General features: G+C 44.3%; 1 protein-coding gene across 2 annotated transcripts; it reads left to right on the forward strand.

The window, feature by feature from the left end:
- Positions 1–18,800: 18,800 nt before the first annotated feature.
- Positions 18,801–50,523, forward strand: LOC143934154 (ferritin heavy chain B-like). Of its 2 annotated transcripts, XM_077457520.1 has the most exons (5): positions 18,801–18,881; positions 45,238–45,356; positions 46,241–46,387; positions 47,264–47,389; positions 50,211–50,523. In XM_077457520.1, exons 2-5 carry the CDS (start codon positions 45,255–45,257, stop codon positions 50,352–50,354), a joined length of 519 nt encoding a protein of 172 aa, XP_077313646.1. In that variant the 5' UTR covers positions 18,801–18,881; positions 45,238–45,254; the 3' UTR covers positions 50,355–50,523. The 2 variants fall into 2 exon arrangements, with proteins under 2 accessions (XP_077313646.1, XP_077313645.1); XM_077457519.1 differs by lacking the exon at positions 18,801–18,881 and having other exon boundaries at positions 45,129–45,356.
- Positions 50,524–72,089: the final 21,566 nt, after the last annotated feature.

The raw sequence follows: 72,089 nt of genomic DNA on the forward strand, positions 1-72,089 counted from the left end.
CAGCGCTGACAGCAGCACCGTGACATACAGCGCTGACAGCAGCTCCGTGACATACAGCGCTGACAGCAGCTCCGTGACATACAGCGCTGACAGCAGCACCGTGACATACAGCGCTGACAGCAGCTCCGTGACATACAGCGCTGACAGCAGCTCCGTGACATACAGCGCTGACAGCAGCTCCGTGACATACAGCGCTGACAGCAGCACCGTGACATACAGCGCTGACAGCAGCTCCGTGACATACAGCGCTGACAGCAGCTCCGTGACATACAGCGCTGACAGCAGCTCCGTGACATACAGCGCTGACAGCAGCTCCGTGACATACAGCGCTGACAGCAGCTCCGTGACATACAGCGCTGACAGCAGCACCGTGACATACAGCGCTGACAGCAGCTCCGTGACATACAGCGCTGACAGCAGCTCCGTGACATACAGCGCTGACAGCAGCACCGTGACATACAGCGCTGACAGCAGCTCCGTGACATACAGCGCTGACAGCAGCTCCGTGACATACAGCGCTGACAGCAGCTCCGTGACATACAGCGCTGACAGCAGCTCCGTGACATACAGCGCTGACAGCAGCTCCGTGACATACAGCGCTGACAGCAGCTCCGTGACATACAGCGCTGACAGCAGCTCCGTGACATACAGCGCTGACAGCAGCTCCGTGACATACAGCGCTGACAGCAGCACCGTAAGCAGCCCCTGGAGGAAGTCAGCACAGCACAGGGATGGTGTGATCCCCTCATAATAAGAACCCCCAGGAGGAAGTCAGCACAGCACAGGGATGGTGGGAGCCCCTCATAATAAGAACCCCCAGGAGGAAGTCAGCACAGCACAGGGATGGTGGGAGCCCCTCATAATAAGAACACCCAGGAGGAAGTCAGCACAGCACAGGGATGGTGGGAACCCCTCATAATAAGCAGCCCCAGTAGAAATATGACACCGCTCAACCTCTTCAAAGAGGAGGGTAGGGGCATATAGTACGGTGTGCTTTTTTGGGTCAGGGAAGTGAGCCAAATGAATTAAGAAGGTCTGTGTGCTTGATTCCAAAAATTGTTTATAGACATATACATGGTCTACTGATCACATGTGTTGAATTCCTCCGAGATCCATGCCTCATTCATTTTTAGAAATGTGAGGTAGTTAACACTGTGGTGAGCTAGGCGAGTACGCTTATCGGTCACAATCCCCCCTGCTGCGCTGAACGTCCTTTCGGACAGGACACTGGATGAGGGGCAAGCCAACAGTTCGATTGCAAATTGGGCAAGCTCTGGCCAGAGGTCAAGCCTGCCCACCCAGTAGTCTAGGGGTTCATCACTCCTCAGAGCGTCCACATCGGCCGTTAACCCAATGTAGTCGGACACCTGACGGTCTAGGCGTTCCCTGATGCTGGATCCGGATGACACCTGTCGATGGGTCGGCTGAAAGAATGACCTCATATCCGAAGTCACCAACACATCTTCAAACCGGCCTCTTCTTGCAGGCGCTGTTGGATTGGTACCCGCAAATCCTTCTCTGGGAGTGGGAATTGCTCCTCTGCCAGCGCACGCAAAAGCAGAATGCAGCATTTCTCGAAGCAAGGCCTGGAAGTGCTGCATTCTGACAGCCCTCTGCGACGGCGGTAACATTTCCGCCATTTTGTGTTTGTACCGGGGATCTAAGTACGTTGCCACCCAGTACTGGTCCTTGACCCTCATGCTTTTTATACGGGGGTCCCTATTAAAACACTGGAGCATGAAGGCCCCCATTTGCACTCAAGCGGAAGGTATGTGGTGGTGGTGGTGTTGTTGGTGGTAGTGTCTTTGGGGGTGCACATAGCAGAGAGTGAAGAAGAGGGTGCAGATCGAGAGGATGAGGAGGGTGCAGAAGAATAAGGCTGAGTGAGCCACTCAACCAAGTCTGGTGCGTCCTTTAAAGTAATTGAACGCACCTTCTGCAACTTCCCACTTTGGCTCAAGGCTGTTGCTCCTGCCCTACCCCTACCACCCCTGCGGAAGGGCCTGCCTCTTCCTCTGCCTGTCATTTTTTAAATCACCCTGTGACAAAACTCTTAGTCCCTATACCGCTGAAGGACTGCTGCAGTATAGGGCAGCGGTCAGCAGTAGTGCACGGCAACCCTATGTATTGTGGACCGATAGCGGTCCTTACAGAACAGCAGACTGTAACGCACTCAGGCCTATGTACCGTAGCACCCTATACCAAGTTACCAGTCCTTATAAGAACTTTTGTGGACCAAGCAGGTTGTGTGTTAGTGATTAGCAGACTGTACGTCAGTCCCTATACCAATGAAGGACTGCTGCAGTATAGGGCAGCGGTCAGCAGTAGTGCACGGCAACCCTATGTATTGTGGACCGATAGCGGTCCTTACAGAACAGCAGACTGTAACGCACTCAGGCCTATGTACCGTAGCACCCTATACCAAGTTACCAGTCCTTATAAGAACTTTTGTGGACCAAGCAGGTTGTGTGTTAGTGATTAGCAGACTGTACGTCAGTCCCTATACCGCTGAAGGACTGCTGCAGTATAGGGCAGCGGTCAGCAGTAGTGCACGTCAACCCTATGTATTGTGGACCGATAGCGGTCCTTACAGAACAGCAGACTGTACTGCACTCAGGCCTATGTACCGTAGCACCCTATACCAAGTTACCAGTCCTTATAAGAACTTTTGTGGACCAAGCAGGTTGTGTGTTAGTGATTAGCAGACTGTACGTCAGTCCCTATACCAATGAAGGACTGCTGCAGTATAGGGCAGCGGTCAGCAGTAGTGCACGGCAACCCTATGTATTGTGGACCGATAGCGGTCCTTACAGAACAGCAGACTGTAACGCACTCAGGCCTATGTACCGTAGCACCCTATACCAAGTTACCAGTCCTTATAAGAACTTTTGTGGACCAAGCAGGTTGTGTGTTAGTGATTAGCAGACTGTACGTCAGTCCCTATACCAATGAAGGACTGCTGCAGTATAGGGCAGCGGTCAGCAGTAGTGCACGGCAACCCTATGTATTGTGGACCGATAGCGGTCCTTACAGAACAGCAGACTGTAACGCACTCAGGCCTATGTACCGTAGCACCCTATACCAAGTTACCAGTCCTTATAAGAACTTTTGTGGACCAAGCAGGTTGTGTGTTAGTGATTAGCAGACTGTGCGTCAGTCCCTATACCGCTGAAGGACTGCTGCAGTATAGGGCAGCGGTCAGCAGTAGTGCACGTCAACCCTATGTATTGTGGACCGATAGCGGTCCTTACAGAACAGCAGACTGTACTGCACTCAGGCCTATGTACCGTAGCACCCTATACCAAGTTACCAGTCCTTATAAGAACTTTTGTGGACCAAGCAGGTTGTGTGTTAGTGATTAGCAGACTGTACGTCAGTCCCTATACCAATGAAGGACTGCTGCAGTATAGGGCAGCGGTCAGCAGTAGTGCACGGCAACCCTATGTATTGTGGACCGATAGCGGTCCTTACAGAACAGCAGACTGTAACGCACTCAGGCCTATGTACCGTAGCACCCTATACCAAGTTACCAGTCCTTATAAGAACTTTTGTGGACCAAGCAGGTTGTGTGTTAGTGATTAGCAGACTGTGCGTCAGTCCCTATACCGCTGAAGGACTGCTGCAGTATAGGGCAGCGGTCAGCAGTAGTGCACGGCAACCCTATGTATTGTGGACCGATAGCGGTCCTTACAGAACAGCAGACTGTACTGCACTCAGGCCTATGTACCGTAGCACCCTATACCAAGTTACCAGTCCTTATAAGAACTTTTGTGGACCAAGCAGGTTGTGTGTTAGTGATTAGCAGACTGTACGTCAGTCCCTATACCAATGAAGGACTGCTGCAGTATAGGGCAGCGGTCAGCAGTAGTGCACGGCAACCCTATGTATTGTGGACCGATAGCGGTCCTTACAGAACAGCAGACTGTAACGCACTCAGGCCTATGTACCGTAGCACCCTATACCAAGTTACCAGTCCTTATAAGAACTTTTGTGGACCAAGCAGGTTGTGTGTTAGTGATTAGCAGACTGTACGTCAGTCCCTATACCAATGAAGGACTGCTGCAGTATAGGGCAGCGGTCAGCAGTAGTGCACGGCAACCCTATGTATTGTGGACCGATAGCGGTCCTTACAGAACAGCAGACTGTAACGCACTCAGGCCTATGTACCGTAGCACCCTATACCAAGTTACCAGTCCTTATAAGAACTTTTGTGGACCAAGCAGGTTGTGTGTTAGTGATTAGCAGACTGTGCGTCAGTCCCTATACCGCTGAAGGACTGCTGCAGTATAGGGCAGCGGTCAGCAGTAGTGCACGTCAACCCTATGTATTGTGGACCGATAGCGGTCCTTACAGAACAGCAGACTGTACTGCACTCAGGCCTATGTACCGTAGCACCCTATACCAAGTTACCAGTCCTTATAAGAACTTTTGTGGACCAAGCAGGTTGTGTGTTAGTGATTAGCAGACTGTGCGTCAGTCCCTATACCGCTGAAGGACTGCTGCAGTATAGGGCAGCGGTCAGCAGTAGTGCACGGCAACCCTATGTATTGTGGACCGATAGCGGTCCTTACAGAACAGCAGACTGTAACGCACTCAGGCCTATGTACCGTAGCACCCTATACCAAGTTACCAGTCCTTATAAGAACTTTTGTGGACCAAGCAGGTTGTGTGTTAGTGATTAGCAGACTGTGCGTCAGTCCCTATACCGCTGAAGGACTGCTGCAGTATAGGGCAGCGGTCAGCAGTAGTGCACGGCAACCCTATGTATTGTGGACCGATAGCGGTCCTTACAGAACAGCAGACTGTAACGCACTCAGGCCTATGTACCGTAGCACCCTATACCAAGTTACCAGTCCTTATAAGAACTTTTGTGGACCAAGCAGGTTGTGTGTTAGTGATTAGCAGACTGTGCGTCAGTCCCTATACCGCTGAAGGACTGCTGCAGTATAGGGCAGCGGTCAGCAGTAGTGCACGGCAACCCTATGTATTGTGGACCGATAGCGGTCCTTACAGAACAGCAGACTGTACTGCACTCAGGCCTATGTACCGTAGCACCCTATACCAAGTTACCAGTCCTTATAAGAACTTTTGTGGACCAAGCAGGTTGTGTGTTAGTGATTAGCAGACTGTACGTCAGTCCCTATACCAATGAAGGACTGCTGCAGTATAGGGCAGCGGTCAGCAGTAGTGCACGGCAACCCTATGTATTGTGGACCGATAGCGGTCCTTACAGAACAGCAGACTGTAACGCACTCAGGCCTATGTACCGTAGCACCCTATACCAAGTTACCAGTCCTTATAAGAACTTTTGTGGACCAAGCAGGTTGTGTATTAGTGTTTAGCAGACTGTGCGTCAGTCCCTATACCGCTGAAGGACTGCTGCAGTATAGGGCAGCGGTCAGCAGTAGTGCACGGCAACCCTATCTATTGTGGACCGATAGCGGTCCTTACAGAACAGCAGACTGTACCGCACCCAAGCCTATGTACCGTAGCACCCTAGACAGACCAAGTTACCAGTCCTGATAAAGAGCTTTGTGGAACAAGTGAGTTGTGAATGATTAGCAGACTGCAGCAGAAGGGCAGCAGTCAAGTATAATATTCTTTCTATATTTGGAAGAAAGAATATTATACGTGTACAAGCCTATTACCGTACCACTGATACCAGTCCTGAAAAGAACCTTTGTGGAACTAATAGTAACAGCAAGTCTTTAAAATTATCCTCACTGCCTGACAACACTGCTTCCTGCCTGTCCCTATACAAATTGGCAAAAAAGAGTAGGCTGGAACGATTAGCTGGAACAGCTCTTTTGTGGACCTGATAGTAACAGCTAATGATGATGATGATGATGATGATGAAGAAAGACTAATCTGGCTGAGCTGTCCCTAAAATAGCAGCATACAGCGCTCTGTCCCTTTATCTAAACTGACAAAAGAAACTCAGGCTGCTGACCTAACACCTATACCAGTCCTGAAAAGAACTTTTGTGTACCAAATAGCTAGCGTTTTCTCTGTCCCTACTCCACACAGGATCCTTTCCCTACAGTGACAGAAGAAAGAATGTAAAATGGCCACCGGATCGGGTGTATTTATAGGTTAGGGGGAATGTCCAAGTGTCCATGAGCTGTCATGTCTCAATTGGTTGTCCTGTAACACATGATAAACGTGTCACGAAAGGTTAAAGTTCTTGTATACATTAAACACGTAAGTCCGCCGGGGCGAACGACGGAAAAAGGCGTTCGAACCCGCGGACGGCGAAAGTCGGAAATTCGCCGCGAAACGACCGCCGGGCGAACCGTTCGGCCATCACTAATCCTAACCAGTTTCCGATCGCCTGATAGCAGATTTACTGCTACAGGGCAGTCTCGCTGCGCAGGATCACTTATATACGTGATCCTGCATTTCTGGGTATCAGAGCCAATCAGCGGATCTGGCGGACTCTCCTAGTGGTCTGCCTATGTAAACAAGGCAGTTCACCATTCTGTCAGTATGGAAGACATTGATCCTGTCTTCCGGCAACGCAGATACAGGGATCTATGTCTTCCCTTATTAAAAGCACCTCGCCCACAGTGAGAAAACACTTGTTAGGCACACATTTAACCCATTGATTGTCCTAGATGTTATCCCCTTCCTAGCCAGTGTCATTAGTACAGTGACAGTACATATTTTTAGCATTGATCACTGTATTAATGTCACTGGTTTCCACAAAGTGTCAAAAGTGTCACTAATGCTGCATACACACACGAGCGGAATTTCCGACAGAAAAAGTATTTTCATCAGATGTTCCGATCGTGTGGGGGCCTCATCTGACTTTTTTTTTGGGAAAATTCTGATGGACCTACAAATAGAACATGTTTTAAATATTACCAACGGAACCAATTCCTATCGGGAAAACCACTCGTCTGTATGCTGTTCTGACAGACCAAAAACGACGCAAGCTCTGAAGAAAATACGAGACAGCAGCTATTAGCTACTGGCTGTTGAACTTCCTTTTTCTAGTTCCGTCATACATGTTGTACGTCACCGCCTTCTTGACAGTCGGACTTTGGTGTGATCGTGTGTAGGCAAGACAGTTTCAGCAAACTCTGTCGGAAAAACCTTCGGAGTTTATTCCGATGGGAAAACCGGTCGTGTGTATGCGGCATTAGTGTCCGATTTGTCCACCGCAATATCGCAGTTCCGCTATGAGTCACTGATTGCTGCCATTACTAGTAAAAAAAAAAAATATGTCCCAGATTTCATTTTAAAAATCTGGTCACCTTATCCTATGTGGGGGCTGTGATTATTATGTGGGGGCTGTGATTATTATGTGGGGGCTGTGATTATTATGTGAGGGCTGCAATTCTTATGTGGGGATTGTGATTCCTATGTGGGGGCTGTGATTCTTATGTGGGGGTTGTGATTCTTATCTGGGGGCTATGATTCTTATGTGGGGGTCGCTATTCCTAATCACTAGGAACAGACGATCTCTCTCCTCCCTGACAGAACGGGGATCTGTTTGTTTACACTTTTTTCCTGTTTCTGGAGTGATCGCGGGTGGCCAGCGGACATCGATTTCACAGGACTGTTTGGCTCCCCAGCTCACAAATGGGCATTCGTGCGCCCACAAATATCTGTGTACCTGCCTGATGTACAATGACAGCGATTGGGACAGGGGAGCCAACCTGCTGCAGTACAACTGTAGTGGGTGGTCCTTAACTAGTTAAGGTTGTCCTCATATTTCATAGTTTTCGTAAACAAATGCTAGGACTGGGTTCACCTGTTGTGGCACTGTAGTGGGCGGAAATCTTTAAAAAAACAAAAAAAACAAACATGTTATACTTACCTGCTCTGTGTAATGGTTTTGCACAGAACAACCCCAATCCTCTTCTTCGGGTCTCTCGCCGGTGCTCCTGGCCCCTCCCTCCTACTGAGTGTCCCCACAGCAAGTTGCTTGCTCTGGAGGCACTCGTGCATGCTCGCTCCTGAGCTGCCTCTGTGTGTCTATAAGACACAAAGAGTGTGGCTCAGCCCCAACCTCCCCCTTCACTGGCAGTGACTGAAAAGCAGCGGGAGCCAATGGCTGCATCTCAGCCAATGCTCTCATGCACACCCCTGGATCGAGATCGGGCTCAGGAGAGTATTGGGGGGGAGCTGCACACTGAACGTTTTTTACCTTCATGCATAGAATGTGTTCAAGTCTATAGGGACACAGTGGCTTCACAGACACAAACGCTCGTCCCAATTTTACAGGCGCTCACCCACTTGTGCAGGCTTGTCAAATTGGGATGAGCCTCTGCAGTAGTATAATATCCCCTCTGGCCACCTCAACATGCAAGCACTGTAGTAGAGAATAACATAATGAAGGCCCCTTGACCCGCCCTGCCCTAAGGATTGCTGGATGCTTGGCAACCAAGCAGGGCGTCAACCTAATCAGGGAGTCGGAGTGGGATTGGCTACAATGGCATGAGGTGACTGGGTGGAGCCGGAACGGTAGAAAAAGGCTACGCAGAGGCATGTCCCACGACTTTCAAGAGAAATTAACGTCCCAAGTAGACATGTGCGATTAGTTTCCTATGAATCGAAAATTCGTACGAATTTCTGAAAATGTTTACATTCGAGAAGATCTGAAATACGAATTACTATGCTTCCGAATTCTGTACGAAATACGAAATTTCGTTTACGAATTTCGGATCCAAATTCCTAATGAACGTTTGTAATTGTTACGAAAAGTTAACGGACCTAAAAGTTAAAAACCCAGGAAGGCAACACAACACAGGGATGGTGGGAGACCCTCATCATGATAAACTCATCATAACAAACATCTGTAATTGTTACGAAAATTTCGGACACGAATTACGAAATACGAATTAATTCTAATACGAAATGGAACGGAGCGAAACAAAACAAATTTATTGACGACGCACATGTTGCCTGCCCGCCCGCCCATTGTGTTTTCATCACAGCTTCCTTGGCGGTTTTACCTTGCCAGCAATTGTTATTACTTGATGGGCTATGCCCTCAAGTTAATCACTGGGTCAGTTTAATGCCTGTCTCGCACTGATGGTGGAGACAGGCCTCTTAGTCTATACGGTTTGATTATAGATGCTCACGGTGTAACCGTGGTCGAAATGGTATTTGTATTTTGAAGGTTGTTATACTAAGATGTTCAATAAAGCTATGGCCTTGCCCTACTTCCAACTCAAAGTGGCCTATGTGTCTTTTTGGGGGGCAAGGGTTTTGTTGTGGTTTAAATAAGTGGGGATAAGACAAGCTTCTCAGCAGTCACAAGTAGACACTGGAGTTCTTGCTGTATTAAAACCTGTATAACAGGTTACGAAATTAAAATTCTGCTAAAGGGGGCTATTCAGGGCCGTCTTTAATATTGATTGGACGCTGGGCAAAATTGTTTTGGGGGGCCCCTTCACATGCAATTTCACTCTCCACCTGCTTTGAGACATACAATAAATAGAAGATGGACTTAAAATCAGTTTACTGTATCAGATCGGGCAGCAATTGTGATTGGTTGCCAGAGGTTACAACATATCATTACTGCTTACTGACTGGTTCCTAGAAGTTACAGCACACATTACGGCTCACTGATTAGTTGCTAGAGGTTACAGCAAATGATTTCTGCTTGTTAATTAGTTGCTAGAGATTACTGTACAGTAATACTGCTCACTGATTGCTAGAGGTTACAGCACATAATCTTCTCACTGCAGGGAAGCATGATATACATATGAATGCCACCTTTATTTACATATCAATGCAGCTGGCCACAGCTATTTTCTTAGTAATGCCACTGCTATTGACATATGAATGCCAGTTATTTACATGTAAACACAGGGTCTGCGGTGAGTCATCTGTACACAACAACAGGGCTTAAACTGGGATAGTTGGCAAGTATGAGGCAGCTACTTTGGGCCCCACAACAATGACAGGGCCCAGGGCAGCTGCCCCTTTTGCCCTGCCTTAAAGACGGCCCTGGGGCTATTATTACATACACTTGTCACTGGGCCACCCTTGTGTGAAATATATCATTGCTTTGTATATATCATTGCTTTGTATAAGCTTTTCCTGCCCAACACATGACACTGTGCAAAGAAAAAAGAAATAAAAATACATGGAATCCCAGTGTCCATTATGGAGTTGTAGTTCCACAAGGGTGGTAATGCTCTTCCAGAAACCTGTCAAACAATAATGGTTTTCATTTTCTGGACCTCCTCCAAGCAGTTGATTCCAAAACCTGTTAAACCTTCAGAACGTTCAGACTTTCTCTGGCTGCTATGTAACCCTATTAACCAGTGGCGCCCCCCCCCCCCCTCCTGTAGTCTCAGAAAAAAAAAACAGGCACTTTAAGACATTTAAAAAAAAAAGAAAGTAATTTAACATAGTGCACTGTGGCACCAGTCGCAGTGCACTATGGGAAGCGCCACGTCGATGCAATCACAAGATTGCATCCATGGCGCTTCATTTGCGGGTATTTAACCCGCCTTGTGGCGCAATTCAGAACGCAGACTAGCTTCCACCTGTAAAATCACTGTGATTCTACAGGCAGGAGCAGTGTTGTTCAAACCCAGACAGGTCACTTCCGGGTTTCGTGAAGCAGCTGAAAGCCGGAAGTGACGTCGGCGGCTACGTTCCTCAGCCCGAGCGGAGCTGCAGTAAGGTGAGGTGGTCCTGTGAAATGTTCTCTGTAAGGAAAAAAAAGATTTTTATGCCAAATCTATTTAAATGCACCCCGGCCTTTACAAAGAAAGAGTCTGTAGTCACACTGTGCAGGAATGTGAGCCATTTTTAAAAGAATATAAAATTGAGCAGAAAAATAACATAATGCTTGCAGGAGGAGATAATGTACATGCCATGTGGTATTCTTATTCAGCAAAGTGCAAAGTAAATGGTCTGCTCTGTGCTTGTTACTCACAGTAATTTGCTGGCAAAGACATTTTTACAAACCTTTTTTGCATTTTAGTGTAAATATGAGATCTGAGGATTTTTTGACCCAGATCTCATATTTAAGAGGACCTGTCATGCTTTTTTCTATTACAAGGGATGTTTACATTCCTTGTAATAAGAATAAAAGTGACACCATTTTTTTTTTTTAAAACTGTGAAAAAATAAATATAATAAATAAGACTTTTTTTTTTAAAGCACTCAGTCCCGATGAGCTAGCGTGCAAAAGCAAATGCATACGTGAGTACTGCGCCGTCTCCTGACACTTTGGGTTGATTGAAGTGGAATACAGGGGACGGATTGGGTGGATTATATAAGGGGCGTGGTTTATGGGGAGTGGGAGGGGCCAAAAATGAGGGGCAGAGTCTGGCGCCCCCCCATCCAAAAACTTCACCAGCCGCCACTGCTATTAACTGATCTGTCAGTTCATAGCTAAAAAAATGGACAACAAGACCAATTGTCCATACCAATGACATGTGAGTCATATGTGGATCCCAACTCCCAATGGTATGGCTCACAATAGCCTCTCTGCCTGTGCTTGGTACCTCTCTGTCCGAAAACTACTCCATCATAAAACACACAAAATACTTGAATCTTCCTATTTAATACATCTCAAAAAACAGGTATAATTATTTTTCCCATAATTGTATTGATACTTTCATACTTTGCGAAACTTAAGTCCAATTGTAGTGTACTGTACCCTCTGATCCTTCCTGTATTGAATTGTAGGGATGAGCCGAACACCCCCCGGTTCGGTTCGCACCAGAACTTTCGAACGGACCCCAAATTCGTACCAACGTTAGAACCCCATTGAAGTCTATGGGACTCGAACGTTCAAAATTAAAAGTGCTAATTTTAACGGCTAATATGCAAGATACTGTCCTAAAAAGGGTTTGGGGACCTGGCTCCTGCCCCAGGGGACATGGGTCAATGCAAAGAAAACTTTTAAAAACTGCAGTTTTTTTGGGAGCACTGATTTTAATGATGATTAAAGTGAAAAAAAAAAAGTGAAATATTCCTTTAAATATTGTGCCTGGAAGGGTGTCTGTAGTATGCCTGTGAAGTGCCACGTGTTTCCCGTGTTTAGAACAGTCCCTGCACAAAATGACATTTAACGGAAATAACGTAATTTAAAACTGCTTGCGGTTTTAATGTTATATCTGGTTCCTGCAATATGGTTGAAAATCATTGAGAAAAATGGCATGGGTAGCCCCCCCCTGCCCATTACCAGCCCCTTTTGGTCTTGTACGCATATTAAGGGGAACCCCGTACCCATATTAAAAAAAGGAAATGCGTGTGGCCCCCAGGCCCTATATACTCAGAACAGCAGTATACAGGCGGTGCAAACAAGACAGGGACTGTGTAGATTTGTTGTGTTAAGTTGAATCTGTTTGTAATTTTCAACTGGTACATTTTTAAAGTGTAGCTCCAGTCAAAAAAACGATTTTTAAGCTTTTTGGAAAACATAGGGAAGGGTTATCACCCCTGTATAATTTGTTTTGCCGTCCATATTTTTCAGAGCACGCAGACAGCACGCACAATCTCCTACCGCTGACTGAAAGCTCTATTTAAAACGAGCAAGATAGTTAGCATTGCAATATAGGTGGATATAGCAGTGTATACTGGGTTCAGAGCATGCAGACAGCACGCACAATCTCCTAACACTGACTGACAGCTCTATTATAAAAGATAGATATATCGCTAGATATAGAGGTGAATATAGCGGTGTATACTGCGTTCAGGGCACGCAGACAACAACCACTACAGAAGAACAATAACGAAAAATCGGTCGATAACGATCGGTGTGTACTATGTTGAAGGTACACAGAACACCCACTAACTGCTACAGATGCCAACACACTACACAAGGCTGCCGCGCTGGCGGCCTTATATAGTGTGGGGCGTGTACTACACAGCCTGAGCTATGATTGGCCACAGGCATCCTGCCTGTGGCCAATCATGGCTCTCCTCGCTGCCGGCGCTGTGATTGGCCAAGCATGCGGGGTCACAGTGCATGCTTGGCCAATCATGAGCCAGCAATGCACTGCGCCATCGCAGTGCATTGTGGGCCATGAGCGCCACACGAATTTGGCGCGAACGGTCCATAACGTTCGGAATTCGCCGAACGGGCGAACAGCCGATGTTCGAGTCGAACGTACGTTCGACTCAAACACAAAGCTCATCCCTATTGAATTGTATTGTAATTTTACTGTCTTCCCCGTTGTTGTAAAGCGATGCGAAACTTTTGCCGCTATATAAATCCTGAATAATAATACTGTATATATGTGGCTCACGGTATAATGAAACCTGGAGAAAACAGCCTCATGGTGTGTGACCTTTATGCGGTAAGTACTTAGGCTGGCCACACATGGATCGAAATTAGGCTGGTTCAGTAGGAACCAGACTGATTTAGATCCATTTAAAGGCACTCTGTACAACCAGCCTGTCAGGTTTTTCCTGAACTGGCTATAGCCAACAGCATTGTGTTCAGATGGCAGGGAAGGCTCACCACTGTGAGAACACAATAGCAAAAGTGGTGTGATTCAACACTCTGGTTGAACGAACAAAAAATATATAATGTATGGCCTGCCTTATAATGCATTTTCAAATTTGCGGTGGCTGTAACGAGTTACATTACCTCCATGGAACTGTATCCCTATACGTAATACCGGTACACTGTAATAGAAGAGATTAGGTAAGTGATAAGATTTATAAACAAGAGCGTCTTCTTTGTCGATAATACTGAGGTTGTGTCCGTTCACACCCAACATTGTCTGTCAAGTCATTCAATACCCAGTGGCACTGACAAGGCATGTTTAATAATTCTAACACATGTATAGTGAATGAACATGACATGGTGGATTATAATTACCGTAATTGCACTGAGATCTGGTGTCCCTCTGAGTAGGAAGAAATAACCACATATAGGCTTTGTATGGTTTTTCATACCACCAATCCTAGCTAACACGTGTATGCTGAATGCTGCGGGGACATGGGGGATTTTAATTAATTACACTGAGATCTGGTGCCATGTTAGGTGTCTGACCATGTCAGTTCCTCTGAGTAGGAACAAAAATCCCATATAGGCTTTCTATGGTTTTGCATACTAACCAGCTACAATGGTGGAAAATAATTGCAAAAATCTATGAAAAAGAAGGTTAGCAGGAAATCCACTGTGGTCAAATGATTCTGTTTCCAAGAATGGGGGCATCCAGTAAGATTGGGAGGTGCTCATAGCCATACAATTATGGCCTAATTCCACCTTACTCATCTGGCAATATAGATGTATATAGATCTTCTGCCCTCACTTGGGTTCAGTCCTCTCAGTGTTGGCAGGTGACTTAGTTATAGTAGTCTAGTTTTCAGAGACACACCCAGGTTTTTAACCTGCCACATTCAGATGGCATCAAAATTGTGTGGCACTGTCCCAAGCACAAATATCCAGCTTGGCATTTGTGTAAATGGAGAAGAAAAAGGAATCCTGCTTAAAGCAGAACTAAACTTGCCAACTTGGAGAAAGCTCTTGCCATAATGTGCAAATATACATCTTACAGTACTGAGACTGGTAGGGTTGCCAACTGTCCAGGAGTCACCCGGACAGTCCAGGTTTTGTATCATGTGTCCAAGTTTCATGCGGATTAAAACCCAGACACATTATTCAGACCATGATGTGGCTTCCCAAGTAACCAAGATAGTTGCACACAAATCTGTTGCCCTGTGGGAGCTGTGGGGGCAGGTTTAGCACCGCTGGGGGGATAGACTGTTCACTGCTGCACTGCACTGAGCAGCCCTAAGCAATCAACTATTGCTCCACTGTTTACAGAAGAGCTAAACTAAATTTACCTGGCAACCTACTCTGAACTAGGAGGGGGCGACAGGAAAGTAAGGTACAAAAGTACAACCTGTCACTCCTGGGCATTTATGTCAACCACTGGGTAGACCTTTGGGAAGGGCAGTAGAGACCCACTGCAGACACCTCAAGTGCTGGTTTATTATGGGGAAAACAATAGTGTTCATGCACAATATGCCTTCCCCACTAAAAATCCCCAGTCAGCTGTGTCTGCTGATGGTCCGTAAAAAATTAGATTGTCTCCTGATGTAGCTGAAAATGGCTAAATTGGGACACTGACATTTTATATTTATGGGCACCTTAAAGTGGTTGTAAAGGCAGAAGATGTTTTATCTTGAAGCATTCTATGCATTAAATAAAAAGACTTTTGTGTGCAGCAGCCACCCTAATACTTACCTGAGCCCAGTGGCAGCTGGTGTTTTTTTTTTTTGGGGGGGGGGCACTCCTCTGCCTGGTGGGATCAGTGCTGGTCAGTCTGGCACTGATCCCATCTAGCAGTGGCAGGCTAGGGGCAGCAGCTCCTGTGTCCTTTCCCCCATCATGGGGTTTCTGCCATGCGTCTCCTCTCTCCTCTTCTTCCTCCTAGGCATCCGATAGGATTCCTTTCAGCCAATAGGGTGACGGATCTGACAACTCACTTCCTATTCATTCGCTATTCTCACACAACTGGGTGGGCTCGGAGTGCAGTGCTCTGCGCCCAGAGCCCACCCTTTTTTTGTTTGAATAACACCTTTCCATTGGAATCCATGGTCTAGCACCCTGTATGTAGATCAGGGGGTGGACGCATGGATGGGGGGGGCGGCACCCATGCACTCCCTATGGTTGGGCCGCCACTGCCTGAGTCCATCTCAAGCCAGTAATGTTGCATGAGAGACTTGGCTGTTTGGCATTCTCCCTCCTCATTGGCTGAGACAGCAACAAAGCACCATTGGCTCACACTGCTGTCAATCAAAGTCAGTGAGCTAATGAGAAGAGAGGGCAGGGCAGGGCTGGGCCACTACTTTGTGTGTAGATGGACACAGGGAGCTGCAGCTTGGTTAAGGTGTCCCCGTAGCAAGCTGCTTGCTGTGGGGACACTTGGCAGGAAGGAGGGGCCAGGAGAGCCTGAGAGGGACCAGAGAAGAGGAAGTTCTGAGCTGCTACACAGAGTAGGTATGTATAACATGTTTGTTATTTTTAAGGGGAAAAAAATTTGACTTTAGTATCACTTTAAGACTCATGCTTAAATTAGTTCTAAAGGCTCAAGGTTTTTTTTGCCTTAATGAATGTTGCAGCCCCCTCCCCCCCCTTCTTATTTATACTTTCCTGAGACCCATCTTGATCCAGATATGTGCATAAGAACAGCGGCTCTGTGTATGAATGGACACACAGGGAGGGAGCCTGTCAAGAGGCTTGATACTGGAGGCACTCAATGGGGGGAGGAGCCAGGACCACCGGTGAAGAACCCAAAAAGAAGAGGATCGAGGCTGCTCAGTGTAAAACCACTGCACAGAGTAGGTAAGTATAACATGTTTGATGTTTTTTTAACCACTTCAGTCCCGAAAGGTTTACCCCCTTCATGACCAGGCCATTTTTTACGATACGGCACTGCGTTGCTTTAATTGACAATTGCACGGTCGTGCGAGACTGTACCCAAATAAAATTTTCTTTCTTTCCTACAAATAGAGCTTTCTTCTGGTGGTATTTGATCACCTCTGCGGTTTTTATTTTTTGTGCTATAAACAATAAAACCCAACAATTTTGGGGGGATAAAAACAATATTTTGTACTTTCTGCTATAAAAGTTACCCATTAAAAAATGTAAAAAATCTAATTTATTCCTTAATTTAGGCCAATATGTATTCTGCTACATATTTTTGGTAAAAATAAGTCCCAATAAGCGACGTTGTGGTGGACAAATCAGACACCTAACTGACACTTTTGATGGACCAGTGACACTAATACAGTGATCAGTGCTAAAATAAAATGCACTGTTACTGTACTAACGACACTGGTAGGGAAGGGGTTTACATCAGGGGTGATCAAAGGGTTAAGTGTGCTCCTAGGGAGTTCTTTCTAGCCTTGTGGAGGATGCTTTGACTAGAGGAAGACAGAGATCTGTGTTTCTGCTCAATTTCCCCCTCTCACAGATTGTAAACAAGGCAGACCGCTGTTCTGCCTCTCCTGACAATGATCGGCGGATCCTGCTGAGTCCAATCACAGTGGGAGCAGGTCACCGGCCACCCCATACTCTGTGCAAAAAATCATGTACATGTACGTGATTTCGCCCAGGAGGGCCCCCCTGCCACAGTATATCTGCATGGGGCGGTCCTTAACAGGTTAAATAAAAAATGATTTCCTTTAGAATTGCTTTAAATGCTCCATGGACAGGCAGCAAGACATTTGCCCATCCTCATGTGCCTAGCCAGTGCACAAGGAGACACTGCGACCTTCCTAAGTCAGAATAATGCCCTGTACACACGGTCGGAAATTCCGACTACAAAATCTGTCAGATACACACGGTCGCACAAAGTTGTCGGAAAATCCGATCGTTCAGAATGAGGTGACGTAAACCACGTACGACAAGACTAGAAAGAGGCCAGTAGCCAATAGCTTTCGTTTCATAATTCATTCTGAGCATGCGTGACACTTTGTCTGTCAGAATTGTCTACACACGATCGGAATTTAAACGATTGGATTTTGTTGTCAAACTTTGTGTGTCGGGAATTCAGACGGAAAAAGTCAGATGGAGCCCACACATGATCGGACAACATGATCCGATCGCACATTTTCTGTCTGAAAATCCGAGCGTGTGTACAGGGCATAAGTGTGGATGTGCGATTTGGTGATACAATAAGAAATGGGTGCCCTGTTGGTTACCAAATTAGACAGAATCTTGTAATGTGGCAAATGCATGCATTAAGCAACTATGATGTACCTCAGTGTCTTTGCACAGCAGACTTTTTCAACCTTCTCAACATGGAGAAATCCTTGAAATAACTTTCCGGTCCTAGGGAACCCTGCTAATATGTAGAGTCACTGGGAAGTATGTTGGTTAAGGGCAGTACACATGGGCTGAATATCGGGCCACATATAAAACCGGCTGACATTCGGCCTGTGCAAACAGAAGCCGGTCCAACAGAAGCTGGCCGTTCGGGCTTAGGGGGAACACAATAGCTCAGTGGGGGAGATCGCTGTACTAACATCTACCCGCTAGGCTGAGCTAAAAAAACAAAACAGTGTGTACTAGGCTTTACACTTGTGGTCATTGGGGAGAATCCCACTCTTAATGCCCTCTACACATGATAGGATTTTACAACAACAAAATCCATGGTATTTTTTCAGACGGATGTTGGTTCAAACTTGTCTTGCATACACACGGTCACACAAATGTTGTCGGAAATTCCAAACGTCAAGAACGCAGTGACGTACAACATGTACGACGAGCCGAGAAAAGTGAACTTCAATAGCCAGTGCTGCTCTTCTGCTTGATTCCCTTCATGTGTGGCACTTTGTGCTTCGGAATTGTGTACACACGATCAGAATTTCCGACAATGGATTTTGGTGTCGGAAAATTTGAGAAGCAGAACTCAAATTTTGTTTGATGGAAATTCCTATGGAAAATGTGTGATGGAGCCTACACATGGTCGGAATTTCCGACAACAAGGTCCTATCACACATTTTCCATTGGAAAATCCTATTGTGTGTACAGGGCATTACAGATAGCTAAAAAGATTATTGTTGTCAGTGGTTCCTCATCTGAGAGGGAGAAATTGCTCATTGCCCAAGGAACACCTGAGAACCTCTGGGGATCCCTGGTTGAGAAAGGTAACTAAAGTCTTTGTCCACCATTGACCAGCCATGGTGGTATGCCTTCATAGTACACAACTCAGCCTGACCCTTGTTCCTCATGAAGCACTTCACAAATATTACAGATTATTGCAGTGTTTACCACCCATGACTTTACTGAAAATAAATGCTGACTGCACAGAACCTTAGAAAATGCTGCCAAAATGAGATAAGAGATAAGCAATTCTACAGTATAACTGAACCTGGGTGAGATAAGGAGGGGTTGTGTCATTTTTACACTGAAGAAAACTGACATTGACTGAATGAAAAATAGGGTAAGCAAATTAGACACGCTTGTTTCTATATTTGACTTTTTTAATACTTTGTTGTATTCATATTCAGTACGCACTCTATAATAAATGACTTGTAATAGGAACTTTGTGGAGCGTTTTTTAGCCTTCTGATCTCATAGCTATACAGAAATAGTAAATAGTGCTCAGGGATTCGTATTGTTTTGTTTATTATACTGTTTTATATATTGTAGTGCAGATGATGAACCATTCACATCATTTCACGTCACTGAAGAAAGGTCATATACTTTACCACATACTAGGGGTCAGTAAGGCTTCACGCACAAAGCTGTACAAATTTTTACTGATCTTATAGACAAGCATCTTCTGGCACAAAAGTTCCTACATAAGACCCCTTTCACACTGGGGCGCTTTGCAGGCACTACAGCGCTAAGAAATAGCGCCTGCAAAGCGCCCTGAAAGAGCCAAAGCTGTCTCTCCAATGTGAAAGCCCCGAGGGTCAACTGGCAAGTCCTCCTGCTAGCAGCATCTTTGGGGCGGTGAAGGAGCAATGTGTATAACACTCCTCCACCACTCCTGGCTATTGCAACCAATGGGCAGTGTGGCTATACTGCCAGCAAAGCAGTGCTGCAGCAGCATTTGCAGTTGGTTTTAACCCTTTCTTGGCCGCTAGCGGGGGGTAAATGCACCCCACTAATGGCCAAATAGTGCCGCAAAATTGACTATAAAGCATGGCTAAAAATGTCGGCGCTTTACTGCCGATGCACCCACCGCCCCAGTGTAAAGGGACATTGTCGCCTCTCTCTCGCGCTCGCTGCAATAGGAAAATGTGTTTTTCCTATTGCAGCGAGTGTAAAATGTACAGTACCCTGCAGCCGAGAAGCAGCGAGATATGATCGCGCTGGAAACATTCTCGCGGCAGGTGCTGTAGCTGCCCTTGCGTCATATTTGGTCCGCCAGACCAGCATACAGACGAACGGTTTCCCGCTAGGAACTGGGTCCGGTGGAGTTCCGGTGGGAAGATTTAAAACATGTTCTATTTCTAAAGTCCATCGGATTTGTGGACAGCAAGCGTTCCGATGGAGCCCACATACGATCGAATTGTCTGATGGATTTGTTCCGTCGGACCTTTGCTGTCAAAAGGTCCGGTCGTGTGTACGTGGCATTAGTGCCTGCTCACACCAGAATGCAGTGTGCATTTCCCACACCATATTCAAAATGCACTGCAGTTGGAATCTGCAGCAGGTGTCATTGTTAAAGCGGTAGTAAACCCCGCTTGGTTATTTTTACCTACAGGTAAGCCTATAATAAGGCTTACCTGTAGGTAAAATGAATATCGTTTAGAAGATATTTACCCTGAATACAGCCAGTTACGTCACAGGCGCATTCGCTCTGAAGGTTCACTGTACCTTGCCGGTCCTTCAGAGCTTCGTGCCAGGACTGAGGGAGTGACATTATCACAGCTCCGGCCAATCACATAGCCGGAGCATGCGCACCTGGAAGAAAAACCGGGGGAAGATGTCAGTCCTTTCAGCAGTGATAGCACATCGCTGGAGGGATTCATTCCAAGGTGAGTATTTCATAATGTGCTAGCATGCGATGCATACTAGCACATTATTCCATTGTGTATAGTAAAGGACCCTGTGCTTATCCCACTGCCTTTCAAAAAGTGATCAATGCAAAATTGTTAACAAAACAATTAGTGATTAAAAAAAGAATGAATAAATAAATACATAGGTAAAGAAGGCTTAAACCCAATAAGTCCGAACACAGGCTTAGTATAGAATAAAAAAAAAAGGATTAGGGCTCTCCTCCAAAATACCATTATGTGTATACACAATACTTGAACAGTGTATCCAAATCAGTTTTAGCAAGAATTCACTAGTGATCCAACCAAAATAAAAATATTTCTACAAAAATAAAGTAAAGTCTTTGCTACAAACAAAATGAAGTCCATACAATATGTGACAGTTTCAAACAAATATCTTAGTATCCACACCCAAAGGGTTCATTCTTCAAGTGAATATGCTGTGTTTAAACCGTGTCTTGGACAAAATAGGAAAAAGGGTGCTTATAGAAGGAATCTTCTACCACATATAACACACGCCTATTACACTGTAAAAAATATTGTGCTGGGTCTACATCAAAAAAATGTGGCAACTATTTGCATCAGCTTTTTAAGTACTGTCAACTAAACGTATTTTTGTCTGATTCATTAGACTTTTCTTGTTTTCAACTTTCCTGTTTTAAGTAAAGTCAACTCGATTTTTTCGGTTTATAGACCATGGTGTTTTAAGTTAGGAATACATAAATTAACTTGTCTGGAGCCACAGTTTTAAGTAAAGGCAACATAATTTTTCCAGTTTTTAGACCATAGGTTTAAATAAAGCCTACTCAATAATTTCAGTTTATAGACCATAGGTTTTAAATACATAAATTAACTTGTCTGGAACCATAGTTTTAAGTGACATTAACTTATTTTTTTCCTTGTAACTTACTCAGTTTTTTTAAGTTTGGTAAAATTTTAATTCCAAATGCATTTGATATATATTTTAAGGTTTTTATATAATAATACTAATACAATAATATGTTTAAAAAAATAAATAAATAAAAGGAATAGCCTCATGAAAGAGGCTTTCAAAACAAATTAACATTTATTATTTATAAAGTGTTACATATGTAAAATTATTAACCACTTGAACCACTCAAATGACGAAAGGACGGTGCGGCTCTCATTCTGGAAGGACATCATAAGATGGCACCCCAGAAAGGCTGCTATCACTTGCCCTGGGGGGGGGGGGTGGATGGTGCGCAGCGCGGCCCAGTTCTTTAACCGTGTGATTGGCTGTGTCCAATCACAGCCGGTCACATAAATATGGAAGTGCCTCACTTCATATTGACAGAGTGTGTGGCGAGGAGTAGTGATGGCCGAATGGTTCACCCGGCGGTCGTTTCGCGGCGAATTTCGGCTGTTCGCGATTCGCCCGATCGGCGGACTATTGCCGCCGTTCGCCCGGCGGACTTCCGTGTTTTCTGTGAAAAAGAACTTTGACCTATGATGACACATCCATCATGGGGTACAGGACAGCCAATTGAGACATTACAGCACATGGACACTTGGACATTCCCCCTAACTTATAAATACACCCGATCCGGCGGCCATTTTACATTCTTTCTTCTGTCACTATAGGGAGAGGTTGCTGTGTGGAGCAGGGAGAGATTACAGTGACCCAAATCGCTAGCTATTTGGTACACAAAAGTTATTTTCAGGACTGGTATAGGTGTTAGGTGTATATAGGTTTGCTGTGCTACTGATTGTTGCAGCAGCCTGAGTGTCTTTTGTCAGTTTAGAGAAAGGGACAGGACGGTGTATGCTGCAGGGAGAGTCAGTTTAATCATTAGCTGTTACTATCAGGTCCACAAAAGTGCTTTTCCTGTAACCAGTTATTGTTCCAGCAGCCTCTGTTTTGTCAGTTTATATAGGGACAGGCAGGAAGCAGTGGGTGAGGCAGTGAGGGTCAGTTTAATCAGTAGCTGTTACTATCAGGTCCACAAAAGTGCTATTCCAGTAACCAGTTATTGTTCCAGCAGCCTCTGTTTTGTCAGTTTATATAGGGACAGGCAGGAAGCAGTGTGTGAGGCAGTGAGGGTCAGTTTAATCGGTAGCTGTTACTATATTAGGTCCACAAATGTTCTTTTCAGGACTGGTATCAGTGGTATGGTAATAGGCTTGTACACGTATAATATTCTTTCTTCCAAATATAGAAAGAATATTATACTTGACTGCTGCCCTTCTGCTGCAGTCTGCTAATCATTCACAACCTACTTGTTCCACAAAGGTACTTTATAAGGACTGGTAATAACCTGGTGTAGGGTGCTATAGTACATAGGGTTGAGTGAGGTACAGTCTGCTATTCTATAAGGACTGGTATAGGTCCACAATACATAGGGTTGAGGTGCACTACTGCTGACCGCTGCCCTATACTGCAGCAGTCCTTCATCAGTATAGGGACTGACGTACAGTCTGCTAATCAGTCACACACAACCTACTTGTTCCACAAAGGTCCTTATAAGGACTGGTAACTTGGTCTGTCTAGGGTTCTACAGTACATAGGGTTGAGTGAGGTACAGTCTGCTATTCTATAAGGACTGGTATAGGTCCACAATACATAGGGTTGAGGTGCACTACTGCTGACCGCTGCCCTATACTGCAGCAGTCCTTCATCAGTATAGGGACTGACGTACAGTCTGCTAATCAGTCACACACAACCTACTTGTTCCACAAAGGTCCTTATAAGGACTGGTAACTTGGTCTGTCTAGGGTGCTACAGTACATAGGGTTGAGTGAGGTACAGTCTGCTATTCTATAAGGACTGGTATAGGTCCACAATACATAGGGTTGAGGTGCACTACTGCTGACCGCTGCCCTATACTGCAGCAGTCCTTTATCAGTATAGGGACTGACGTACAGTCTGCTAATCATTCACAACCTACTTGTTTCACAAAGGTCCTTATAAGGACTGGTAAGGTATAGGGTACTACAGTACATAGGGTTGAGTGAGGTACAGTCTGCCATTCTATAAGGACTGGTATAGGTCCACAATACATAGGGTTGAGGTGCACTACTGCTGACTGACCGCTGCCCTATGCTGCAACAGTCCTTCATCGTTATAGGGACTGATGTACAGTCTGCTAATCACTCACACACAACCTACTTGTTCCACAAAGGTCCTTATAAGGACTGGTAAGGTATAGGGTACTACAGTACATAGGGTTGAGTGAGGTACAGTCTGCCATTCTATAAGGACTGGTATAGGTCCACAATACATAGGGTTGAGGTGCACTACTGCTGACTGAACGCTGCCCTATACTGCAGCAGTCCTTCATCGGTATAGGGACTGAGAGTTTTGTCACAGGGTCATTTAAAAAATGACAGGCAGAGGAAGAGGCAGGCCCTTCCGCAGGGGTGGTGGGGGTAGGGCAGGAGCAACAGCTTGAGCCAAAGTGGTAAGTTGCAGAAGGTGCATTCAATTACTTTAAAGGACGCACCAGACTTGGTTGAGTGGCTCGCTCAGCCTTACTCTTCTGCACCCTCCTCATCCTCTCGATCTACACCCTCTTCTTCACTCTCTGCTATGTGCACCCCCAAAGACACTACCGCCAACAACAACACCACCACCACCACCACATACCTTCCGCTTGAGTCACAGGAATTATTTTCCAATCCATATCAAGAGGATATTTCTGATGCGCAGCCACTCTTGGCATTGGATCAGGAAGAGGAGGTAGCAACAACCGCTACTCAGCAGTCTGACGACAGTACCCAGATCAGCCCAAGGAGAAGATTGGTCTCCGGTGTTGCTGCCTACTCCGAGATCTCTACTGATAGCGGTGGGGAAGGTGACGTTGATGATGACGTGTCTAGTGATGTCACGTGGGTGCCCACAAGAGAGGAAGAGGTGGGGAGTTCAGAGGGAGATATGGACCAGCAGATAGGGAGGAGAAGCAGGAATAACTTACATTGCACAGGAGGGACAAAGCAGACTGCAAATGTATCAGGAGCGAGTCATGGACCATGTACGGTCACATCTGGCGCTCCCAGGACACTGGCACATGGCTCCGCAGTGTGGGCTTTTTTTAACGTGTCCGCTGCTGACAATAGCGTTGCCATCTGCAATCTTTGCAGTCAACGCATTAGTCGCCCAACACTCACCTAGGGACGACCACCTTAAGAAGGCACATGAGCAGCCATCACCGAGCCGAGTCGGAGCAACGGAACACACAAAGCCACACTGCAGGCTCTCACCGTCCAGCCTCGTCTTCTACTTCTCCTTCTCCTCTCTCCTCACAATTGTTGTCACGGTCCCTACCGTGTATTTTGGACAGCCAGGTGTAGTCATGCCTCAAGTGGCTCTGGGTGGTATTGAACTCATGACTGCCAGTAGTTGTTCCCGTTACCTTACCTCTGAGCCACACCTCAGTTTTTTTCTGCCTGCTTTCCAGCCATGTCTAGTTTTGCATAAGTACTGTGGGCAATTCTGTTTGTACCTGTCACTCTTGGATCAGCTGTGGCAGGTTACCTAATCAGCTAGGGTATAAAACACTGCCTCACTCTGAGGGCTTTGTCAGTTCATTGTCTCTTGTTGCCAAAGGTTCCTGTGTTCCTGTGTTCCTGTGTTCCTGTGTTCCTGTGTTCCTGTGTTCCTGTGTTCCTGTGTTCCTGTGTTCCTGTGTTCCAAGACTGACCCCGGCTACCGACCCTGGCTTGTATATTTTACCTGGACAATCCTTTGGCAAATTCCTGTCAAGCCCCCGTGCACAGATTCACAGCCCAGGTAGCTTATCTGTTTGTTACTGTGGGCTGTGTTTATTTGCAAGGGTGAGCCTACATCTCTGCAACATGGACTCCAATCTAGGTAAGCCCTTACAATTGTCCTCCACTCCACCTTCCATCACGCCAAGCTCACGTTTTTCTGCAAAAAGGCAGGCTTCCGTGGGCCTAATGTTCGAGCGTAAAAAAATGATGACGCCGGATAACCCTCTTGCCCAACGGTTGACGGCTGGCTTGTCAGAACTGATAGCCCGCCAACTACTGCCATATAAACTGGTGGACTCGGAGGCCTTTTGCAAATTTGTGGCCATTGGAACACCACAATGAAAGGTCCCAGGAAGGAAGTATTTCTCAGAGAAGGGCATCCCAGTGCTATATGGCCATGTTCAGCGGCAAGTGAATGTATCTCTGGCACACAGTGTGGGTGCCAAGATACTTCTGATCACAGACACGTGGTCTAGCAAACACGGGCAGGGAAGGTATATCACTTTTACTGCTCACTGGGTGAACCTTTTGACGGCCGTCAAGCATGTAACCCGTGGCACCCATATAGATTTGGTTTTACCGCCACGGATTGCATGCACGCCTGACTCTTCTTCTCCTCCTCCTCCTACTTCATCCTCCTCCCTCTCCTCCTCGGCTGACTCCTCCTTTTCCACTGCTAGCGTCTCTTCCGCTGCGCCGCCCAAGCTCCCCAGAACCTATTTGACATGCCAGGTGAGACGTTGCCATGCCGTGCTGCGTCTGTTGTGCCTGGAAGCCAAGAGCCACACTGGCCCGGCACTCCTTTCAGCTTTGCGTTCACAGGCAGATCAGTGGCTAACACCGCTCAATTTGACAGTTGGTAAAGTGGTGTGTGACAACGGTGCCAATCTGCTTAGCGCATTGAAACAGGGAAAAATCACGCACGTGCCATGCATGGCACACGTCTTAAACTTGGTCGTGCAGCGATTCCTTGTCAAATACCCTGGGGTTCAGGACATCTTGCGGCAGGCAAGGAAAATCTCGGCCCATTTCAGAAGATCTTACATGGCCATGGCTCGCCTTGCTGACATTCAGCGGCGACACAATCTGCCGGTCAGACGTCTTATTTGCGATTGCCCGACGCGATGGAACTCAACCTTCTATATGCTTGATAGGCTGCTCCAGCAGAAACATGCAGTTAACGTCTACCTGTATGAACTCTGCGGCAAAACCGGTTCTGGGGAGCTGGGTTTTTTTTCACCGCGCCGGTGGCTGCTCATGCGCGACGCATGCAGGCATCTGCGGCCATTTGAGGAGATCACCAAACTGGTCAGTCGCAGCCATGGCGCCATCAGTGACATGGTACCTTATGCCTTCTTTATGGAGCGTGCATTGCGTCGTGTCATTGATCAAGCTGTGGAGGAGCAGGAGCGGGAAGATGAGGAAGTCGCAATGCTGGAGGAATTCCCAGGGGGGGCTACTCTATCTGAGACAAGTCAACAACAGGAGTCTGAAGAGGAGTCAGAGGAGGATGGTGCCGGGGCGGATGAGGAGGAGCAAGAAGAGCATGCTTTAAACCTTTCTGGGATCCCTGTTGTGCGTGGATGGGGAGAGGAGAATAAGGAGGACGACATTATCCTGGATGATGAGCAGGAGCCAGGCCACCACACCGCTTCCAGTTTAGTGCAAATGGGGGCCTTCATGCTCCAGTGTTTTAGGGACCCCCGTATAAAAAGCATAAGGGTCAAGGACCAGTACTGGGTGGCAACGTACTTAGACCCCCCGGTACAAACACAAAATGGCGGAAATGTTACCGCCGTCACAGAGGGCTGGCAGAATGGAGCACTTCCAGGCCTTGCTTCGAGAAATGCTGCATTCTGCTTTTGCGTGCGCTGGCAGAGGAGCAATTCCCACTCCCAGAGAAGGAGTTGCGGGTACCAATCCAACAGCGCCTGCAAGAAGAGGCCGGTTTGAAGATGTGTTGGTGACTTCGGATATGAGGTCATTCTTTCAGCCGACCCATCGACAGGTGTCATCCGGATCCAGCATTAGGGAACGCCTAGACCGTCAGGTGTCCGACTACATCGGGTTAACGGCCGATGTGGACGCTCTGAGGAGTGATGAACCCCTGGACTACTGGGTGGGCAGGCTTGACCTCTGGCCAGAGCTTGCCCAATTTGCAATCAAACTGTTGGCTTGCCCCTCATCCAGTGTCCTGTCCGAAAGGACATTCAGCGCAGCAGGGGGGATCGTGACCGATAAGCGTACTCGCCTAGCTCACAACAGTGTTAACTACCTCACATTTCTAAAAATGAATGAGGCATGGATCTCGGAGGAATTCAACACATGTGACCAGTAGACCATGTATATGTCTAGAAACAATTTTTTTAATCGAGCACAGAGACCTTCTTTCTTCACTTGGCTCACTTCCTTGTCCAAAAAAAGCACACCATACTATATACCCGTACCCTCCTCTTTGAAGAGGTTGAGCGGTGTCATATTTCTACTGGGGCTGCTTATTATGAGGGGCTCCCACCATCCCTGTGCTATGCTGACATCCTCCTGGGGCTGCTTATTATGAAGGGCTCCCACCATCCCTGTGCTATGCTCATTATGAGGGGCTCCCACCATCCCTGTGCTATGCTCATTATGAGGGGCTCCCACCATCCCTGTGCTATGCTCATTATGAGAGGCTCCCACCATACCTGTGCTATGCTGACTTCCTCCTGGGGCTGCTTACGGTGCAGGTGTCAGTGCTGTATATCACGGTGCTGATGTCAGTACTCTTTATTACGGTGCTGCTGTCAGTGCTGTATATCACGGTGCTGGTGTTAGTGCTTTATGTCACGCTGCTGATGTCAGTGCTCTCTATCACCGTGCTGTTGTCAGATGACTCTATCACGGTGCAGGTGTCAGTGCTGTATGTCACGCTGCTGATGTCAGTGCTCTCTATCACGGTGCTGCTGTCAGTGCTGCATTTCACGGTGCTGGTGTTAGTGCTTTATGTCACGCTGCTGATGTCAGTGCTCTCTATCACGGTGCTGTTGTCAGATGACTCTATCACGGTGCAGGTGTCATTGCTGTATGTCACGCTGCTGATGTCAGTGCTCTCTATCACGGTGCTGCTGTCAGTGCTGTATATCACGGTGCTGGTGTTAGTGCTTTATGTCACGCTGCTGATGTCAGTGCTCTCTATCACGGTGCTGCTGTCAGTGCTGTATATCACGGTGCTGGTGTTAGTGCTTTATGTCACACTGCTGATGTCAGTGCTCTCTATCACGGTGCTGTTGTCAGATGACTCTATCACGGTGCAGGTGTCATTGCTGTATGTCACGCTGCTGGTGATCATCTCCTGCACCCTCTTCTTTGCCTACCCTGGTCCCTGACCTTCCCTCTCCTCCATTGCCTTCATGCGCTCCACAGTCCTGAATTGTCACAACAATTTCCCATATAAAAAAAGAATGCTTGTAGTTGTCGATCCAAGATTCAGCTCATACATGTGTTATGTCATTGGCCATGTGGTGGGACTATGTTTGCACAGCTATTAATAATTTTGTGGCTGCAAATTTGACCTGTAGGTTTGCGAAGTTCGCCTCCCATTGAAGTCAATGGGGCCCGCCGCGAACGTTCCGGTTCGCGAACTATCGGCCGCGTTCGCGAAACGTCCCGTCAGAAGTTCATCCATCACTAGCGAGGAGTGCTGATCAGGGGCATCTCCTCACAGGGGAGACCTTGGCAGGTAATCAGTGCCCATCAGTGCCACCCATCAGTGCCTCCAATCAGTGTCGCCCATCAGTGGCACCTCTCAGTGCCGCATTTCAGTGCGGCATATTAGTGCCTCCTCATCAGTGCCACCTAATTAGTGCCACCTCATAAGTGCCCATCAGCGCAGCCTCATCAGCACACATCAGTGAAGGAGAAAAATTACCTATTTACAAAATTTACTGACAGAAACTAAGAAAACCTTTTTTTTTCAAAATGTTCAGCCTTTTTTTTTGTAAAAAATAAAAATCCCAGCAGTGATTAAATACCACCAAAAGAAAGCTCTATTTGTGTGAAGATAAAGATGAAAAAAATCATTTGGGTAGCGTGTTGCATGACTACGCAATTGTCATTCAAAATGTGACAGTGCTGAAAGCAAAAAATTGGCCTGGGCAGGAAGGGGGTAAAGCGGCATCAAATGTGAATGTAAACATCTTTTCTTTTTTTTTTTTAAAGAAGATAGAAAACAAATGCTTATTTTTCAGCTAAAAAATCAAACTGAAACACACACACACCTAACATACAGTATGGCTAGGTTCACACTGGTGTGATTGCAGATATCACATGTGATTCACACCGCATTCGTGTGCATATCACATGCAATGTCTGTGCGATACAGTTTGTATGGCTGAAATTGCATCGCACCAAAATAGTGCAGGACCCTTTTTTCCCCCGCACCTGAATCACATGTGAACACCCATGCGATGCTATTTTGGCAATCGCACTGCATTTTGCAATTTGTTTCGGGGTGTCGTTAAGATAAAATTGGCAACGCGGCAGATCGCATGGATGCCGGGAAACAGGATTCACTGCATTTTCTGCATTGCATAAGTGTGAACCAAGCTTATATCTGTAAAGAACATAGCACACAGAATCTATTAACTTTTTTAAGCTTTTTAGGAAAGTAATTTGCATTTTAAAGTGTGAACTGTTGAAGATAGATTTCCCACATCTAGCTCTAAAAAGATTTTCTAAAAAACTTCAAAAGGTATATTTTAAGTTTTTAGGGTAGCTCACGTTAAAAGCATAAATGAGTCCCATAAGAAAAACACATGCTTTGTGTATATCAGAGATTCCAATGAGAACCTCCCTCAATTACTATCCCCAAAGTGGTACTGTTTTCATCAGTAATTTTGTGGATAACAAAAATATTCAAGATCAACGTAGATAGGTCTTCATGGGTCCATAAGGCATCCTCATCATACAGGTCCAGTGGAGACAAAAAAAACAATACCCTGTACACACGCTTGGACATTCCGACTGCAAAATCCGTCGGATTTCTTCCGACGGATTTTGGCCCAAACTTGTCTTGCATACACACGGTCGCACAAAGTTGTCGGAAAATCCGATTGTTCAGAACGCGGTGACGTACAACACGTACGACGGGACTATAAACGGGCCAGTAGCCAATAGCTTTCGTCTCGTAATTTATTCTGAGCATGTGTGGCACTTTGTCCGTCAGAATTGTCTACACACTATCGGAATTTAAATGATCGGATTTTGTTGTTGGAGAATTTTAGATCCTGCTCTCAAACTTTGTGTGTCGGAAATTCAGACGGAAAAAGTCTAATGGAGCCCACACACGATCGGATTTTCCGACAACACGATCCGATTGCACATTTTCCCTCGGAAAGTCCGTGTATAGAGCGTAATAAGATAAAGACTAGAAAAAAATGTCACAGAGGGTGTAACACGGTCCTTTATTCCCACTAGCAATTTAATAGATTTATTTCATAAAATCCCAAAGTTAGATAAATAAATAATGATTCAATTCTTACAGCAATTCATTTCTTTAATATATATTTGTATACAGTATATAAATATTTAGGAAAAATGCATTTGTAAGCCCTTGTACACACGGTCGGAGATTCCGACGGAATGTGTCCGATCGGACCATTTTGTCGGATAATCCGAGTGTGTGTGGTCTCCATTGGACTGTTTCCGTCGGAGTATTCGACGGACCAAGTTTTCCAACTTGTCGGTAAAATTTTCTGACAACACGATCCGATCAGACTTTGTCCGATCATGTGTAGAGAATTCCGATCGGACAAAGTGCCACGCATGCTCAGATCAAATTCCTACACCAAAGCTATTGGCTACTAGTGTGAACATAGTCCTGTCGTAACGAAATAACGTCATCACGTTCTGAATGATCGGACATTCCAACAACTTTGTCCAACCGTGTGTATGCAACAGTTTCGGACAAAATCCGTCGGACAAAATCCGACGGATTTGGTTGTCAGAATGTCCGACCGTGTGTACAAGGGCTTAGACATCCACTTCTGTGAATTCAGGGGGAATTTAAATCTTGGGTACAACTGCCATTCCCAAAAGAAAGATTAAAAACGAGGGGAAGTATTTATGTGATATGTGAATAAAAATATATCATTTCTTTGCGCTGCGTTTGTGTTGAGTTGTGCCGCAAAAATGAACATGGGACAGCAGGCCGGAATTTTTTTTCAATAACTTTTGAAATAAGACAAGAAGACAAGTGTTTGGATAATAATGGCCGCGGTTGTTTATTATTGGTTTCAAAATGTTGTACATAACTCATCAATAAACTTAAAGCTAGCCCAGTCACTACGGCTCAGGCAGCAACACAAAATCCCCAAAAGGGGCATGTAGTACATATCACAACAAACTCATCCAATAAACTTAAAGCTAACCTAGTCACTACGGCTCAGGTAGCACATATTTGAACACTATAATTAAAATTCTTAATAACTTGTCCCCCTTTGCTGTTATAATTCAGTATTATTATCATTATATATTTTTTATTTTATTATTATTATTAATTTTTTTTTGCAAAGGTGACTTACCACATAACAACAACCGCGACAGAATAAATTAACATAACCATACAGAATTAAAATACAATTAAATACAAATTTATTTTATAGGGAGGGAGGGAGGGGAGAGAACACCACAGCTTTTCTTCTGAGGCGAATGAGCCCCCTCAGCGGAACCTCCTTTTTATAACCCCAAGAAAACTGGTTTAACCACTTCAGCTCCGGACCAATAAACACCTTAAGGACCAGAGGTCTTTTTGCAATTTCGCACTGCGCTGCTTTAACTGGTAATTGCGCGGTCATGCAATATTGCACCCAAACGAAATTTGCGTCCTTTTCTTCCCACAAATAGAGCTTTCTTTTGATGGTATTTGATTGCCTCTGCGATTTTTTTTTATTTTTTTTTTTTTTTTTTTGCGATATAAATGGAAAAAGAGTGAAAATTTTGAAAAAAAGATATTTTCTTCTTTTTGTTATAAGAAAAATCGAATAAACTAAATTTTAGTCATACATTGAGGGCAAAATTTATTCAGCCACATGTCTTTAGTAAAAAAAATGTCAATAAGCGTATATTTTTTGGTTTGCGCAAAAGTTATAGCGTCTACAAACTAGAGTACATTTTCTGGAATTTACACAGCATTTAATTTATGACTGCCGATCTCATTTCTTGAGGTGCTAAAATGGCAGGGCAGTACAAATCCCCCCCAAATGACCCCATTTTGGAAAGTAGACACCCCAAGGAAATTGCTGATGGGTATGTTGAGCCCATTGAATATTTATTTTTTTTGTCCTAAAGGATTGAATAATGACAAAAAAAAAAAATAAAAAATTTTTTTACAAAAAGTTGTCACTAAATGATATATTGCTCACACATGCCATGGTTATATGTGGAATTGCACCCCAAAATATATTCCGCTACTTCTCCCGAGTATGGGGATACCACATGTGTGGGACTTTTTGGGAGTCTAGTCGCGCACGGCACCCCGAAAACCAATCACCACCTTCAGGATTTCTAAGGGTGCAAATTTTTGATTTAACTCCTCACTACCTATCGCAGTTTCGAAGGCCATAAAATGCCAAAATAGCACAAAACCCCCCAAAATGACCCCATTTTGGAAAGTAGACACCCCAAGCTATTTACTGAGAGGCATGTTGAGTCCATGGAATATTTTATATTTTGCCACAAGTTGCGGGAATATTACAAACTTTTTTTTTTTGCACAAAGTTGTCACTAAATGATATATTGCTCACACATGCTATGGGCATATGTGAAATGACACCCCAAAATACATTCTGCTGCTTCTCCCGAGTACGGGGATACCACATGTGGGGGACTTTTTGGGAGCCTAGCCACGTACGGAACCTCAAAAACCAAGCACTGCCTTCCGGATTTAAATATAAAATGCTACCAAAAAACCTGTTAGCGATGGCAGGGATCAGGCCTGACTCTGCGATCGCTGCAGTTATGTGTTTAGTGTTTTGTAAGTGACAGTGATCGATCGATACTGCACTTGGGTGGGCTGGGCAGAGGGGCAAAACGCAGGTGCTAGCAGGTATCTGGGCTGATCCCGCTAACAATGCGTTTTTTTGGAACCCTAAACTGCTGGGGACGCTAGTATAGATCTGATCAGATCAGATATTGATCTGTTCAGATTCTATAGCACTACGGGAGGTGTATGCTTTGCGTGTGGGTGTTAGCGGTACTGGCACTAACCTAGCGCTGCCTGGGGCGACGCAGACCCTGACCCTAAAACCTAATTGATATCACCCGCCGGGTGATCAGGGGGTTAAACCTTTATTGGGTAATAAATGGTGGGTGCCCTGATGCTATAAAAAACAAACTAACCAGAGTCACCCGTAACACTTATACGGTGATCAGTGGTGAAAGGGTTAACTAGGGGCAATCAGGGGGTTCAAATTTTTATTAGGTAGTATATGGGGGTCCCTGGCGCTATATAAAAACCTGACGGGGAACCTAAATAACTAACTGGCTAACCAGCGTCACCAGTGACACTTATACTGTGATCGCTGGTGAAAGGGGGTGAAAGGGTTAACTAGCAGCAATCAGGGGGTTAAAACCATTATTGGGTAGTATATCGGGGTACCTAGCGCTATAAAAACCTGGCGGTGAACCTAAAAAAATAACTAGCTACCTAGCGACACATGCAGCGATCAGAAAAATGATCGCTTAGTGACACTGGCAAAAGGGGGTGAAAGGGTTAACTAGCGGCAATCAGGGGGTTAAAACCATTATTGGGTAGTATATCGGGGTACCTAGCGCTATAAAAACCTGGCGGTGAACCTAAAAAAATAACTAGCTACCTAGCGACTGTAGCGACACTAATGCAGCGATCAGAAAAACGATCGCTTAGTGACACTGGCAAAAGGGGGTGAAGGGGTTAACTAGCGGCAATCAGGGGGTTAAAACCATTATTGGGTAGTATATCGGGGTACCTAGCGATATAAAAACCTGGCGATGAACATAAAAAAATAACTAGCTACCTAGCGACACATGCAGCGATCAGAAAAATGATCGCTTAGTGACACTGGCAAAAGGGGGTGAAAGGGTTAACTCTAGGGGCAATCAGGGGGTTAAATCTTTATTGGGGGGTGATAGGGGGCTACCCTGGACCTAACACTAACTGTCCTGACAGTTTTTACTGTCACAACTGACACTGAATGCATTGATCAGTAAAGAAATGATCAATGCAATCAGTGACACTGTGACTGGGGGGGGAGGGGGGGCGGGGGGGGATCGGGGGGGGGGGGTTTGTGTGCCTGTGTGTACCTACATGTCAGTGTAGTGTTGGTGCACACTTACTATTAGTCTTCTCCTCGTAGTCCGGTCAAAAAGACCGCCCCGAGGAGAATGACATCACTTCCTCCTTCCTGTGTAAACAATACACAGTGGGAGGAAGCTTCTCATTGGCCAGGAGCGATCCAGAGGGGGTGGCCGAAAACCAACGGCCATCCCCTCATCACGGAGCGCTCCTGGAGCGAACCGGACCGTCGTATCCAACGGGAGGGGGTCCGATCGGACCCCCCACCCGCTGGAAGGCAGGCACGTACATCTACGTGATTGTGCCTGCCTGTGCCATTGTGTTGACGTACATTGGCAATACGGCGGTCCTGAAGTGGTTAAACCAGACCAGTTCTTCCCCGGCTTTTCACATGTCATGAAGAGAGGTCACCTGTACCCCTTCTCAAAACATGTGACTAACAGCTGTTTCCCGGCTGGCCACAGGCTCTGCGGGGGAACTTGAAACAGCTGATCCAGCCGCTCTCCCATGAGGAAAAGGGGGGACAAGAAACTGCCCTCTCCCTTTTCCTGTCATGGGACAGCAGGCCGGAATTTTTTTTCAATAACTTTTGAAATAAGACAAGAAGACAAGTGTTTGGATAATAATGGCCGCGGTTGTTTATTATTGGTTTCAAAATGTTGTACATAACTCATCAAAACTCATCAATAAACTTAAAGCTAGCCCAGTCACTACGGCTCAGGCAGCAACACAAAATCCCCAAAAGGGCAGGAGGACCTAAGGCCAACTGCCCACAGAACCCCAACCCGCGGCCATCTCAACACAGTAACTTAAATTTGCATTGAAAATATCCAAGCCAATATCAGACAGATGGATGCCATCCTGTCTGAAAAGGCCAGGGATACCCCCCTCCAGCTCAGTGTGCCTAAAGGATAGCATTCCCAATTTTGATAGCAACTTGGATACTGCCCTATTCACTCTCTTCCTGATTTTTTCAAAAGGACGTACAGAAGGATGAGAAAGCCAACTTATCCTCTGCACAATTTCTGAAAAAAACACTACTGAATTGGGAAATGACAACTGTCCTCTGTAAATCATCTCTAAACTGAAAAATAAGGTCTAAAATTTTAAAGTAACCAATATCATTACCACCTAGATGAATAATTAAGATATCCGGAGAGGGAAAATGAAGAAGAAGCTGAGAAATAAAAGAATTTAGGTCTGACCATAACATTCCCCTCTTTCCACACCAAAAAATCTTAAATTTAGAAGCATCCAATCCTAAATTACAAGTATAAACTCGCTGCTGAGCTCTCAAATTCGCCCAATAAATGAAGGAGTGTCCAATCATCCACACAATGCGAGTGTTACCTGAAATAAATCATAGCATTGCGTTAGGACGAATATAAAGCAAGTACCTATCTGACTTCCATCTACCAATTCGCTTAATAGATCTAACATCAAAACCCAGTCTAGCGGCCTCTGTTGCTGCTCCAATCCGAAAAGAATGTGACGTCAAATGTTCTTGATCTAAATTTAAGGCCTGTAAAAATCTCCTAAAAACGCATAAGAACTGATATTTAGTAAGGGGTAACCCTGATTCATGAATAAAAAACTTGGAAAACCCCAAAGGCCTAATTGAATAATATTGACGTAGTAGAGCCACCGGGCAAATGCTAGTACTCATACACATATCTAAAGTTAACCAATTACCTTTACCTACCTGATCCGTTTTGGATCGGCTAATTAAAATTTTTAATGAACTTTCAAAAATAACAACTTCAGACATGTGTATGTGAACCAGCTCAGATACCCTAAGCGCCGCAAAAAACATGACCGAAAAGGCTGCCCGAAAAAGAACCGACTCAAACTGAGAAAAACAAATTTTATCCGTCACGGAGCAAAGCTGACCCAGCACTAGAGAAGTGATGGGCTTCCTTGAATCAGGCCTAAAATTATTCCTTTTGTAACCTTTCAAAGCTTGTTTTATAGAGAAATACTGCATGCAAGACGGCATGTTATTTAGTTTCAAGAAAAAAGAAATTTCTGACAAAGTTTTATGTATGTACGACCAAGAATAAGTTTGTTCAAACAAAGAACCAAGAAACTTTAATAACAGTATTTCAGTATTTCGGACACCGAACCCAACGGTTCACCTAACTTGTTTAAAAATTCTTACATACATAAACCAAGCAGACTGATATCCTGCCCAAGTAGAAGGTGCCAAAGAATTGATAATAGAGACAGAAATGGGCCTTAGATCAGGTCCCATAAATTGATTGGACAGGAGTGTCCCACTTGATCCGCCTCCGGGAATAGCTTGAAAAAACGCTCCATCTGTGAACGAGACAACGCATCCGCCAAATCATTGTCCTTACCTGGTACATGTACAGCCTTCAACCATATATTCAAACTTAGGCATTTAAATATCAGGTATCTCAAAAGGACAATGACTGGCGGAGACTTAGATGTTAAACAATTAATAGCATACATCACTCCTTTATTATCTGTTCGTATCAAAATTCTTTTATTTTGGAAGAAAGCACCCCAAATTTCAAGTGCAACAATGATAGGAAATAGTTCCAAAACTACTATATTTTTAGTGTAACCCTTCATTACCCAAGAGACATGCCAGCGTTCAGCGCACCAATGCTTCTGCCAAATTGCGGCAAAGCCATGTGACCCTGCGGCATCAGTAAATAGAAGGAAATCAGAATCAAGAATGAAATCCTTCTGCCACAAAGCCCTGCCATTGAAATGAGAAAGAAACTGCCACCAAACTAGCAAGTCCTCTTTCATATCACTGGATAAACGCACATGAGAAAAGGGAGACTTTAAACCAGAAATAGCGATGTAAAATCTCCTGAAAAAATACCCTACCCACTGGCATGACCCTTGAAGCAAACGCCAGAAGGCCCAAAAGAGACTGTATCTCTTTCAAGCAGGCTTTTTTCTTCCTTACCAGTTTTAACAATAAAGAGCAAATTTTTTCAATTTTTCTTCAGGTAACCTAAACTCCATTAATTCAGTATCAATAATAATACCTAGAAATTCCAGACAAGTGGAAGGCCATATAGTCTTCTCATGAGCCAATGGGATACCAAAATGGTTGCAAACCTCATAAAATGTCTGTAATAAGTTAGCACAAATAAAAGAATCCTGAGGGCCTAAAAATAAAAAATCGTGTAGATAATGAATTAAAAATTGAGACCCGGAAACGGCAGAAACTACCCTAAAAATGAAGAGAGAGACTCAAAATAAAAACAAGACAAGGAACAACCCATAGGTAAACATTTATCAAAATAAAAGTTACCATTAAAGAAAAAACCAAGGGGATTAAAAGATGAAGGATTAATGGGAAGTAAGTGAAAAGCTGACTTGACATCCGCCTTAGCTAAAATAGCTCCCTTCCCCAATATTCTCAATTTAACTAAAGCATCTTCAAAAGAAGCATTTGAAACAGATGACATGCTCTCATCAATTTGGTCATTAAGGGAATCTCCTTTAGGAAAAGATAAGTGATGAATTAGTCTAAAAGAATTCTTTTCCTTTTTGGGCACTACACCCAAAGGGGAAATCCTGAAATTTTTAAACGGAGGGAAAGAAAAGGGGCCCGCCACCCTTCCTTCTAAGATTTCAAAATTAACCTTATCTAATACTACCTGGGGAAATTTAGATACCGATTTCAAATTCTTAACTAAAGTACAACCTTGACCCTGAAAGGAAGGCAAGAAAAACCATCCCTAAAACCTTCAATGAGAAGATGTGCTTTCAACTTGTCTGGATACACCTGAAGCCACGGGAGCATTTTTGCTATACTCACTGGTGTGTGTGCTTTTTGAAAAATTTCCAGCTTGCAAATTTGCTGCTGACATTTTTTTGAAACATTTTGAAACTGAGTGCGCTCCAGCACAAAAGGCGCATTCATGCTTGTATTTACATGAATTGGGCCATTTACACTGACTATCATTGAAGTTGAAACAAATTCCTCTTTTGTAACCGGACATGTGTTGAACTGTTGGTGCTGAAACCGGCCTTGCCACTGTTGGCCTCTGTGGCAGAAAAAGATTCAGCCAAAGGCCTACATCCTTAGCTCCCCGGTGCAATCTGGGATGAACTGATAATTTCTGACGAAATGCTTCATCATAATTAAACCACGCCACTCCACCAAAATTTTATATGCCTCAATTATAATATCTAAATGCTGAAATAAACCCGTACTTTTCTCAGGTGATTTTTCACAAAGCACACTTGCAAAAATACAAAATGCTTGCAACCAATTATTAAGGTTTTTTGCTATAGGTCTGCGTCTATCATCATCCTCTTTCTTCTCTGACTTATTAATGAAATCTTTAGCGGAAGGGAGAAGAGACAAAATATCCAAAAATTCCCCTCGCCAAATTTTTTCTTTAACAACTGGAGATAAATGATAACCTAACGGAGAAATATCACAGGGCATGGATTCCTTTAAACAAATTTCTGGCAAGTTCTGTGACCTAGCATTGCTATAAGAAATATTACTAAATTGTTCTAAAGGAATTGGTAAATCCTGGGCGCCATTAGCATTAATGCCACTAGGTGGCGACCAAACTCCCATAGCTGAAACATCAGAAGCTAAAACATTATTAATAGCTGGCTGACAAATCGACTTTTGACTGGCTAATTCCTTAGACACCTTTGTTAATAAGTCCACAACACTATTCAATAAAACATTAACAGAAGGATCAGTCATACCTGTATTACCTTGTTGTAAAGCAGGCTCACTATCATGCCCTGCTTCACTGATATTCAGCATTGACGGTTGCCTAGGAGATGCTTGACGCTGAGGAGAGGGAGACCACTCCCTCAGAGAGGTTGCTCCGCCTCCCGTACCGCCTTCGACCCTGCCCACTGCTTCAGTCAATGGAGCTCTGCCGCTCAGCTGGCCGCTCCGCCTACCCGCTCCAAGCCTTCCCCCGCCCGCCTGCCCTCTGCTATGGTCCTGAGAAGGACCAGCTCTTTTATGTACAGCGGGGCGCGTCGGGGTAGGAGAATAGCTCCGGCGGGGGTTGCGCTTTCATTTCGCCGCCCCATTCGACCGACCTGGGGCGGCGCTTCCTTGTTGACGCGACGTCCCCTCCTCCACACCTTCGGCATCCTCTTCACCCCGCAGCGACATCTCCCTGGCTTCCACCGCTGTCTGCTCTCTTCCTCTCTCCTCCGGACCCGGATAGCTGACAGGCGGTGTAGCTCCCACCGGAGCCTCTTGACACGCTGCGCGGGGTAATTCTAAGCACTGGCGAGTCCAGGCTTCTCCGCCGTCCTCTCCCGCCCGCTCTATCAGTCGTCGAAGAAGGCTCATCTTCTGGCCACAGAAGAGGCTGTTTGTTCAGGGAATAATCCCAGAGAGAACACCACAGCTTTTCTTCTGAGGCGAATGAGCCCCCTCAGCGGAACCTCCTTTTTATAACCCCAAGAAAACTGGTTTAAACCAGTTCTTCCCGGGCTTTTCACATGTCATGAAGAGAGGTCACCTGTACCCCTTCTCAAAACATGTGACTAACAGCTGTTTCCCCGCTGGCCACAGGCTCTGCGGGGGAACTTGAAACAGCTGATCCAGCCGCTCTCCCATGAGGAAAAGGGGGGGGCAAGAAACTGCCCTCTCCCTTTTCCTGTCATTTCTGACAATTTGGTTTTGAAGTTATTGCACATTAAATTTGATATTATGTGACCTAAAGCCCCGCCCATGTACCCCATGTTATTATATTTTAAAAACAAATATACCATTTGTTTGTGCCACTAAAACAAACATTTATGCCGGTTTAGTTTCAGATATTATAGTTGATGAAACCCCACCCACTTTGGACCCCATGTTATTAAAGTCGAGTTTCAGGCTTTTTATGTTTATTAAAAGTCAGCAGCTACAAAAAGTGTAGTTGCTGACTTTTAATAAACAGACTCACCTGTTCCACGGTCTAGTGATGCAGCCGAACGGAGTGTCGCTCCTCTCCCCCTCCTCTCTGCCGGCGCCTCCATTGCCACTCTGGGCACCCGGCCGTGACAGCTTTCGGCTTCACGGCTGGGCACGCACGGCGCATGGGTGAGTCGCGCTGCACTCCCGGAGTGGATAGGTGACCTGTCACATATCCCAGGAGATCGCCTAGAGGGAGGGGCGGCCTAAGGCGAAAGGAGGAGTCGCCTTGGGGGGCCCTGGACGGAAGGAGGAAGTGGGACAGGAAGTCCCACTCCTAACAAAGCCCCCGCTCCCCCCTAAAAAAATAACATGCCAAATGTGGCATGTAAGGGGGCGAGGAGTGCTTAAAGCGGAAGTTAAATTTTTTGGTGGAACTCCGCTTTAAATTTCAAAAACAATTATACCATATGTTTGTGCTTCAATAACTGGTATTGGCATAGTGTAAATCATGAGCCAGGGCATTGATGCCCAAATAAATGCCTTATGACATGCTAACCATTTCTCCTACACACAGAATGAACAGCCAATAATCATTGTGATACAAAATGAGAGTACTATGTGAAAAAATAGAAAAAAACTGATATAAATACCTATGTGGTAGTGCTGCGTAATAGAAATCTCCTAATTGAATGCACATAAATCAATACATCATTAAAGAACAAACTTTATATTAAAGTGCTAGTGCCACTGTGCAAAATAGCAAAAAAATAAAAAATAAATGAAAACAATTAAAACAAATATTTGTTCTTCCTTTTTTCCTTTTTTCTTTTTTGATACCTCTTAAAGGTGGAAAGCCTGATTGGTACTTTCTGTATATTCTTAATAAGATTTATGTATCGGTCTAATGCTCTGTACTTATCTGCTTATATCGTACCTTGGGGACTGTCTTCCCTTGTTTGGAGTTTAATAAAGTTATATTTGAAAAAAAACAAATATTTGAACATTGCAAAGATTGTTCTTGTAACAAGACCGGGATTACAGCAGCATCACCCCCAGGCAAAACATGCATGGTTCTGAAGTCTTGAATAAGGGGGACTAATAAAAATCCCTGAAACACATTGTAAACTAAATAAATAAAATGAATGACCATCTTACCAAACAATCTGTGTGATCCTTCACTCTCCTCTACAATTATAATATGCCCAGTGTTATTATTACAAATGCAGCAGTTTTTATATTAAAACAGGCTCAGCTATAAAGTGTCCTGTGATAAGTATATGGTAGAGTTCTATTTTTGAGCGGTCTAGCTTTCTCTATCACTGCTCAGGTTTTTTTCACTGCCTTGTTGCCTTGTTGACCTAACTTACCTGTAATGAAGTGTGTCCTGCATCATGCAGGCAGCTGGATCATGTAGCAGTCTTCTGTACAGGGATACCCTGTCCTCTTCCTATTGTTGAACATCCAGCTCTGCAGTTATTAAATCTGAACTGCAGATGCACGTGCGCAGCTCAGTGTACAATCTACAGAAGACAGCGTGCAGACGGGTAGGTTTATTTTATTGCAGAAGAGACAATGCATGTCGACAAATCGCATAGGTGTGAACAGGGACTTTTTTTTTATATTTATCAACACTCTTCTAATGCCTGTTGCTGGGGAAGAGCATTTTCACTGCTCTAACAGTAATGAACCCCTTTTGCAGTTAGGATTAACCGCTTAAGCCCCGGACCATTTGGCTGGCTAAAGACCAGACCACTTTTTGCGATTTGGCACTGCGTCGCTTTAACTGACAATTGCGCAGTCGTCTGACGTGGCTCCCAAACAAAATTGACGTCCTTTTTTTTACCACAAATAGAACTTTCTTTTGGTGGTATTTGATCACCTCTGCAGGGTTTTTTTGCGCTATAAACAAAAAAAGAGGGTCAATTTTGGAAAAAACGCATTATTTTTTGCTATAAAAAATATCCCCAAAAAATATATAAAAAAACATTTTTTTTTCCTCAGTTTAGGCCGATATGTATTCTTCTACATAATTTGGGGAAAAAAATCGGAATAAGCTTATATTGATTGGTTTGCACAAAAGTTATAGCGTCTACAAAATAGGGAATAGTTTTATGGCATTTTTATTAATAATTTTTTTTTACTAGTAATGGCAGCCATAAGTGATTTTTATTGTGATTGCGACATTATGGCGGACACGTCGGACAATTCTAACACATTTTTGGGACCATTGGAATTAATACAGCGATCAGTGCGATTAAAATTGCATTGATTACTGTAAAAATTTCACTGGCAGTGAAGGAGTTAACACCAGGGGGCAGTGAAGGGGTTAATATGTATCCTAGGGAGTGTTCTAACTGAAGGGGGATGGGACTGTGCAGGGAAACTAACAAATCGCTGTTCATACTCTGTATAAATAGACGATCTGTCAGTTCACTGCTCAGAGACCCGGAAAACGTGTTTACACACACAGCTCCTTGTTCTCCGTGTGTGCCCCGAGCGATCGCGGCAGCCCGGCGGTGATCGAGACCGCCGTGCACTCGCATCGGCTCGGTGAGTGTGCGGGGGGGGGGGTGCGCAAGCGCCCCCTAGTGGCCGTTTATGTTACTGACGTAGCATAATGGCGATTTGCGCAGCCGAGCCATGTTGCCGCAGTACAACTGCAGCGGCTGGTTGGCAAGTGGCTATACACATTGTGGATTGCTTACATAAATTCTCTACTTCTCAAGGAGCGCTTGGCTTAAAGCCACAAAAAGCTCTGCTGATGGATATCCTCCGGGCTGAGACCCAGAAGGGACTTATATCTAGGATATATGCTGAATTACTGTCCTCTGTCCAAGATCCTGCCTCATTCAAATGTAGAAGTAAGTGGGTGGAAGATATTGGAAGAATAGATGGGGATCAATGGAGCATGGCCCTGGAGTCAATACATGCGGTATCTGTTTCAGCCTCTCATAAACTATCACAATTATTTATCTTACACAGAGCATATAGAACACCAGTACAGCTCCATAACTGGGGGGGTTAGAGACTCCCCCCGTGCCCGAAATGCAAAGTACACCAGGGGGACTTCATACATTTACTCTGGAGGTGCCCGAAACTCCACCAATATTGGGTGGAGGTGTCTCAATGCATCTCCTGACTAGCTCAGGTTCCTGTTCCCCTGAACCCCCTGGTGTGCTTGCTCGGGGCAATTGATGAGGAAATGTATCCGAAAGGACCATATGATCACTAGGTTGATGTATCTGGCCAGGAAACTTATAGCAAGGTACTGGGTGGCACCCACGGTCCCTACAGAAAAACAGTGGATTGCTTACGTAAATTACATAGGAGGTTGAATAAAGACACCAGTCCATCCAGTTCAACCTGAGTGAGTGTCTACAATTGTCCCTATCCCTGTACATTGCACACTCACATTGGTCCCTACCCTCAAGGAGCCCACAATCCAAGGTCCCCATTCATATACTAGGGCCAATTTTGGACAGATGCCAATTAACCTACCTGCATGTCTTTGGAGTGTGGGAGGAAACCAGAGTACCTGGAGGAAACCCACGCAGGCACAGGGAGAACATGCAAACTCCAGGCAGGTAGTGTTGTGGTTGGGATTTGAACCAGTGACCCTATTTACTGCTAGGTGAGAGTGCTAACCACTACACCACTGTGCTGCCCAAATTCTCTACTTGTCAAGGAGCACTTGGCCTACAGCCACAGGAAGGCTGCGAAGAAATTTGAACTCATCTGGCAGCCATGGCTGGATGACCCCAGCCTTGGCCCTCCACAACTGGTATTAGATAGGCTCCTTCTGTAAAGGTTGACAGTTGATGTGGGGAGGGGGAGAGATGAAAGAGAGAGAGGTAGGAAACACAGGTTGAATCACATTCATAGGTTATGCACTAGACTCTGTCCTAATGTCTTATCCATTGGCTGAAGAAATTACTAATGCGGTTCTATGATATTGGGTCGAAAGTGCTGGTTAATGCTTTATGTTTGGGGTGGGGGGTGAAAGAGAAAATTCACTATTTGCACTATATTCTGTTATTGCTTGGGTAATATGGATGATCAAAGAAAGATATGTTTGGTATGTACTACCTTTTTATTTTCATACTGCAATGATTGTATGTATCATATGAGCAATTTATTAATAAACAAGTTTTGATTAAAAAAAAAATTAAACACATTGATTTTTTTACAGGGGCCTACTTTGCCTAAAATTGGCCCTCTCCACACAAATGTATGTTTATTAAAACACTGATTTTTTTTCCCCGCAAATTTAACTGGCGTGGATGGGAACATTTTGCTAGTAAATATAGTATATATTGTACATAGCGGGTTTTATTTATTTTGAACTGTGCCCAAAAAATTTAAACCGCCATATACCCAACTGTCACCCTCTGTTACCTATTGATTTATACACAGCAACAGTGCCACCTGCAGGCTGAAAACATAAATACCTACAAGAAAATTCTAATAATTCCAAAGCTTTCTTTCCATGGTTGTAAATACATTCGGGGAAAGGTTACAGGATCTGTTATTAAACGAGGTTGTAGAACAAAAAAACATGAGCAGGCTTGTCCACCGTTCAGAAAATTTTCCATAATACATTGTGACATTTTACACTCTGGAGAATATAGGAATCCTGACATCCTGCGTAACGGTGTATTGCTCTCTGTAACACTAGCAGGTTCAGGCTGGGAGGCTCAGGTGAGTCAGCAGAAATAGAATGTATTCATTGGTGTGTGTGTGCACAGTGACAACAGCCACATGGTATAAAAGTCCCCGCAATGTTTGGGGAGTCACATTCGGAAAGTGTTCTTGCTTCAACAGTGATTGAACGGAACCTTCCCTGACACTAAAAGCTCATTTCTATTCTTCTATTTTCTTTAAGAATACCTCTGCAGCAAGATGAACTCTCAACTGCGCCAGAACTACAGCCATGACTGCGAAGCCGCTATTAATCGCGTGGTCAATCTGAAGATGTATGCGTCTTATACCTACCTGTCCCTGGTAAGTTAATATAACCTTTAAAGGCATATGGGTTTGTTTTTTTTGGAAAATGGTTATACATAAATTTTTTGAAATCTGGAAATACAAAATTGCTATATCCCCCCCCCCCCAAAAAAAAACACATGAAATGCATTTTTACCTACTGTAATGCTGACCATATATGTGTCAGTTTTCAGGCAATTTGAACCTCATTTTACCAGATTTCAATCCTAAAAATTAAACAGATCAAGGTAACCTATTGTCTACACTTCAATTCATGGTGTCAATACAAACTCTGATTATTTTAATGCCTGACCTTAAAAAAATATTAAAAATGAAATGTATTGTGAATTTGTGAAACAAAGAAGAAATGACCTTACCTGTAATTTATATCTTGTAAGAAATCAATGCTGCAAACTTATATCAAAAATAAGAAATCAGCTTTCTTTCATTAGGCAGGACAGTGTAGGATAAAGTCCCCTGCTTTCAGATACAGATGTGGATAGACATACAGAATCCTGCATTTGCTCCTCTCCTGCCATTTAAATTCCGAGCTACATAAAAACAGAGGAATAGAGCCAGGGCCACCCATGGAAGGAATATTGATCTGTGTATGGCCAGCTTTAGTCTGCAGAGTGTTATCCTCTCCTCCTGATTCCTTTATAGGCAGCCTGGCCAGAAAGTAACTGATGGTACTAGTGAAATGGAAAGCTTAGCAGGTATAGGTGTCTGCATTCCGCTAACTCTGCAACAAATAATTTGTCTGGTATGCAGAAAGCTCACTGAGCTTCCTGGAGCTTACTGAAATATATGAAAACTACAAGTAGTATTTAGGTTAAAAATTACATGTAGGGAAACCAGGGTGTATAATGGAGATTTATTAAAATCTTGTCTCTGATTTTAAGGCATATTATTTTGACCGTGACGATGTGGCACTACATCATGTGTCTGAGTTCTTCAAGGAATTGAGCCACGAAGAGCGAGAGCATGCTGAAAAGTTCCTTAAGTACCAGAACAAGCGTGGGGGACGTGTTCTTCTTCAGGAGATCAAGGTAAGATGAAATGCTGAGGATCAAATTAAAGTCATTAATGTACCATATCTCCTACATACATACAAGTGATTTACTCAATATTAATAATATTAATAGTATTGATTAGTGGTGGCTTGTAATGCAGGGAGCAGGGGTGCCGCCCCCCGATGGGTTTATTTATTTATTATTTTTAGAAGGACATGATTAGAGCCAGAGGCGCGCACTGCACCTTGAGCCAACTCAGTTGTGTGACAATAGCGAATTAATATTCACTATTTTCTTCACAATTCTCCTCCCGGCCAATCAGGAATCACGCCCTGAGACCCGTCAACCAAATTGGTCGAGAGGAGAAGCGATCCTATTGGCCACCGAGGAGGGAAGAGGAGATGGCACCTGGAGGAAGCATAGCTTATGACTGACCGACTGGGGGAAGGGGTGCCTGTGACCAACCCACCCAATGGACAGTGGTTGGCGTGGGGGTGGATTGGGGTGGGGGTGGATTGTTTGACACCCCCCTCCCCCCAAGAGATATGCCAGAGATATGCCATCAGCCGCCACTGGTATTAATATTAAAATAAAACGTTTTGTTACATTTTAATTTTGGTGAAAATGTTTGCCAGGTTTTATTGCTGTCTGTGACTCTAGCAGAAATAATCCCTCAGTCACTGTGACAAGAGGACAAAGTCATAAAAGCCTTTCAGAGTTCTAACCTTCCTCCTCCTGATGATACCCTGTTATGGCAGGAAATGAGGGGAAATCTTCCCAATGTGTACACAGAGAAAAATGAAAAAACTGATTCCCCATTCTATAAAAAAAATCAAAAATAAAGGTTTGGCTGGAAATACTGTACATTTTGATATAACATTCTAATGGTCCTTGTGATATTGTATTCCTCAGAAACCTGACCAGGACACTTGGGGAAGCACCCTGGAGGCCATGCAGACAGCTCTGAATCTGGAGAAGAATGTTAATCAGGCTCTACTGGAATTGCACAATGCGGCAACTGATAGAAAAGATCCCCATGTGAGTAAAAATAACAATAAAATTTCAAGCAACTACATATCAGGTAGTGGTTATATGGAAACCCCTTTTGAAATTAGTAATTTCCATTGATATTCAATTTAGTTCCAATGGCAGCCAGTACATTAGTTTTGCTTAAAGGCTAAGTTATAGCTTTTTCCAATTTTATCATTGTAAATGAAAATCTCTTTTGACTGGGTTATGAAAGACAAACACCACAAAGAGTTTATTATAGAATCCATTTTCCGTTCACCAAAGAGGGAGAGTTATGCCCTGTACACACGGTCAGACATTCCGACCACAAAATCTTTTTCCGACGGATTTTGGCCAAAACTAGTCGCACAAAGTTGTCGGAAAATACGATCGTTCAGAACGAGGTGACGCACAAAACATACGACGGGACTACGTCGAGGCCAGTAGCCAATAGCTTTCATCTCCAATTTTTTTCTGAGCATGCGTGGCACTTTGTGCGTCGGAATTCTTTGCACATGATCAGAAAAAGTCAGATCTGATTTTGTTGTCGGAAAATTTTCAATCCAGCTCTCAAACTTTTTCCGTCCGAAATTCCGACAGAAAAAGTCCGATAGAGCCCATGCACAATCGGATTTTCCAACAACATAATCAGATCATACTTTTACAGTCAGAATTTCCGACCGTGTTTGGGGCATTAAGCTCCTCTACTCCAGAATCCTGTGCTTACTAGTGTTTTTTCCATATATTGCTAGGATCACTGGGCTCATAGTTAACCCCCATACACACGATCAGACTTTCCCACTGTAAATGTTGGATGTGAGGTTGTTGGCGGTAAGTCCGACCGTGTGTGTGCTCCATTGGACAATTGTTGTCGGACTTTCCGCCAACAAATGTTTGCTACCATGTTCCAAATTTTCTCAAGTCCGTCGGACAAAAGTCCAAACTACAAACACGCATGCTCGGAAGCAGAAGTGGTCAGTCTTGTAAATTGGCATTTGTAATAGAGAATTACCATTCGTTACTTAGCAAATTATGAAATCTCCAAATGCAGCATACAGCTGGTGTTACTGATGGAGTTATTGCAAATTAATTTTCAAAGGCTTTTTTTTTCTAGTGAATAATATTATGTGTTTTTTTATTTAATTTGGGCAAGTTACCACAACACCATTATCACCTAGTTTTTAAGATCAAAGATACAACTATGTTGGTGTCCCTTGTCAATTTTACATTGTATTTTTTTTTTAATGTAATGCCGCGTACACAAGAATGGACTTTCCGGCAAACTAGGTCCGACGGGATTAGTCCATCGGACAATCCAATCATGTGTGGGCTAATCCATTCAATTTTTGGGGAAAAAAATCAGGTGGACCTAGAAATAGAACATGTTTCAAATCTATCCAACGGACTCAATTCCGACAGACTTAAATTAGGAAAACCGTTCGTCTGTATGCTGGTCCGACGGACCAAATACGACGCAAGGGCAGCTATTGGCTACTGGCTATTTTTGTTGTCCCGTTAAGCCACCATGTTCAAACAAATGGTCTTTCCAACAGACTTAGTCCATTTGTATGTGGACAATGTCGTTCGTTCAGAAAGTCCGCTGGAACTCTGCTGAAAGTCCATCGGGAAGACCGATGGATCTAGTTTGCCGGAAAGTCCGGTCGTGTGTACGCGGCATAACTGCCTACGCTCAAACTGTTATTTGAAGTAAAACACATAGCCAAGTATTATTCTACACAATTTTTTTTATTGTGCATTAAAAAAAGAAAACAAATAAAATTAGACATGCTATCTGCCAATAGAACTTAACCAAAAAGTGCATTCTATGCATCCAAAAATATAGAAAATATACCAAATCAAATCATTATTCAACCAAAAAAATAATGTCAAAGCAATAACTCCAAGGCCAATAATAAATGTTATCTCCTACGATTCCACAACATGTCTGGTTGACGACCGGCTGTTCCAAAATGAACTGAAAGCGCTAAATGAAAAACGCTGTTTGTCTGATGGAGCGTACACACGGTCGGATGTTGCCTTAAAAATTAGCTGAAGGAGCCCAAAGGGTGGCGCTAAAGAGCTGAAAAACCGCGTAGTACTTCTTGTACGTCACTACTTTCGGAATTATTGGCCAACATGTGCGTGACCGTGTGTATACAAGACAAGTTTGAGCCAACACCCTTCGGACAAAATTCCACGGTTTTGCTGTCAGAAAGTCTGGTGGGTGTACGGAGCTTTAGAGGTCTGGGCTCCTCTACGCTAGAGTCCTGTCACTCTCCATATATTTTGGGGTATATCGGGCAATCACAGGGAAAAAGCCTGAGCTTTTCTACGCTAGAGTCTTGTGCTCACTAGTGTGTTCCTTGGTGTGTACAGTGGGTCCATCACAAAGAGAGGGCCAGGTTTCTCAACACTAGAATGCTGAGTTTACTAGAGTGTTCTTCATATATTCTTAGGTACATAGGCCCACCACTGGGAGAGGGCTGAGCTTCTTTACACTAGAGTTGTGTGCTCACTAATATGCTCTCCATTTATTTCTGGACTCAAAGGGGGTAAAAAAATCTGCAGCATGTCTGTCTTTTCTGCAATTTACCAAAAGCTCTCTGTCTGTTCATGTGTTTCTATGCGCTGTAGTGCATAGAAATTAATGAAACATCAAGAGCTAAACAGTGCCTTGGGTTGTAAAAACATGAGACACTTCCACCTGAAGCCCATGCAGTATGGACAATAGCCAATCCTAGCCCATAAAAAATAATTTAACAAGACATTTCACTCTGACAATTTTACAAAGGGTTTTACATCCATATATTTGATATGTCACTAACTAGGCTTTGTTATCTTTCACCCCTAGTTATGCGATTTCTTGGAGTCTGAGCATTTGAGGGAACATGTGGAACACATTAAGAAGATTGGAGACCACATTACCAACCTGAAGCGGCTGGGTGCCCCCCAGAATGGCATGGGCGAATATCTGTTTGATAAGCACAGCCTGTAGAAGAGCAGCTAAGGTTGTCACTGAGTGGACACAACCAGAGTACATCGCAACAAATGTAGAAATATCACAAGAACAATATCACTAGCCTTGTGTCCTTCTGTGTGACATGTAATATGTGTTGTGATTCCATTGGCAGCCCAGTTGAAATAAAATAGAGTCACATCTTGAATTATATTTGTCAGTCTCATTTATTGTAAGGTGTATAATTAAAGCTGAACATCGGTAAAACACACCATTTTTTGCTGTTATATACTGTATATATTAAAAACTGCTAAACATACTGTTGAAAAAGATAAACACAAGCTGTTTTTTCTGCTAAAGTAATTGTTTTCTGTCCATTCACTTCTAAAATGTACACGGACAGTGGAGTAAGGTTACCAATCCTTTCTATAAAGGCCATTATGCAATATAGCAAGGGCTCCTCCCTACCCCTGGACTGTGATTGGGCAGTGAAGAAGGCATATTAGCAGACTGATGAGGTTGCCCCTCTGTTTTCTTGTCAGCAGAAGGGCATGCAGCCCAACTGATTGGATCCTAGTTGTGCCCCTCCCTCTCCTAGTGTGATTTCTGCTGTACAGAAGATAGAGGGGCTGTTATCACGTCAAATCCAGGGAATTGCAATAGTTGCATTTAAAAATCGATATTACAACAGGCTGGTGTTTTCTAGATTTTCAGAATTTGAATCTAAATGTATTATAGGTACGTGAATAAGATATGCAACTAGGCTCAGAGGGAGGGACTAGTACTTTGAGGTCCCTAGTCTGCTGTTGCAATTTATCTTACAGGCTTGGGCCCCGTGGGTGACTGCATTGTTTAATTGCATTGAAGAATGGCCAGGTTACCAGCCTGGCTGTGCTATTTTGCAAGTCTGTGTAAAGCCTCATACACACGATCGAACTTTGTACAAACTTTCCCGTGGATTTTTGTACAAAGGGCGTCGGCCCGTGAACTTGTACTGCATACACACGGCAGGACTTTTTCAGCCAACTTTCACCAAATCACTTGGTTTTTTTCTGCTCTTTACCGCCACCTTTGGTGATCTTCTGTATTGTTGTCTGATCTTTTGCATTGGTTCTGAGCATGCGTGCTTGTACTTTGTACAAAAGTCCTATGGTTTTCTGTACACACGATCGGACTTGCTGGAAAGTTTGTCCGTTCGCACAGCCAACAAAAGTCCGATGAAAACCGAAAAAGTTTGTCTGATGGAGCGTACACACGGTCGGATGTTGCCTTAAAACAGCTAATTTGCATGTTTATTGTCAAAAAGTCAGATTGTGTGTATGGGCCTTTAAGCATACACATGATCTGACTTTTTCAGCCAACTTTCACCAAATCATGTGGTTTTTCTGCTCTTTACTGCCAACTTTGGTCAACTTCTGTATTGTCTGATCTTTTGCATTGGTTCTGAGCATGTGTGTTTGTAAAGTCAGATGGCTTTCTGTACACACGATCTGACTTTGCTCCATCGGACTTATGTTGTGGAAAAGTTTGTCCGTTCGCACAGCCAACAAAAGTCAGATGAAAACCAAAAAAGTTTGTCCAATGAAACGTACACACAGTTGGATATTGCCTTAAAACAGCTAATTTGCATGTTTGTTGTCAAAAAGCCAGATGGTGTGTACGGGCCTTATCTCTTACCTTGTCACTGCACTGTGAAGATCTTCACTGTGTGCCTTGCCCAGCCTTCTCACCAAAAGTTTCCTGGTCATGCTGTACATATAGTGAAGAATCTCTGTTTATTGCTGCAGCAAGGCTGTCACAGTGGCGGCTGGCATTTTCATTGGAATGCCAAATGCCTTTACTTTTAGTGAAGAGGCATTAAGACTCTGAGGAGTAGGCCATAGGGCAGGGTACACTAAATATTGATTCAAGGTCTAGACCCGGACCGAGTGGTATCGAAGTCCAGCCCGCAGCCATGCCACTTATTGGGAAAGGTAATGTAAAGGAGGAGAGGGGGGTAGTGATGGCAAGGGGCACCGTGATGTGTAAAGGGGGCACTTTGTAAAGGAGGCACTGTGATGTGTAAAGGGGCGCTGTGTAAAGGGGCACTGGAATGTGTAAAGGGGCATTATGATGTGAAGGGGACCTGAAAATACTGTTGGACTGCTTTAAAGGGAGGGCTGTGATGTGAAGGGGGTCCTTTGATGTAAAGAGGGTGCCATGATGTTAAAGGGGGGGTTATGATGTGAAGGGGGGTTGTGATGTGAAGGGGGGGCTGAAGACAGTAATGTACTAGGGGGACTTTGATGTAAAAGGGGCTTGCAGTGTTTTATGGTGCAAACATGAGATTTGGACTTCTGTCATAAGAAAATTTTACAAATTGCCCCCCCCCCCATGAATTATAATTCAAGACCCCTGCCGTAGGGGATAGTCCTTTTATTAATCTAAACATTGTTTTTTAATGTTTTTTTTTGGGGGGGGTTAATCTAGAACTTGTGTCCTTTTTTAACCTATGAAACTATGTAGACTTTGCTGACTTATAGGTGGGAATGTCTACCTTCACTTGTCTACAGTCACCTAATAAGACTTATGCCCCGTACACACGATCGGACTTCCCGACAACAAAACTGTGAAATTTTGTTCAAAGGTTGTTGGCTCCAACTTGTCTTACATACACACGGTCACACTACTGTTGGCCAACAATTACGAATGTGGGAACATGGTGACATACAAGACATACGACGAGCAGAGAAAAATGAAGTTCAATAGCCAATGCGGCTAGTTCTGCTTGATTCTGAGCATGTGTGAACTTTTGTGCATCAGACTTGTGTACACACAATCAGAAATTCCAAAAACAAAGTTTTGTTGGCAGAAAATTTGAGAACCTGCTAGCCAACATTTGTTGGTGGAAAGTCCAACACCAAATGTTTGATGGAGCATACACACAGTTGGATTTTCAGCCGACAAGCTCACATTCAACATTTGTTGTCAGAAAACCGATCACATGTACATGCACATGTAGTGTTGCAATAAGAGAAGTTGCAGCCCCAGTGTTCTTTAATGCTGCATACACATGATCAGACTATCCGGTGGACTTGTGTGGGCTTCGGCGGACTTTTTTTTCTTTTTTCCCCCCAAAAGTCCAGCAGACTTATAAAGTAGTTTTGACTCAAAAATTGTCCACCGGACTGCGAGTGCGGCAGACAATCGGCTGTCTGTGTGCTAGTCCGCCGGACTTTTGAAATGAACCTACTTTCCCGCACACGGAGGAAAGTCCGTTCATTTTGAACGCGGCTCCAGGTAGCCGGGACTAGCGAAGAAAGTCAATGTCGCCGCCTTTGGCGGCAAGATTGGCACGTCGCTGGCCCCGTCACCTGGTATGGACTTAAAGGGGAAGCCCTACCCCGAAAAAACTGCGTGGGGGTCCCCCCAAGGTCCATATAAGACCCTTATCCGAGCACGCAACCCGGCCAGTCAGGAAAGGGGGTGGGGACGAGCGAGCGCCCCCCCCCCCCCCCCTGAGCCGTACCAGGCCGCTTGGAAGGATGCTGGGACTTTGACATCATAATGGGTGGGGACATCACGTCCCTGTCATTGTGGCCAGAGACAGCGTAGAGTCAACATCTCAAGGAAGAAGACCCATACCAGGTCCAGGTGATGGGGCCAGCGACGTGTCAATCACCAAAGGCGGCGACATTGACTTCCTTCGCTAGTCCCGGCTACCTGGAGCCATGTTCAAAATGAACGGACTTTCCTGTGTGGGCAAGTCCGTTCATTTTCAAAAGTACGGCGGACTCCCGCCAAAAGTCTGGTCTGCTGGAAAAGTCCGGTTATGTGTGGGCAGGTCCGCTCATTCAGAAAGTCCGGCTGACTTTCCGGCGGTTTGTCCACCAGACTAAGTCCGCCGGATAGTCTGATCGTGTGTATGTGGCATAAGAGTCACCAAGGATGAATCTTCTTTTTTGCCTATAATTTGATTTATAGCTATGTGCAGACTTCCATGAAAAGTGGGGTACCAATAATGTATGCTGGAAGATGGGAATTCTGAAGTGTTCAGTAAAGATTACTGTTGCCTTTGTATCACCCTGTTTTAAACAGGAACTACTACCTAAATTTAGTTTTAGCTGTCTAGTATTAAGCCCATACTGATTTGTATAGATTTTCACCTGATCTTTCACTAAGCTCAGTGGGGTTGTGATTTCTCACTGCTGCCAGTAGATGTCACTGGTACCACTGGTAATAATATGAGATTTCATAACAAGACTGACTTATGAAAATTTATATTTCCTTCAGCCAATGCAGTAAGTGGTTCAGGCCTCTGCCGCATGCTGAGGAAGGATATACAGTTGCAAAAAAAGTATGTGAACCTTTTTGGAATGATATAGATTTCTGCACAAATTGGTCATAAAATGTGATCTGATCTTCTTCTAAGTCACAACAATAGACAATCACAGTCTGCTTGAACTAATAACACACAAAGAATTAAATGTTACCATGTTTTTATTGAACACACCATGTAAACATTCACACTGCAGGTGGAAAAAGTATGGGAACCCCTAGACTAATGAGATCTCCAAGAGCTAATTGGAGTGAGGTGTCAGCCAACTGGAGTCCAATCAATGAGATGAGATTGGAGGTGTTGGTTACAGCTGCCTTTCCCTATAAAAAACACACACCAGTTCTGGGTTTGCTTTTCACAAGAAGCATTGCCTGGTGAAAGAGCTCTTGGAAGACCTATGATTAAGAATTGTTGACTTGCATAAAGCTGGAAAGGGTTATTAAAGTATCTCCAAAAGCCTTGCTGTACATCAGTCCATGGTAAGACAAATTGTCTATAAATGGAGAAAGTTCAGCACTGCTGCTACTCTCTCTAGGAGTGGGCGTCCTGTAAAGTTGACTGCAAGAGCACAGCGCAGACTGCTCAATGAGGTGAAGAAGAATCCTAGAGTGTCAGCTAAAGACTTACAAAAGTCTCTGGCATATGCTAACATCCCTGTTAGCAAATCTACAATCCGTAAAACACTAAACAAGAATGGATTTCATGGGAGGATACCACAGAGGAAGCCACTGCTGTCCAAAAAAAAACATTGCTGCAAGTTTACAGTTTGCACAAGAGCACCTGGATGTTCCACAGCAGTACTGGCAAAATATTCTATGGACAGATGAAACCAAAGTTGAGTTGTTTGGAAGAAACACACAACACTATGTGTGGAGAAAAAGAGGCACAGCACACCAACAACAAAAACTCATCCCAACTGTGAAGTATGGTGGTGGGGGCATCATGGTTTGGGGCTGCTTTGCTGTGTCAGGGCCTGGACAGATTGCTATCGTTGAAGGAAAAACGAATTCCCAAGTTTAACAAGACATTTTGCAGGAGAACTTAAGGCCATCTGTCCACCAGCTGAAGCTCAACAGAAGATGGGTGTTGCAACAGGACAACGACCCAAAGGATCGAAGTAAATCAACAAAAGGATGGCTTAAACAGAAGAAAATACACCTTCTGGAGTGGCCCAGTCAGAGTCCTGACCTCAACCTGATTGAGGTGCTGTGGCATGACCCCAAGAAAGTGATTCACACCAAACATCCCAAGAATATTGCTGAACTGAAACAGTTCTGTAAAGAGGAATGGTCAAGAATTACTCTGATCTGCAACTACAGGAAACGTTTGGTTGAAGTTATTGCTGCCAAAAGGAGGTTTAACCAGTTATTAAATCCAAGGGTTCACATACTTTTTACACCTGCACTGTGAATGTTTACATGGTGTGTTCAATAAAAACATGGTAACATTCAATTCTTTGTGTGTTATTAGTTTAAGCAGACTGTGATTGTCTATTGCTGTGACTTAGATGAAGATCAGATCACATTTTATGACCAATTTGTGCAGAAATCCATATCATTCCAAAAGGGTTCACATACTTTTTTTGCAACTGTAAATACATGGTGATCTTTCTTTTCCCCCTGGCTGAGGCCTGAGGAGGTGCTTCTGAATTGAAGTATGCTATTAGGCCCAATAGCTTGTGTGGGTCTCAACATGTGCTCTGGGTGTGGAGGTAGGCCTGAAGTGGTCCTGGAACTGTCCTGCCTGTTGATGGGAGATCAAGATCGAGACCCAGGAGGAGGGCTTTGCTGGAGAAAGCCAGAAAAAAGACTGGTTTCTGGCAAGACCTGGTGACTTTCTTCTAGAAAGATGCCCTGAAGCCTAAGAAACAGAACAGAGGGCACTGTAACCAGCAAAAGAAAGGGAAGTATGTGTACCAGGTAGGATGCTGCCTATAGTGTTGCTGGGTTGGCTTAAAGGTTCTGACACTGAGAAACTGGATCTGAAAAGTCTGTAAATGTTCTGCTTGGGCATCTGGTACCCCTCACTTTCTCCTCCTTGTGAGGAGTGATGACCAATAAAACCCTTGAACTGAAAAGACAGAAAGTGATTGTCGCCCAATTTTCTTTTGGTCGTAAAAAATAATGGTGGGTTAAAAGTAATGCCGCATACACACGACCGGACTTTCCAGCAAAAAAAGTCAGATGGAATCATTTCATCTGATATTCCGATTGTGTGTGGGCTTCATCAGATTTTTTTTTCAAAAATTCTGATGGACCTAGAAATAGAACATGTTTTAAATCTTTCCGACGGAACCAATTCCTATTGGGAAAACTGTTCGTCTTTATGCTATTCCGACGGACCAAAAACGACACAAGGGCAGCTACTGTCCACTGGCTATTGAACTTCCTTTTTCTAGTCCCGTCTTACGTCATCGCGTTCGAAACGAACAGACTTTGGTGTGATCGTGTGTAGGCAAGTCCGTTTCAGCGGAACTCTGTCGGAACTCCGTTGGAAAGACCGTCAGAGTTTATTCTGACTAAAAAAATGGTTGTGTGTACACGGCATTAGATATTTCTAGTTAGTATCATGGACTCAGCCCTGGGGAGAAATGCTGGCCTGCCACTATCTCTTGGGGTGCTACAATGCCTCCGTTGTCGGGAAGGGGGAGTAGTGGTGGAACACTTACCGTACATTCAGGGCCGGATTAACATAGGGGCTGATGGAGCTGCAGCTCCAAGCCCCTGTCTTAAAATCGGCCCGCACAGCCTGCAGCATAAGCCCGATTTTCTTCTGTCCATAAACTTCTATGGGACAGGAGAAGTGTGTGTAAATGTAGGGGTGTCTGGCTGCATCTGTGTTTGCTCACTGTGGTTATTACAATGTCACAGTGCACAGTTCCCCCCTACACAAATGGGAGAGGCTGAGTTGGCTCTGCCTTTCCCCTCCCCTCTCCCTCTGTGAAGTCTGTGCAGTGAAGGAGCCGTGTGGGTGGGAAATTATGAACACAACACCGGCAGATAGAAGGTAAACTGGATATCTGTGAGTGATCAGCCTCCAGGGACCATCCAAATGTGAGCTCCGTGACTGGACTCTTATATCCCTTACCCTTGTTTTTTTACTTTTTTTCTCCAGCAGTAGCTGTTATAACTGCAGCCAAAGTGTTTAGAACTGTGTCATCAGCCTGTGGTAGTGCTTGGCCCCTTGTGCTTTTAGGTGGGTTCGCACTGATTTTCTGTGTTTTGGCCCATTGCTAGTGTATCCACAGTTTTCCTGCGTTTTACCCACAGTCCTATAGATTTCTATTAGGCTGTTTGTTTTTTCTGCATTTTCTGAAAGCGCACCAAAATTCCTGCATGCTGCATCTTTGGCGCTTTGTCAGAAAATGCAGAAAAAACCTGCAACCTGATATAAATCAATAGGACTGCAGATAAAACTGCAGATACATAAGCAGTGCAACCGACTGCAGCACACCAGTGTGACCCCAAAGGCTTGCACACACAACCCCCCTTTTACAACATGGTCTGATCAATACTCCTGACACACAGCCATACCATCCCAGCTCAGGATGGGTGGGGGCTCCAGGGATTTGATTGACTATGCAGGCCCTCTCTATTCTATCCATCCGGGCAGAGTCCTGGAGGGAGTGGCAGGCTGCTGGTGGCAAGTGGCACACTGTATATGGTGACAGGCTGTGGGTGGCGAGTGGCACACTGTATCTGGTGGCTTGCTGCTGATGGCAAGTGGCACACCATATCTGGTGGCTTGCTGCTGATGGCAAGTGGCACACTGTATCTGGTGACAGGCTGCTTGTGGCAAGTGGCACACTGTATCTGGTGGCAGGCTGCTTGTGTCAACTGGCACACTGTATCTGGTGGCAGACTGCTGTTGGCAAGTGGCACACCATATCTGGTGGCAAGTTGCTGGTGGCAAGTGGCACACCGTATCTGGTGGCATGCTGCCGGTGGCAAGTGGCACACTGTATCTGGTGGCAAGTGGCACACTGTATCTGGTGGCATGCTGCTTGTGGTAAGTGGCAACTGTATCTGGTGACATGCTGCTGGTGGCAAGTGGCACACTGTATCTGGTGACATGCTGCTGGTGGCAAGTGGCACACTGTATCTGGTGACATGCTGCTGGTGGCAAGTGGCACACTGTATCTGGTGACATGCTGCTGGTGGCAAGTGGCACATTGTATCTGGTGACATGCTGTTGGTGGCAAGTGGCACACTGTATCTGGTGACATGCTGTTGGTGGCAAGTGGCACACTGTATCTGGTGGCAAGTGACACACTATCTGGCATGCCGCTTGTGGCAAGTGGCACACTGTATCTGGCATGCTGCTTGTGGCAAGTGGCACACTGTATCTGGTGGCAGACTGATGTTGGCAAGTGGTACACCATATCTGGTGGCATGCTGCTGATGACAAGTGGCACACTGTATCTGGCGGCAAGTGGCACACTGTATCTGGTGGCAGGCTGCTGGCGGCAAGTGGCACACTGTATCTGGTGGCAGGCTGCTGGTGGCAAGTGGCACACTGTATCTGGTGGCATCCTGCTGGTTGCAAGTGGTACACAGTATCTGAGGGCAGGCTGCTGGCGGCAAGTGGCCCACTGTATCTGGTGGCAGGCTGCTGGTTGCACGTGGCACACTGTATCTGATGGAAGGCTGCTGGTGGCAAGTGGCACACTGTATCTGGTGGCAGGCTGCGGGTGGCAAGTGGCACACTGTATCTGGTGACAAGTGGCACACTGTATATGGTGGAAGGCTACTGGTGGCAAGCAGCACACTGTATCTGGTGGCAGGCTGCGGGTGGCAAGTGGCACTGTATCAGGTGGCTGGCTGCTGGTGGCAAGTGGCACACTGTATCTGGCAGGCTGCTGTTGGCAAGTGGCACACTGTATCTGGTGGCATGCTGCTTGTGGCAAGTGGCACACTGTATCTGGTGACATGCTGCTTGTGGCAAGTGGCACACTGTATCTGGTGGCAGCCTGCTGGTGGCAAGTGGCACAATGTATCTGGTGGTAGGCTGCGGGTGGCATCTGGCATGCTGCATCTGGAGGCAGGCAATGGTGGCAAGTGACACGCTGCATCTGGTGGGAAGTGACAAGCTCAGGTTCCCACTGATTCTGCATCATGGTGAGCTATTTCACTATATATTAAAAATGTAGTAATAGAAATAATGGAATTTGATCATCCTGACGCCATATCAAGCATAGTGTCAGGATGATTTTAAGTGCTAACACCAGCCATTTGCCCGAAAAATCACCCCCGCCACCTATTTTCCCATCAACCCCGAGACTGCATCCCCCTCTCATCTATTTTTGTAAAGGGGGGTGTCCCTGAATGGCAGCTTGGAAATGTGGTCGCCCTATGTTGCTGTTGTTGAAGCAGCACGGCTGATATTACTGGTGAGAGTATATTCAATTTGTTTTAGCAAAACATTTTTGCATTTTCATTTTGTTTCCGGAAAAAGGCCCACCAAAATCCTCAGCACCAGGCCTATGATGCGCTTAATCTGGCCCTGCGTACATTTAATGTTCACAGAGAAGCAAAGTTTCACTTTATAGACGGCTCTAAAAGAATGCTGTCTTCAGATTTAAAAGGAAAGATCATTTTTAATAACACAAAACGCCTTTTTGCCAACTTATACATATTTTTAAAGTCTATCAAAATAATTTTACTTTTGGATGAACTAAAGTACTGAAAGTGAAGGCATATACAACATTTTGAGTTGTCACCAGAACAGGAATAGACTCAAAGTGTAAAAAATGTGGCTATAGCTGTACCATAATATAGGTAGAAAGATTTTTTAAATAATAATGTAGAGAAAAACTAAAAAAAATTGTTATTGATTGTTGCTGTTATTATTACAGTTGTTGCTCTTGGTCATCAAAATTAAAGTAAGATATTTCCAGTTAGCATGAGCTACCCAGCACCATATACGGCCATGTTGTGGACTTCAGTATAATTAGAGTCGTCTAAAATATCTCCAGCTTTTTCCTGTCTCTGAAGCATCACAAGGACACATGGTAAGGCTTTTATGTATATTTACAAACTGGAAATAGTATCTGGCATGTTTCCTTACTGCTGCTTGCCAGAAGATTGCTTATTATGAGCATCTGTCTGGTATACAAGTAACATCGTTCTCACATAGGTTATCTTGGTAAGTGACTGTTAAAGTGAACATGTGCTTTGCCCACAGGGTGCCATTAAACCCACATCATTAAAATACATGCTGTATTGCATGCTGTTCATACACACTCAGTCACTATGAGATTTGTTTTCTGTATTCTGTAAGAAACCTGGTTGATCCCACTGTTTTTTCCTGAAAATGGGCTGGGAAAGAGATGGGTCATGTGACATCTGTACATTGATTAGGAAAGAAGGTACTTAGGTTTCTTTTTTTATTATTATTATTTAAATAAATACAGTGCCATCATTCATACACAAAAGAGAAGGGATAATGTAAATTAAACATTGTCTGTTTAGTATAATTTTTTTTTTAAAGAAAGAGAAGCAACATATGCACAATTATTTATTGGCCCTAATACGGGTACAAATAACTAATAATATACACATATGTGATATCTCCACAAACATCAAGAGTATGAGAATTTATTTTGGTGTTTGTGGTGGGTCAAGGTAATAGCAAGAAATATATAACTAAAATCATTTTTTAAATCCTCATTTTGGGACAGTTTTCTTTTGATTATAAAGAAAAATCAGGAAATATGCATTTACATTTACCACCAAATGAAGGCATAATTTATCTAGAAAAAAACAAGGTATAATTCACCTGGATACACAGGTGGAAAGAAAGAAAAATGCCTCCTGGGGCGCTATTGTATTCTGCCAGTGGGGGGCGCAGGGAGCCTTCCAGGCCAGTAGAATACTATGGTTACTGCTAGCAGCTATAGACTTTGGCAGTTATTATATTTGGAAAATTTTGGCAGGCTTGTTGTACAATGGATCAACTTGGATACAATCATCCTGCCCATATATGGATCAAAATTTGGCTGGTCCATGCTAAACTGGCCGAATTTTCAATCCATGCACAGCAGCCTTAAAGAGGTTGTAAAGGTTCGGCTTAAAAAAAAAAAAAAATAACAAACATGTCATACTTAACTCCGCTGTGCAGTTGGTTTTGCACACAGTGGCCCTGGCTCCTCCTCTTCTGGGGTGTCCCGTCAGAGAAGCGCTCTCTTTCGTGGACTGGCAATAGAGCCCCTTGCTTTGGTGGTGCAGCAGATGGCGGCAGTGGGTGGCATCTTTTATGGGGAGCTGTCTGAAAAGATCTCCCTCTATGCGGACGATTCCCTAATATATTTAGATGACTCAGAACAGTCCTTTGTCTCCCTGCTGGGAGTTGTGGAGGGGTTTGGTAAGGTCTCTTGGCTGGGAGAAATCTGTAGCATTTCCTTTTGGTCCCAACCTCGATTATACCTATCTATCTCAATCCAAACTGACCATTCAGCCCACCTTTAAATATTAAGGGATTTATTATAACGTGGACCTATCCAATTTTGAATCCCTTAATATAACCACAGTTATAACTCACATGGAGACTAGTTTACGCACCTGGACCTCCTTGCCTCTCAATCTGATTGGCCGTGTGAAAATTTTTAAAATTATATACTTACCCAAATTTTTTATATGTTTTCCGGGTATCCCCAGTTTTTTTTGTTTAACCACTTGCCGCCCGCCATATAGCAAAATGACTGTGGCAAAGTGGTTTTAATATCCTGACCGGACGTCATATGACGTGATCAGGATATTAAGCCGCTGCATCGCGGCGATCGTTGTTGCAGGGTGTCAGTCTGACACCCCGCGACTACGATCTCGGTAAACAGTCTCCGACTGAGACTCTTTACCACGTGATCAGCTGTGTCCAATCAGTGATCGGCTTTTCCTCACTCGCGTCTTTCAGACGCGAGTAGAGGAGAGCCGATCACCTGCTCCTCTGACAGGGGGGTCTGTTGGACACCACCAGACCACCAGGGGATGCCCAGGACCAGGTATGCCCCCCTAGACCACCAGGGAAGCCAGCCAGTGCCCATAATGAATGCCAATTAGTGCCCATAATGGATGCCAATCAGGGCCCACAATGGGCATCACTGATTGGCATGCATTATTGTTTGGCACTGATTGGCATCCATCCCTACAATACTTTAAATTACAATGCCGCCTATCAGTGCCCATCCATGCCGCCTATCAGTGCCCATCCTAGCCACCTATCAGTGCCCATCCATGCCCATCTGTGCCGCCTATCCATGCCCATCCGTGCCACCCGTCCGTGCCGCCTATCCATGTCCATCCGTGCCACCTATCCATGCCCATTTGTGCCACCTATCCATGCCGCCCATCCATGCCAATCCATGCCACCTATCCATGACAATCCGTGCCACCTATCAGTGCCTATTTGTGCCACCTATCAGTGTGTATCTGTGTCGCATATCAGTGCCACCTATCAGTGCCGCCTATCAGTGCCACTTAATTGGTGCCACCTCATCGGTGCCCATCAGTGCCGCCTTATCAGTGCCCATCACTGCAGCCCTGTTAGTGCCCATCAGTGAAGGAGAAAACTTACTTATTTACAAAGATTTGTAACTGAAACAAAAAAAAACATGTTTTTTTTTCAAGATTTTCGATCTTTTTTTATTTGTTTAGCAGAAAATAAAAACCGCAGAGGTGATCAAATACCACCAAAAGAAAGCTCTATTTGTGGAAACAAAATGATAAAAATTTAGTTTGGGTACAGTGTAGCATGACTGCGCAATTGTCATTCAAAGTGCGACAGCGCTGAAAGCCCAAAATTGGTCTGGGCAGGAAGGTGTATAAGTGCCCTGTATTGAAGTGGTTAAAAAAACATTTTCAAAAAATAAATTTGTTTTTATCCACCTTCCTCTGGCAGGGAAAACACCCACGTATTGCAAGAGCATCTCTCCAAACTGCTAAATCTGATGGTGGATTGGCCTGCCCAAATTACAGCATTATTTTCCAGTGTCACAACTTACCTATGTCTACTGGTTCCTGGAGGCCTCCTCGTCCTGCTCCACTGCTCTGCTGACTGCACTATTTGGCTCTAGGGCCTCACTTGTAGATGCACTACACAGGTCTATGCCTAAATGCTGCTCTGTTAAAGTGCTAGTAAACTCTGTGCTACCACTTGTACCTATAGGTAAGCCTTTAAGAAGGCTTACCTGTAGGCATTGTGAATATCTCCAAAACTTGCACAGTTTAGGAGATATTCAGAGTGCATGCAGCCAATGACATCACTGGCGTATGAGCTTTGAAGGTCTGGCTTACAGTGTCGGACCTTCAGAGCCTGTGCCAGTGTTCTATCGATTTGTGCCCTCTGTCGAAAAGTGCCCACGCATGCGCAGAACGGAATAATATCACGAATACAGTGTCCCTCCGCTGTTCGCATAGCATTAAATTGTGTCCATGAAATGGTATCTCCCGTTGAAAAAAAGCTCTTACGATGTGCGCGATGGTGACGTCACTCCAGCTGATTGGGAAATCAGCTGGAGTGCCATTCCATTCTGTGCATGTGCGGGCACTTTTTGACGGTGGGCACATATCAACAGAACACCGGCAACAGCAGCTCCTGCACGCGTGCACGGGAGTGCCATCATTACGGCTCTGGCCAATCACATAAACAGAGCTTGTGAACCCGGAAGACAGACAGTTGGACTATGTCAGCCCTCTCAGCGGTGACTTTACAATGCTGGAGGGCTTCATTTCAAGGTGAGTATTTCATAATGTGCTAGTATGCGATGAATATGTCACTGCCTTGCAGGGTTTTTTTTTTCTTTTTTGAACATTGGCGGTTTACAACCGCTTTAAGTTTTAATAACTCAAAGGGTATCGGTGATTTGCTCCATAATGTGCCACACCTGTATATGAAAATGGAAAGCGATCAATCCCCTTTGTTGGGACTTTATAGATACTTGACTCCACCCTGGTGGAGGATATCATTCTGTATCATCACTCAGTCTTCAGTTGGTGTACTTTTAGTTGCTTAGGCCATATACATTCTATGCTATTTCTTTTTATAGATGAGACATTAATAATAAAAAAAAAAATTATTTACCCAATTGTAATACAAGTCAAGTGCCTATAAAGTCCCAACAAAGGGGATTGCTCGCTTTTCTACGTTTTTTTAACACTCGTCAAAATTGCAAAACTGTGTTCAGGTGTTAAGATTTGTGTTACTTTCATCATGAATGGGTTTAAGTGGTTGTAAACCCCTACCTGTACCCAGTGAAGTGACTGGCCTCAGGTGATACACAGAGATTAAACAAATCCTCCTACATGAGTTGTACCTATTTATCTACAGTTGTCCTTCCCCTACATTGTTCAAAGTGCTGAATTTAAACAGCATCTCACAGTTCTGAAAGTGAGGGGGTAGAGAGCTGAAATTACAGCCACCACTGCAAGGGTAGCAGGCATTGATGAGGTGCACAGAATGAGACATCAGCTGACTGGCTGATGTTGTGGTCAAGTACATGATGTCAAGTACCAAATCAAAATAAAAAAGGTTAGGACCATCAAACAAGAACTGATCTTCAGCCAGAGTCTAGACACGTGCAGAACACAAAGATGCCAACAGTCATTCAAAGATAAATACCAGAATTCAGACAGACATAATACAAAAGACAAACTGGAATGTGATCATCTGTGACATCTGCTGCAATCTTATAAATAGCCAGTAGATAGGGCTGGTGCACATCGAGAGAGCTTGTTCAGCTACAATGCTGGCGGAATGCAATGTACATCTGTGACTTTGTGTTGGAAATGGGAACTCACTATATATAGCCTGTTAATCTGCAGGGTAGATGAAGCCAATTGATCAATAATGCTTATGTGTATGGGCAACTACATGGCAAATGAGGTTCAATGTAGGAAAATGTAAAATAATGCATTTGGGTGGTAAAAATATGAATGCGATCTATACACTGGGAGAAGAACCTCTGGGGGGAATCTAGGATAGAAAAGGACCTGGGGGTCCCAGTAGATATTAGGCTCAGCAGTGGCATGCAATGCCACTGCTGCTAACAAAGCAAACAGAATATTGGCATGCATTAAAAAGGGGATTAATTCCAGAGATAAAACGATAATTCTTCCACTCTACAAGACTCTGGTCCGGCCGCACCTGGAGTATGATGCCCAGTTTTGGGCACCAGTCCTCAGGAAGGATGTACTGGAAATGGAGCGAGTACAAAGAAGGGCAACAAAGCTAATAAAGGGTCTGGAGGATATTAGTTATGAGAAAAGGTTGCAAGCCCTGAACTTATTCTCTCTGAAAAGACGGTTGAGAGGGGATATGATTTCAATATACAAATACCATACTGGTGACCCCACAAAAGGGATAAAACTTTTTCGCAGAAGGGAGTTTAACAAGACTTGTGCCACTCATTAAAATTAAAAGAAAAGAGGTTTAACCTTAAACTACTTAGAGGGTTCTTTACTGTAAGAGCGGCAAGGATGTGGAATTCTCTTCCACAGGCGGTGGTCTCAGCGGGGAGCATCGATAGTTTGAAGCAACTATTAGATAAGCACCTGAACGTACAACATACAGGGATATACAATGTAATACTGACATATAATCACACACATAGGTTGGACTTGATGGACTTGTGTCTTTTTTCAACCTCACCTACTATGTAACTATGTAACTATGTAACTATGTATGTATAGGCACCTTAAAGTGAAAAATTAAGAATGCCATGTAGACATGGTTGACTTTTTTAATGTAGCTGGAAAGGCAAACATTATGCCTTAATTTAAACAGTGCCTAAATATAAAGCTGAAATAAAAAATAAAAAAGAATTGACATTTGTTTTCATTCACGTAAACTAAATTAATAATTTGTCACATGGAAAATGTAAGTACCAAAATTTGACATTCTTGAAATTAAAATAAGGTGCTAATGATCCATATGGAGTATGCAGGTGGAACCTACCTTATTTAGGATTGGTTCACACTATGTGCACTGACCTGAATTTTTCTTCACTGGATAAACACACCACAAAGGCGCAAGGAAAAACCACTGGTGTGATGTGCTGTGTGCTGTAGGGTGCAGAAAAATGCAGCATGTCTGCATTTTTCCTGCAGCGCACTGGAGGGTAATGCATGTCACCACACTTCAGTTAAACAGCGTGAAACTGTGCCCTGACATAAGTGAGGTGTCACTGTGTGACAGTTCAAATAAAAAATAAAATGAAAAATAGGAAAAGAAAAGTAAGCAGTCCGATGCACATCATACCGCTTCTTGCTGGAGCTCACACTGACAGCTGCCCATGTGGCAACATGCCGTGTTTTACTCTGCGGGCTAATGTAAACTGGATCACTTTTCAGAGGTTGGTGAGAACTGGAACATGTCTGAAAGACCCCCTAGGAAATAATCTACAAATGGTGTAAATTTAAAATGACGGACAGCTTGCCCAGGATTGAATGGCTAAGGGCCGGTTCACACTGCGACGCGAGGCGAGGCGACACGGCTCGCCTCGCCTCGCTCCCGCAAGTCGCCCCCATACAGTGCTATGGAACCGTTCTGAGAGGAGCGACTCGAGTCGCTCCGACTCAGAAAAAAGGTTCCTGTACTACTTCGGGGCGACTTCGGGGGCGACTTGCATTGACTTCTATGCAGAAGTCCTCTGCAAGTCGCCGCTGAGGTCCGTGCAGGTCGCGGCGAGGCAAGTCGGAGACGCCTCGCCGCGCATCGCTGTGTGAACCGGCCCTTAGCAAATTCAGCCCAAGAGCTGACCAATTGATCCTAAAAGAAGTCTCCCATAGCCTCCAAATTTTATCATGGGTTCTGCAGGTAATAATTGCAACAGTTGGTGTCAAAGTACATGTATGTACGACAGAAAGGGATTACAACACTTTGACCTGCGTATTGGATTGGTCAGGAAGAAGCCCTCGATGTCCAAAAAAGTACATTAGAACAACACTAGTTACCATTGAACATATAGGCAAACAGGTCTTCTGAAACAACAGGCTGTGGACTGATGAATAGAAAGATTGATTTGCTTGGCTGTAACAAAAATGAATGTGCTTGGCACAAACTATAGACAGGATTTTAGAAGAACCTTATACCAACTGTGAATCATGGTGGTGGAAGCTTGTTTGGGATTGCTTTGCTGCTTCAGTTCTCATCAAGCACACTTTAATTTGAAACTAAATACATATTTGACTCAGTGACTGTAGACTGCAGAGGCACTGAAGCAGCAAAGCAACCCCAAACAACCTTTCCACCACCATGATTCACAGTTGGTATAATCTACAGTCACTGAGTCAATTATGTATTCAGTTTCAAATTAAAGTGTGCTTGATGAGAAGGTTCGGCCATCTGTCTGAAAGTTGAAATTAATCTTTCAATGTGATAATGATCCAAAACATACTAGCAAAATCCGCCAAGAAAGCATTAAAAAAGAAGAAATTGAGCGTTATAAACTGACCTAGTCAAAGCCCTGATTTGAATCCCAGTAAAATGTTGTGGGTGGGTTTGAACCAGGCAGTTAATGCAAGAAAACCTACAAGTACCATGTAAATGTGTAATGGTCAAACATTTCACAGAGTCAATGTAAGAGACTGGTGGGCAGTTGTGCAAATCACCTTCAACATGTTATTTATGCTAATGGAAGCAATAGCAGTTTCTGAGGCCAAGCGCGTGTTTAGTTTTTGCTCAGCTTACCATTACATCTATGGTTGCCAAAAAAACAACATTTTGTTGTGTTTTTGTTGAATTAGATCACCTATCATCTGCAGGCAGAGTTTGAATGAAGATTTAATGTTTGCCTGTTCAACTATTTAGAAAAAGTCAGCATTTTCATGGGGTGTATTTACTTTTTGACATGACTATATAAAGCCAAGCAATTGTCAGTGGCTGCGGGTTCCATTCTGACTTAGATTTGAATGGGAAGGGACAGGTTGCCCCAGGCGCAGCAGTTCCATGGGAAGAGGGGCGCAGGTGGAGTGGGGTGAGTGCTGCTGGCTGCCTCAGGGCAGTTAAAGATGCCCAGCCAGATCTATGTTACTGCTGCTCAGAACAAAGCACCTTGCTACCTTGCACCTGGAACTTGGGGTTCCAAGGGCTCTAGAGCACCCTGCGCTCCCAACACTAAAAGACATCACATCACACGTCTCTGTCAGGCAGGGTAATCTCTCCCCAACAGATAACTGCTAGTCCTCACCTCTGATGTGACGTCATTCAGGGGCGGGAAGAGAGGGTGTTTCCGGGAGGGACTGTGTTGGTCAGATGAAGGTAGGTGGAGGTAGATAAATAACTAAGTAGCAGTCTGGGAGAATAAACATTACATCAGTCATTAATGTACACTACTGTGCACAAGTTTTAGGCATGTGTGAAAAAATACTGTAAATTAAGAATGCTCTCAGAAATAGAAGTGCTAATAGTTTATATTTATCAATTAACAAAATGGACAGTAAATGAGCAGAAGAGAAATCCAAATCAAACCAATAATTGGTGTGACCACTCTTTGCCTTCAAAACAGCATGAATTCTTCTAGATCAGTGATTCTCAACTAGGGTTCCTCCAGAAGTTGCTAGGGGTTCCTTCAGCATTGGGACATTTCTGCCTCTCAGATAAGTTCCCACTGACACCTTTGATCTTTTTAGCTATCTGGAAGGAGGTAATTCTTCCCAATGACCACAAGTGTAAGGACCATTCTTCCCACTGACCATCACCCTAATGTATCATGAGTTGCAGATTTCTAATTTTTAGCAGGGGTTCCCCGAGACCAAAGAATTATTTCAAGGGTTCCTCTGTGTTGAAAAGGTTGATAAAGGCTGTTCTAGATAATGAAAGTAGAAGTGAAATATCTGTGCTCAGGTGAAGCTATGTATTTACTAGCTGTTGACACTATGCCTAGATACTCGTCACAACAGATCCTTCTAGGTACACTTGCACATGGTTTTTAAAGGAACTCCGGAGATAGATTGTTCCAAACATCTACGAGAGCTAGCCACAGATCTTCTGTGGAGGTAGGCTGCCTCAACCCTTCTGCCAAACCGACACTTCCAGGACTCCTTGTTCTTCTTTATACTGAAGATAGTTCTTAATGACATTGGCTGTATGTTTGGAGTGATTGTCCTGCTGTAGAATAAATTTGGGAGCAATCATACGCCTCCCTGATGGTTTGGCATGATGGATAATTATCTGCCTGTTTTTGTCAACCATTGATCCTGACCAAATCTCCAACTCCATTTACAGAAAGGAAACCCCGAACTTGCAAGGAATCTACACCATTCATCACTGTTGCCTGCAGGAACTCATTATTGTACCGCTCTCCAGCCCTTTGTAAACAAACTCCAACTACAGCCAAATATTTCACATTTTGACCCATCAGTCGAGAGCACCTGCTGCCATTTTTCTGCACCCCAGTTCCTTGGTTTTCGTGTATAATTGAGTCGCTTATCCTTTTTTCCATGTTGGAGGTATGTTTTCTTGGTCACAATTCATCAAGGAAGGACACTGGCTAGACTTCTCCAGACAGTAGATGGGTTTACCTGGGTTCCACGGGTTTCTGTCAGTTCTGTGCTGATGGCACTGCTGGACATCTTCTGATGTCGAAGGGAAGTGAGCATGATGTATTTTTCATCTGCTACATTAAGTTTCCTTGACCGTTCACTGCGTCTACACTTCTCAATATTGCCCATTTCTTTATGCTTCTTCAAAAGAGCTTGCACAGCAAATTCTGAAACCCCAGTCTGCTTTGAAAACTTTGCCTGAGAGAGACATTGCTGATGCAGTGTAACGACATTGTGTCTTGTTGCTGTGCTCAGACTTGCTATGGTGTATGACCTGTGACAACTTAGTAGAGTTGGGCTGTTCCTCAATCCTACACAGCTGTTTCAGTTTCAGTTAGTGGCTGTTTCAACCTACATATGAAATTGATGATCATTAGCACCTGCTGGGTATTATTTGTTAATCATACACCTGACTCTAATTGCACAAAATCCATGATTGTGTGCAAGTGCATTGATGCAGGCTTGAAATCAAAGGTTAGTTGCACCAAATACACCTTGGAAAACAATTAAAATACATATTTTTGAAATCATTCTTACTTTATACCATTACTTCACACTTGCCTAAAACGTTTGCACAGTGTTGTATGTCCATTGGAAACTGATTAACTCCTTGTGGTCTAGAGGGGGGTGAAGGGGTTAATTGACTAACACTGCCTTGGCCATTAAGAGGATTAATGAACTGCCACTGGCCACTGCTGCATTAGTGACCAGTGGCAGCAAATGAATCCCTTTGTGCTGCATTACTGGCCAGTGGCAGTTAGTTAACCACTTTCTGCTGCATTAACGACTAGTGGAGGTGTAAAATAACTCATTGATGCTGCATTATAAAGAGGTTAATAAACAGTGGCACTGGCCAAAAATGCAGCACCAAAGGGTTTACTTGACAAATAATACAAGAAGGTTAAAAGGCTACCAATGAAGGGGGGTTTAAATAACATAACACCACTGACCACCTATGTTGGGGTTATTATTGTGTAAATTGGCACCAATCATCGTGGTACGTATTGCATAAACTCGCACCAATGATAAGGTAATTATTGCATAAACTGGCACCAATTATGGGGTTATAATTGTGTAAACTGGTACCAATAATGGGGGTTATTATTGTGCAAACTGGCACTAATGATGGGGGTTATTATTGTGTAAACTGGCACTAATGCTGGGGTTTTTATTGCATAAACTACACTGCTGGGGGGGTTATTTTGTGTATACTGACATTGATGTTGGGGGGGGGGGGGTTATTGTGGAAACTGACAATAATGCTGGGGGTTATTATCGTGTAATTTGACACTAATGCTGGGGGTTATGATTGCTAAAACTGGTACTGATGCTGGAGGTTGTTATTGCTGCTACTGACACCAATGTGAGAGTTATAATTGTGTAGCAAACACCAATGCTGGGGGTTATTATTGCATAAAATGGCACTGATACTGAGGGGTTATTATTGCATAAACTAGCACTGATGCTGGTGGTTATTCTTGCTGCTACTGACATCAGTGATGGAGATTACTATTGCATAAACTGGCACTGATACTGGGGGTTTATTTTTGCAACTGAAATTGGAGGTTATTATTGTGTAAACTGACACTGCTGCGGGGGGGGGGTATCGATGCTGGGGATTATTGTTCTTGAACTGAATTTTGAAATTTTGGGAGAAATATGTATAATTCTAGTTGCTGCCTATATTCTGACAAATGTAATAAATTGCAGCGTTCCAGTTTTTAGATGTGATGCCTGCATTAGCTCACATCCAGGAGAACATGATGGCTCTGCGGGAGGGAGTTCCCCATTAACACTGACTGTATTGATGGGGGATTCGAGCGATTTAGAAAATCACTCCATCTATGGCTGGCTTTAGAGTGTTGACAAACCATTTAACAATGACATGGTTGTTTACAATGGTCAGCTTTTATTCATATATGT

This window comes from Lithobates pipiens, unplaced genomic scaffold (assembly GCF_037356315.1).
Source record: "Lithobates pipiens isolate NorthernLeopardFrog02 unplaced genomic scaffold, aLitPip1_a1.2 Scaffold_27, whole genome shotgun sequence".
NCBI lineage: Eukaryota > Metazoa > Chordata > Amphibia > Anura > Ranidae > Lithobates > Lithobates pipiens.

Excerpts from the sequence above, each read along its gene's own strand:
- LOC143934154 (XM_077457520.1), top strand. The coding sequence starts at position 45,255 with ATGAACTCTCAACTGCGCCAGAACTACAGCCATGACTGCGAAGCCGCT. Across the intron at positions 45,357-46,240 it reads CTTATACCTACCTGTCCCTG|GCATATTATTTTGACCGTGA; the intron begins GTAAGTTAATAT and ends TCTGATTTTAAG. Across the intron at positions 46,388-47,263 it reads TTCTTCTTCAGGAGATCAAG|AAACCTGACCAGGACACTTG; the intron begins GTAAGATGAAAT and ends TGTATTCCTCAG.